Raw genomic sequence first — 53,998 nt, 5'->3', positions numbered from 1 at the left:
GAGAAGTGCCCCACTTCCGGTGACGTTTTTAAGGGTGAACCGCCACAGATGTAAATGCCACACTTCCGTTCAGCGGACATACTAAAACAATATCCCACTCCCGGTAACATCTCATCTGCGGCGTCGCCTAATACTGTCAGGGAGCAAAGCGCTTCACCGGCCCTAACTCCGCCCACACCAGCGTCACGAGTATCAGGCAAATCAAAGGGAAGAAAGATGCCCCACTTCCGGTTGGACCACCAAGATGGAGAAGTGCCCCACTTCCGGTGACGTTTATCTGGAGGCGGATCGCCTCAGATGCAAGTGCCCCACTTCCGGTGACATTTTTTGAGGCGAACCGCCACAGATGTAAATGCCACACTTCCGGTCAGCGGACATATTGCAATAATGCCCCACTTCTGGTAACATCTACCGCGTCGCCTGACAATCCTGTCAGCAAAACATAGCGATTGACAGGCGCAACCACAAAAAGGGAGAGCTGAATAATTCCCATCAGGCGACGGATAGGTTTCCTATCTGTGGGCTTTAATACTGAAAATTGGTTATCAGAGGCTAAGGAGGTTTTCTCTAAAAATACATTTACCCAAAAGAAATATCTTCCTACATTCAATGTTGCCTTTAAGGAACTTCAGCAGGTATATAGGGACCAAATCACTTCTTGGTGGGAAGTTCAAAGCCTTGAAAACTATCTTAAGGCTAAGATTGTTCCTCGCGGTTTGAGAATTAATTTAACCGCTGGGAATAGGCATAAAAACCCAGCTTTTGTACATAAATGGGAACGAGAGGCCACGGAGAGCTCCTTACGCTTCATGCAATTATTATTGGATGAAGAAAAGGTTACCCTTGGTTTGTTGAATGATAAATTAAGGGAACATATTGAGGTCACTAAAAAGTTCTCTACTGAAACAGATTTTGGGGTAAAGGAGATTAAACGTCAGACACATATTGAACGATTCCAGTATCATCTCAAAGAGAGAAAACATAAACAGTATTTGCGTGATGTCCAAGGTTTCAAAGACAATAAAGCCTATTTAGTTTTGACCCCACGTAGGAGTGCCCCTGATAGAGATACAGAACTCTCCTCTACGGATACTGATTTTTCTGAATCCGAGAGCAGGAATCGCTCTAAGAGGGAGAAATAGAGGGCGGGGCAGGGGTAGAGGCTCACGAGGATCGTCTGATAGATCTGAAAATACACCTAGTGGTCATTTTTTGGATCAAGTTTATGCACTCAAACAGACCACCACAAATCAAGAAGTGATTAATTCTGTACCGAATGATTTATCCCGTACCCAGGACATTCGAATTATTAACCTCTCAGAAAGGAGCATTGATTATGCTGAAAAATCTGTTCTGAGTAAGGGTCTTTCATTTGTTCCCAATACAGATTTTGATTTATTTAGGTCGGTTAAGGATCTTAACCTATTCTTACGTAAAGTTAGGTGGAAAAAGTTTTTTCCAAAACAAGATTCTCGTATGAGCTCAGAATTAGGTATTCCTGAAGATATGTTACCTGATGTTAGGTTACTCAATTCTCTTTCTGAGATTAATTCCAACACTTTGGGTCAGGGACCTTTTACGGAGCTGAGAAATAGAAGCACTAACATGCCTCCACCCACTGGTGATTTATCTGCAATTGATGTGCTTTCTAATCTAGTAACTCAGGATTTGATTAAACTTTCGCACAATCATTTTTATTGCCACTTTAACTGTTCTAAGGAGGAAATGAATGCAATTGCGCGTCTTGAACAGGATGACAGCATTGTGATCAAACCCTCTGATAAGGGTGGCAATGTTGTCATCCTGGGGGTGGATCATTATCAACAGATGTGTGACACTATCCTTTCTGACAGTGATACTTATGAAGTTCTGGCACATAACCCTATGAATGTTTACCGAGAAGAATTGCGACAGATTCTATTAGAGGCTCTGAGTAAAAAGATCATTAATAAGACTGAATTTTAATTTTTATTCCCTGAGCATCCGGTCACTGCCACCTTCTATTGCTTACCCAAAATTCACAAGGGGCTTAGTCCTCTTAAGGGTAGGCCAATTGTATCAGGAGTTGGCAGTCTCTGTCAGAATGTAGGGATTTATCTGGATCAGATTTTATCCCCTTTTGTTTCCTCTTTACAGTCGTTTGTTAAGGACACACCGGACCTCCTCCGTCGTTTAGAAGGGCTTACTGTAGATCCAAAAGCTTCTCTGGCAAGTATAGATGTTGAGGCGCTGTATTCATCTATTCCACATGTACATGGTTTGCAAGCGGTTAGATATTTCTTGAACACTAGGGGTTGTCAATTCCAAGACCTTTTCATACTGGAGCTCCTTCGGTTTTGTTTAACCAGAAACTTCTTTGTTTTCAACAATAAGGTTTACCACCAGCTGAGGGGGACCGCTATGGGGAGCCCCTGTGCACCGGCTTATGCGAATCTCCTCCTCGGCTGGTGGGAAGAGACTTTGGTTTTTGGTGGTGAACTAGATGAAGCTTCTCCTATGTGCCGTGTCCCTGAGTTACGGACACGGTACATAGATGATATTCATTGTGTGGGGTGGCTCAGCTGATGAATTTGATGAATTTGTGGCTGGTCTTAATCACAATGATATAGGCCTGTTTTTTACCGCCGTCTTCGAGACAACAAGATTGCCGTTCCTTGATATTCTGATTGAAAAAAATTAGGAGAAGTGGGGACATCAACGTATAGAAAACCAACTTCTACTAATTCCCTACTACATTGGGGGAGCCACCACCCCCAACATTTAAAGAGAGCCATTCCTAAGGGACAATATCTCAGAATTCGGAGGAACTGCTCTGACATGTCGACATTTGAGTCCCAGGCTAGGGACTTAAGGGATAGATTCCTGAATAGGGGCTATCCCAAAAAGGTGTTAAAACAGGCCTACCAAGGAGCTAAGAGTCGTATGCGCTCTGAACTATTGAACACTAATAAGAAACCTATGGAGAATGATACCCTTAGATTCATTACAACTTATGATAATGGTGCAATTCCTGTGAGGAATATTATCAAGAAACATTGGTCGATCCTACAGATGGACAGTGACCTTTCTCCCTACTTGAGTGATTCCCCTATGATCACATACAGAAAAGCACGGTCGTTGAATGACAGACTAGTGCGTAGCCATTTTTCCACCCCTGTGAATAGAACATGGCTCCACAGTGATGTCATAGGTTGTTTTAAATGTGGTCATTGTGTGGCTTGTTCACACATTGGGGCATGTAGGGATTTTGTGAGTAATGTGACTGGGAAGAATTACTCCATTAAATATTTCATGAATTGTAGCACCAAGGGTGTCATTTATAAGGTTACATGTAAATGCGGACTGGAATATGTCGGCAAAACCATCCGTGAATTTAGGAGGAGGATTGGCGAACATGTGGGAGATGTAACACACAGAAGGGACACGCCGATTGCTAGACATGTTCATGGTGCACATCAAGGTCAGATTGCGCATCTCAGCTTTACAGCCATTGATAGGGTCTTTAAGCCACAGAGAGGGGGCAACTGGGACCAGTTGCTGTTGCAACGTGAGGCAAAGTGGATTTTTTATTTGGATACGGTGGCACCTAAGGGCCTCAATGAACAAATTAATTATAACTGTTTTATTTGAATTCCTCCCTTCCCCCCCCTTTTTTTTTTTTTTAATCCATACGTAGGAACGTTATTAAGCCTAAATCACTAATTAGTCACCTATTTTCAGGTTTTGCAAGTGTATATACATATGTATACATTTATATATGTATCTCCTGTTGTCATTTAACTTTTCTGATTTGTCACTTTACTCCCTATTAACCCCTTTCTGCCATGAGACGTACTATCCCATCCATGTGCCCTGGGACTTAATTCCCAAGGACGGGATAGTATGTCTAATGCGATCAGCGGCGCCCACGTGGTGAGCGCCGCTGATCGCGGCAGGGTGTCAGCTGATTATCACAGCTGACACCCGGCACAATGTGTCAGGGGCGGTCACGGACCGCCCCCGACACGTTAACCCCTTGTACACCGCGATCAAACACGATTTTATGGTGCCAATAAAAACGTCAACTCGTCCCGCAAAGAATAAGACCTCACATGACTCGGTGGGTCAAAATACGGAAAAATTATAGCTCTCAATATGTGGTGATGCAAAAACTATTTTTACAATAAAAAGCGTCTTTTGCGTGCGACAGCCGCCAAACATAAAAACCGCCATAAATAGTAAATCAAACCCCCCGTTATCACCCCCTTAGTTAGGGAAAAATAATAAAATTAAAAAAAAGTATTTATTTCCATTTTCCCATTAGGGTTAGGGCTAGGGTTAGGGCTCAGATTAGGGTTAGGGGTGTGTTGGGGTTAGGGTTGGAGTTATAATTGGGGGGTTTCCACTGTTTGGGCACATCAGGTGCTCTCCAAATGCAACATGGCGTCTGATCTCAATTCCAACCAATTCTGCGTTGAAAAAGTCAAATGGTGCTCCTTCCCTTCCAAGCTCTGCCATGCGCCCAAACAGTGTTTCACCCCCACATATAGGGTATCAGCATACTCAGGACAAATTGCAAAACAACTTTTGGGGTCCAATTTCTCCTGTTACCCTTAGGAAAATAAAAAATTGGGGGCAAAAATATCATTTTTGTGGAAAAAAATGATTTTTTTATTTTCACGCCCAGGTGTTATAAACTTCTGTGAAGCACTTGGGGGTTCAAAGTGCTCACCACACATCTAAATAAGTTTCGTGGGGGTCTAGTTTCCAAAATGGGGTCACTTGTGGGGAGTTTCAATAGTTTAGGTACATCAGGGGCTCTCCAAACGCACATGACACCCGCAGACCAATCCATCAAAGTCTGCATTCCAAAACGTCACTGCTTCCCTTCCGAGCCCCGATGTGTGTCCATACAGTAGTTTTCTCCCACATATGAGGTATCAGCGTACTCGGGACAAATTGGACAACAACTTTTGGGGTCCAATTTCTCCTGTTACCCTTGGGAAAATAAAAAAATTGGAGACTAATTGATCATGTTTGTGGAAAAAATACGATTTTTTTATTTTCATGCCTGGGCATTATATACTTCTGTAAAGCCCTTGGGGGTTCAAAGTTCTCACCACACATCTAGATAAGTTCCTTAGGGGGTCTAGTTTCCAAAATGGGGTCATTTGTGGGGGGTTTCCACTGTTTAGGTACATTAGGGGCTCTCCAAAGGCAACATGACACCCGCAGACCATTCCATCAAAGTCTGCATTCCAAAACGTCAATACTTCCCTTCCGAGCCCCGACGTGTGCCCATACAGTAGTTTTCTCCCACATATGGGGTGTCAGCGTACTCAGGACAAATTGGACAACAACTTTTGGGGTCCAATTTCTCCTTGTACCCTTGGGAAAATGAAAAAAATTGGTGACTAAAAGATCATGTTTGTGGAAAAAATACGATTTTTGTATTTTCACGCACGGGCGTTATAAGCTTCTGTGAAGCACGGGGGGGTTCAAAGTGCTCACCACACATCTAGATAAGTTCCTTGGGGGGGTCTAGTTTCCAAAATGGTGTCATTTGTGGGGGGTTTCTACTGTTTTGGTACATCAGGGGCTTTCCAAACGCGACATGGTGTCCGATCTCAATTCCAGCCAAAAACGTCAAATGGCGCTGCTTCCCTTCCGAGCTCTGCCATGCGCCCAAATAGTCATTTACACCCACATATGGGGTATCGGTGTACTCAGGACAAATTGCACAATAACTTTTAGGGACCTATTACCCTTGGAAAAATAAAAATTGGGGGTGAAAAGATCATTTTTGTGGAAAAAATATGATTTTTTAATTGTACCTCTGTACGTTATAAACTTCTGTGAAGCCCTTGTGGGTTCAAAGTTCTCACCACATATCTAGATAAGTTCCTTGGGGGGTCTAGTTTCCAAAATGGGGTCACTTGGGGGGGTTTCCACTGTTTAGGTACATCAGGGGCTCTCCAAACACGACATGGCGTCCGATCTGAATTCCAGCCAATTTTGCATTGAAAAAGTCAAATGGCGCTCTTTCCCTGCTGAGGTCTGCCATGCGCCGAAACAGTGGTTCCCCCCAACATATCAGGTATCGACGTACTCAGGACAAATTGCACAATAACTTTTGCAGTCCAATTTCTCCTGTTACCCTTGGTAAATTAAAAAAAATGAACCTGAAGTATTTTTTTAGTGAAAAAAAGTTAAATGTTCATTTTTTTTTAAATATTCAAAAAATTCCTGTGACGCACCTAAAGGGTTAATAAACTTCTTGAATGTGGTTTTGAGCACCTTAAGGGGTGCAGTTTTTAGAATGGTGTCACTTTTGGGTATTTTCTATCATATAGACCCCTCAAAGTGGCTTCAAATGTGATGTGGTCCGTAAAAATAAAATGGTGCTGCAAAAATGAGAAATCGCTGGTCAACTTTTAACCCTTATAACTTCCTAACAAAAAAAAATTTTGGTTTCAAAATTGTGCTGATGTAAAGTAAACATGTGGGAAATGTTACTTATTCAGTTTTTTGTGTGCCATATCTCTGTGATTTAAGGGCATAAAAATTCAAAGTTGGAAAACTGCAAAATGTTCAAAATTTTCGCCAAATTTCCGTTTTTTTCACAAATAAACGCAAGTTATTTGAATGAAATTTTACCACTAACATGAAGTACAATATGTCATGAGAAAACTGTGTCAGAATCACCGGGATCCATGGAAGCGTTTCAGAGTTATTACCTCATAAAGGGACAGTAGTCAGAATTGTAAAAATCGGCCTGGTCATTAACGTGCAAACCACCCTTGGGGCTTAAGGGGTTAATTACCCTTCTGTATTTGATGTTATCTGGACCACTGTCTTTTGTTTATGTGCCCTTGTGACGCTTTTTTGGAAAGGGTTTTATCTATTTTTGCGTCCCTGATGGGAGTTATTCAGCTCTCCCTTTTTGTGGTTGCGCCTGTCAATCGCTATGTTTTGCTGACAGGATTGTCAGGCGACGCCGTAGATGTTACCAGAAGTGGGGCATTATTGCAATATGTCCGCTGACCGGAAGTGTGGCATTTACATCTGTGGCGGTTCGCCTCAAAAAACGTCACCGGAAGTGTGGCATTTGCATCTGAGGCGATCCGCCTCCAGATATTCGTCACCGGAAGTGGGGCACTTCTCCATCTTGGTGGACCAACCGGAAGTGGGGCATCTTTCTTCCCTTTGATTTGCCTGATACTCGTGACGCTGGTGTGGGCGGAGTTAGCGCCAGTGAAGCGCTTTGCTCGCTGACAGTATTAGGCGACGCCGCAGATGAGATGTTACCGGGAGTGGGGCATTGTTTTAGTATGCCCGCTGACCGAAAGTGTGGCATTTACATCTGTGGCGGTTCGCCTCAAAAAACGTCACCGGAAGTGTGGCATTTGCATCTGAGGCGATCTGCCTCCAGATATTCGTCACCGGAAGTGGGGCACTTCTCCATCATCTTGGTGGTCCAACCGGAAGTGGGGCATCTTTCTTCCCTTTGATTTGCCTGATACTCGTGACGCTGGTGTGGGCGGAGTTAGCGCCGGTGAAGCGCTTTGCTCGCTGACAGTATTAGGCGACGCCGCAGATGAGATGTTACCGGGAGTGGGGCATTGTTTTAGTATGTCCGCTGACCGGAAGTGTGGCATTTACATCTGTGGCGGTTCGCCTTTAAAAACGTCACCGGAAGTGGAGCACTTCTCCATCTTGGTGGTCCAACCGGAAGTGGGGCATCTTTCTTCCCTTTGATTTGCCTGATGCTTGTGACGCTGGTGTGGGCGGAGTTAGCGCCGATTTTGGCGTGCATTCCACAGATGCTGAACCGCTTAATGACGGACGTTTGACCTATCAGATATGGGAGTGAGGTTTTTGTGACACATTGATTGTGGCATCAGGTGTTGATGGTTTTGCCATATAAATATGCCCTCTGTCCTCCACTCTCTGCAGACAGCATTTATAGTGGAAGGATCCATGTTTTGAGCTTTAGCACTATGGCACTTTGCAACAAGTTAGTCCCCTGAAGATTTACTTGGATGAAAAGCATTGGGACGCTCTTCTAAGGGAAAGTGCAGGGCATGTGCAATATAGGGTGAGCTGTGGACTGCCCTTGTAAGGGCAGGAGTCTGGGGATCAGATGATGGTTAGTTTTTGAGGGATTTGACAGGGTATTGTCTTCCTATCGCTACCTCCCTGTGTGTATACAGAGTATCCCTGGAGACTCCTGGCCGTCTGCAAAAACCGGTGAGATTGTTCCTATTTTATATATCTCACCTTCTTGTATCTCGTGGCTATAAACCTTTTTTGGTTTAGCCAAACACAATTTACATATATGCAATTGGTTATGGCATTGTGTGCTAACTGTTAAATGCTGGATCCTTTATACAAATTGTTGCCTGACATGATACATTAGCAACATTTTATATCCTGATTGATGCGGTTGGGTGGTTCCCATCTTTTTCTAGGGATTACCCATCAAATGGCATCCTTTTAATCACTATTGGTGACATTATTTTGGAGCTTTTAAGTTATATATTAAAAATTATTTTTTAACCTCACTTACTGCTGTATAGATATATTAAGTTTTGGGGTGAGATATATGTGTCATTTTTGACAAAAATTGGCATTCTTTTGCAGTATTTCCCGTAGATACAACCCCCGCAACACATCTGACACACGCACGATACCTGCCTAAGGCTGGTTTCACATTTGTGTATGGAGGAGCTGCGGAGGGATGCGGACTTCTTCCGGTCAGCTCCGCCCACTGCCGCACCTCCTCTGGTCAGCTCCGCATGCGGCCTGCGTACCCCATCTTTAACATTGGGTACGCAGGCTGTGCGGATGTATGTGGATGCCTCCGCATGCGTCGTTTTGACGATGCAGCGACCGCATCAAAATTCAAACTTGTTGCGTTCGACGCGGGTCGCCGCATTGTCAGAACGACGCATGCAGAGGCATCCGCACGGCCTGCGTACCCAATGCTAAAGATAGGGTACGCAGGCGGAGCTTACCTAAGTTGGTGCGGCAGTGGGCGGTGCTTCACGGAAGTCCGCATCCCTCCGCAGCTCCTCCATACGCAAATGTGAAACCAGCGTTAAGCTACGTTCTCACGCTGAGTATTTAGGTAGTTTTCAGTGCTGCAAATTTTCTACACATACCTGGTTTCCCAAAAAATAAAATCCCTAACATGATTTTACAGGATTTTTGGAGTATAAAATAAGCGCTAGTTAGAGTCATGGCCACGATGTTAGGAAGGAGCAGAATTGTCAAGGACCCCCAACTGCCTGACACTGGCCACTAAATGGGAGTTTGTCGTCCACCCATACACCCAGGTCTTTTTCAGTGACAGTTTTGCCCAGTGTTTTACAATTAAGCACATAATTATACATCTTGTTTGTTCTACCCAAGTGCATGACCTTACATTTATCCCCATTAAAGCTCATTTCCCATTTATTAGCCCAAGCTTCTAGTTTACATAAATCCTCCTCTGATATAAAATTGTCCTCCTCTGTATTGATTACCCTGCAGAGTTCAGTGTCATCTGCAAATATTGAAATTCTACTCTCTATGCCCCCTACAAGGTCATTAATAAATGTTAAAAAGCGGGCCCAATACTGACCCCTGTGGTACCCCACTGCTAACCGTGACCCAGTCAGAGTGTGCTCCATTAATAACCACCCTTTGTTTCCTATCCCTGAGCCAGCTCTTAACCCACCTACACATTTTCCCCTATCCCCATTGTTCTCATTTTATGTATCAACCTTTTGTGTGGCACCGTATCAAAAGCTTTTGAAAAGTCCATGTACACCACGTCCACTGCATTCCCTTGGTCCAGTCTGGAACTTACCTCTTCATAAAAGCTTATCAGATTAGTCTGACAGGAACGGTCCCTTGTAAACCCATGTTGATATTGGGTCATGAGGTTATTCTTCTCCAGATACTCCAGTATAGTATCTCTTAGAAAACCCTCCAGGATTTTACCCACAGTTGAGGTTAAACTTACTGGCCTATAATTTCCAAGTTCAGTTTTTGTCTCCTTTTTGAATATTGGCACCACATTTGCTATACACAGTCCTGTAGTACAGACCCTGTTATTATGGAATCTTTATGTATTCAAACTAAAGGAACAAAAAAGCGCAATAGGGTCTTATCTGGGTTATTGCTGGAGAAATAGATTAGAATTCACTCACCCTTTTTAGGAGAGGTTCAAGCATGTGGGATCAGTAATCTGCTTGCTGCACGCCCAAAGGTCAACTCTGCGACCTCTTAAAACATCAGATTTCGGAATAAATTCTTGGACTTTTGTGCGCTACCAGATAAATTCACCAATCCAGTGTTTAGGAGAAAGATTAATCCATTTATTTCCCAACGCGTTTCGAAATGTGTACCATTTCTTCTTCAGGGGAAGAAGAAGAAATGATACACATTTCGAAACGCGTTGGGAAATAAATGGATTAATCTTTCTCCTAAACACTGGATTGGTGAATTTATCTGGTAGCGCACAAAAGTCCAAGAATTTATTCCGAAATCTGATATTATGGAATCTTTAAAAGATTAAAAATAATGGTCTATCTATGACTGTACTTAATTCCTGCAGTACTCGGGGGTGTATCCCATCCGGGCCCGGGGATTTGTCAATTTTAGTGATTTTTAGACGCCGCCGTACTTCCTGCTGGGTTAAGCAGGTGACATTTAATGGAGAATTTTTATCCCTGATCATGTTATCCATCATGAGATTTTCCTGTGTAAATACTGTTGGAAAAAAGTCATTTAGCATATTGGCTTTTTCCTCATCCTCATCCACCATTTCACCCAGACTATTTTTAAGGGGGCCAACACTATCATTTTTTAGTTTCTTACTATTTATGTAGTTAAAGAATATTTTGGGATTATTTTTACTTTCTCTGGCAATGAGTCTCTCTGTCTCAATCTTTGCAGTCTTGATTTGCTTACTCTGTCGCCTTATTGGGGGACACAGAACCGTGGGTGTTATGCTGCTGTCCACTAGGAGGCAACACTATGCATAATCTGAAAAAGATTAACTTTGGCTCCTCCTCTGCAGTATACACCCCTGGACGGTGTCAGCCTTCTCCAGTTTTTGCTTAGTGTCGCAGGAGGCACACCTAAGATTTTTTTTATTCCATCTTTTTTCCTGGATTTTTTTCCAAAGGACTACAGATGAAGAAAAGAGGGTCTCCAGCGAGACTCCCGGCATGGCTCCCTCCTCGGTCCCCTATTAGGGGTACCCGGTTGAGGTCGAGGTGGCTATTCCCCATGTCGCTCCCTCACCAGTCCCTCGGGTACTGGTTCGAGGTCGAGACCCCCCTCCTTCCTCAGTTCCGTCCGGCTCTGGGTCGAGGTCGAGGCGACGATGAAGCCCCCTGACGGTGACAGCAGCACCCTCCCTAATCCCCCTCTGGGGGTATTAGGTTGAGACACCGCAGGTAGGGCCTGTACCAGGCACCAGGGACCCCAGTCCACCTGTGGGCTCCTTTTGGGACCAGGGGAGGTGCAGCGAGGCACGGCACTTATCAGAGACCAGGCTCCCAGCGCCCCGGTCTCTGCAGCAATGGCGCCCCAAGGGACCCTCCACAGGGCCCCAGTCACATATATGGCCCCAACGCCAGCCCTCCTTTCATTCTGGGGGGGTCTGGTTTAAATCCGACCCCCCCGCGGACGACCGCGCCGTCCTGGAGCCCTGCTGGGCAGGAGACCTCAAATTTAGGCCGTGGCTTCGGCCTAGCCGAAGTCGCCGCCCCATTCCCGCCCCCCGGATGACGAAAATGACACTGCAGTGTCATAGAAGGGGTGGATCGAGGCAGGAAGGGTGCGCTTTTACATGGCCCAGCGCGCCCTTTTCCAGCTCTCCACCCCCTTCCCTCTCCACCTCAGAATCCGGTGGCCATCTTGCTGCACCTGGAAGAACGCAGCACAGCAGTCTCCGGGGGGCACAGGACGTGGGATTTATCAGCGCTGGACCTAAGGGGGAGCACCGGTGGGGTAAGATCACAGCTGGGTTCTGGTACTCAGCTGTGAATTCCTATAACCTATAGCGCTCTCCTACTCCTTTCCTCTGCGTAGATACCCCTGTAGGGCCTCCACTAATCAGCCTAGGTACTATGTCGGGCTCAAGGAAAAGAACCAGGCAAGACTGCTTTTATGCAGTCTGCACAGCCTACAAGGCCACTCTCCCCAGCGGCAGCACGTAACCCGCACTATCCGGGATTGTACCCAAAAAACAGGACCAGAACCCCAAGAAGTCCCTACCAACGCTTCTGCGACCGCTACTGCGCCGGAATGGGCGACTCAGATGTCGCAGTCTATGACACAGTCTATAGATAACCTGACCTCTACATTACTGCAGGCTCTGCAGGGTCATGTCTCGGCTATGAACGTTACCCAGCAAAGGGACGTCCGGTCTCACGTACAGGGCGCTTCCGACTGTTCGAGGCGTAAGCGGACCCACAGGTCGCGTTCATCTGCGTCCTCACATAGCAATAGGTCTTCCCCCTCCAGGGAAAGACACAGTGGCCTCAGGTCACCGAGGCCATCCCCTGATAGAGAAGGACAATGCGGATCTCCACAACGATCCCAGACCACGGGAAACCTCCGCTCTAGTTCGCCCGCTAGGGAGCTCCTTAGCGATGCGCAGGACTCAGAGGGCATATGTAACTCCAGTTCAGATAACGAAACAGAGAACGCTTTGCTCCCTTGTCCCTCTAGCAATAGTGCGATAGTTGAGGATATCGTCTCTTCCATCCTTCGGGTGCTGGACATTTCAGATCCAACCCCAGATGCACCAGAACACAAGATTTCCTTTGAAAGTGTTCAGAAACCATCGAAAGTCTTCCCTAATCACCCGGAATTTCAAAAAATCCTTTCTAAGCATTTTTCGCAGCCTGAGAAAAAATTCGCCAATCGCAAGTATTTGGAAGCAAAATACCCCTTTCTACAGAAAGACACCAAGGAATGGACAGATCCGCCTGAAGTGGACCCTCCAGTCTCTAGGCTGGCAGCACAAACGCTTCTCTCGCTGCTGGACAGTTCAACCCTCAAGGACACAGCAGACAGACAAGTCGAACGCATGGCTCGTTCAATCTTTGAAGCGGCAGGTGCCTCTTTGGCTCCCGCATTTGCTTCAGTTTGGGCAGCCAAGGCCGTCATGGCTTGGACTGATCTATTGCAAAAGGGCCTTCAAGCTTCAAATCCTCAGCTGGCGGACCAGGCGGTGCAAATTGCAATGGTGGCAGACTAGATGGTCCATGCAGTGTTGGACTCTGCAAGAGGAATAGCGGGAATAGCATCAAACGCCATCACAATCCGGCATATTCTCTGGCTAAGAAAATGGAAAGCGGATGCGGCCTCAAAAAAGTCCCTAACAAATCTCCAGTACTTCAGTGGCCGTCTTTTCGGTGAAAAGCTGGATACAATGATATCCAATGCTACCGGGGGCAAAAGTACTTCCCTCCCTCAACTAAGACCAAAACGCACGTTTAAAAGGCGTAATCAATCTCGTTTCCGATCCTTTCGGAGTTCTTCAGGCTGGTCCGTCTCACGCCCAGCACAAAACCGTAATCGTTCCCCCCCGCAGGGACAACACACGTGCGGCACAGAGGCCGGACAGGAACTGGCAATCAAAGGCAAGCCAGGCAAAACCTAAAGGAGGAAAACCTCAGAATTTTTCCTCATCCTGACTCATGCCCTCTGGAAGACACCCCACTTGTAGGCGGACGACTGCTACTCTTTCAGCAGGTCTGGCTGTCTATTACAGAAGACAAGTGGGTCAAGGAAATAGTGTCTTCAGGATACAAAATCGAGTTTACTACCAGCCCACCGTACAGGTTTTTTCCCTCTGTCCCTCCAAAATCCCCGCTCAAAGCTCAGGCCTCCCGTCAAGCGGTTTCTTCCCTCCTGCGAGCAGGAATCATAGTGCCAGTCCCAGCAGAAGAGTGCTTCCGAGGGTTCTACTCCAACCTGTTCGTGGTGCCCAAGAAGGGAGGCAGCGTCCGACCCATACTAGACCTCAAGCAACTCAACAAGTATGTTCGAGTTCGTCACTTCCGCATGGAATCCCTCCGGACAATCGTTGCGTCTATGGAAAAAGGAGAATATCTTGCCTCCATAGACATACAGGACGCATACCTGCATATACTGATTGCTCCCGCCCATCAGAGGTTTCTCAGATTCGCAATCAACCAAGACCATTACCAGTTTGTGGCCCTCCCGTTCGGTCTCGCCACGGCTCCCAGAACATTTACAAAGGTCTTGGCAACTACCATGGACGTTCTGCACTCCAGAGGCATAGTAGTCGTTCCATACCTGGACGACCTTCTCATCAAGGCCCCCACCCTCAAGGACTGCGAGGTCAACGTCTCGATCACGATCGACACTCTGACGCGCCTGGGATGGTTAGTCAATTTACAGAAGTCCTCGACTACCCCGAGTCAGTCTCTGACCTTCCTGGGGATGCTATTCGACACCTTCAAGGGTCTGGTGATCCTCCCGAGGGACAAGGCACTGGCTCTCCGTCTGGGAGTTCACACACTCCTCCGCAAGTCCCCCAGATCTCTCCGGTATGCCATGAGAGTACTTGGCAGGATGGCAGCAGCAATGGAGGCGGTACCATTTGCCCAGTTTCACCTCAGACCCCTTCAACTGGCCATCCTCAAGTCCTGGGACAGGAATCCGTTCTCCCTCGACAGGGAGTTCCGGTTATCAGCAAACACCAGGAGGTCCCTGCACTGGTGGCTCAAGCCAACCTCGCTTGCAAGGGGAAAATCCTTTCTCTCCGGTCAATGGAAGGTTTTGACCACCGACGCAAGCCTTATGGGTTGGGGCGCGGTGCACCTACATCACAGAGCGCAAGGCAGGTGGTCAATCGACCATGCCCATCAACATCCTGGAAATTCGGGCCATCTTCCTGGCGTTGAAAGCCTTCCATCACTTGCTGGCAGACTCTCATATCAGAGTACAGTCGGACAATGCCACGGCAGTGGCATACGTGAACCATCAAGGCGGCACCCGCAGCATCCAGGCGATGACCGAAGTAACGCGTATCCTACAATGGGTGGAGGCTGCAAGGTCGGTACTCTCCGCGGTCCATATTCCTGGTGTGGACAACTGGGAAGCCGACTATCTCAGCCGACAAGGAATGGACTCGGGGGAATGGTCTCTCCATCCCGAAGTCTTCTGTCAGATCTGTCATCGTTGGGGGACCCCAGACGTGGATCTGATGGCATCCCATCTCAATGCCAAGGTTCCCAATTTCATGGCCAGGACGTGCGATCGGAGCAGATGCCCTGGTTCAGGACTGGACCCAGTTCCAGCTTCTGTACATTTTTCCACCCCTCCCCCTGATCTCCAGAGTCCTGAGGAAGATCAAACAAGAGGGTGTTCCCACCATTCTGATCGCTCAAGACTGGCCCAGGCGTTCATGGTACGCCGACGTCGTGCAACTCACAGCAGACGCTCCCTGGCGTCTCCCCACACGTCCCGACCTCCTGTCACAAGGCCCGTTCTTCCACCAGAACTCAGGGGCTCTCAATTTGATGGCGTGGCCATTGAGACCTGGGTTTTGACCCAAGCAGGTTTTTCACCGGACGTTGTTAAAACCATGATCAGGGCTCGAAAGCCAACTTCAGCCAGGATTTACTATCGTACCAGGAAGATTTTCTTCACATGGTGCGACTCTCGTGGGCAGATTCCACTTCCCTATTCTCTTCCAAAGGTCCTCGGTTTCCTTCAGTCAGGCCTGGACGCCGGGCTATCGCTGAAGAGCCAGGTGTCAGCGCTTTCAGTGCTCTTTCAGAGGCGTATTGCTAACAAGCCGCAAGTGAAGACTTTATTCTCCAAGGGGTTTTCCCGATTGGTTCCCCCCTACAAACGTCCGTTGAAGACGTGGGACCTCAACCTGGTCTTGACAGCACTACAGTCACCTCCTTTTGAACCCCTTATGGTGGTCTCACTCTGCTTTCTATCACAGAAAGTGGTTTTCCTGGTGGCAATCACCTCGCTACGCAGGGTGTCTGAACTTTCAGCTCTTTTCCTGCAGACAACCCTTCCTGGTTTTTCATCAGGACAAGGTGGTTCTCCGTACAGTACCATCCTTCCTTCCGAAGGTCGTGTCCAGCTTCCACCTCAATGAGGAAATATCACTACCGTCTCTTTGCCCGGCTCCCGTTCATAGGGTAGAGAAGGTTCTTGCATACGCTTGACCTTGTCAGGGCATTGCATATTTACGTGTCTAGGACTGCTCCCTTCCGGAATTCTGATTCACTTTTCCTTCTTCCAGAAGGCGTTCGCAAGGGCCTACCGGCTTCCAAAGCCACCCTTGCTAGGTATATCAAGTACACCATTCAAGAGGCTTACCGCCTCAACAATTCTCCCCTTCCGGCCGGTATCACGGCACTCTACGCGGGCGGTAGGGGCCTCTTGGGCCATTCGGCATCAAGCCTCAGCACATCAAGTGTGTAAGGCAGCCACTTGGACTAGCCTGCACACATTTACAAAACACTACAGAGTGCATACCCAGTCCTCAGCGGATGCGAGCCTGGGTAGACGGGTCCTGCAGGAGGAAGTACCCCAAGTCTAGGGGACTGTCCGCACAATATTCGTCCACTGCTTCCCACCCAGGGACTGCTTTGGGACGTCCCACGGTTCTGGTCCCCCAATAAGGCGACAGAGTAAAGGAGATTTTTGTGTACTCACCGTAAAATCTCTCTCTTAGCCTTTAATTGGGGGACACAGCTCCCACCCTGTTGCCCTTGTGGGCCGTTGTTACGGTTGGGTTCTCATTGTTGTTTGAGCCTGTTTATAGTTGCCTTTTTTTACAGGCATGGTTATGTTTCTGGTATATTCCTCCTAATGCTTTTGCACAAAACTGGAGAAGGCTGACGCCGTCCAGGGGTGTATACTGCAGAGGAGGAGCCAAAGTTAATCTTTTTCAGATTATGCATAGTGTCGCCTCCTAGTGGACAGCAGCATAACACCCACGGTTCTGTGTCCCCCAAATAAAGGCTTAGAGAAAGAGATTTTACGGTGAATACACAAAAATCTCTTTTTACAGAATTTATTTAATTTTCTGTATTTAGTTAATGCCTCATCACTACCTACTTGCTTTAATTCTTTAAATGTTTTATTTTTATCTCTTATTGCACCCCTTACAGCTCTTTTTAACCATAGTGGTTTCCTCCTATTTCTAGCATGTGTATTCCCATACGGTATATATTGTGCACAGGTCCTATTCAGGATACTAATAAACGTCTCCCATTTTCTTTGTGTATTTTTATGTCTCAGGATATCGTCCCAGTTAATTTCACCAAGATCATCTCTCATCCGTTGGAAGTTTGCTTTCCTGAAGTTTAGTGTCCTTGTAACCCCTCTACTACACATCTTATTAAAGGATACATGAAAACTTATTATCTTGTGATCACTATTACCCAAGTGACCCCCAACCCTTACATTTGATATGCGGTCTGGCCTGTTGGTTAATATTAGGTCTAGCAGTGTCCCCCCCCTCTTGTTGGGTCCTGAACTAGTTGTGAAAGGTAATTGTCTCTCATAGTTGTCAAAAACCTATTACCTTTGCTGGAACTGCAGGTTTCGGTTCCCCAATGTACTTCTGGGTAGTTGAAGTCCCCCATAATAATGACTTCTCCTTGAGTCGCTGCTTCATCTATTTGGTTTATGAGGATATTCTCTGTTGCTTCCATTATTTTTGGAGACTTATAACAAACCCCTATCAGTAATTTATTATTTTTCCCCCCTCCCCTTATCTCCACCCACAGGGACTCTACATTTTCATTAGATTCATATACAGTATATTATCACGCAGGATGGGTTTTAAGGATGATTTTACATATAAACACACACCTCCCCCTCGTTTACTTGTTCGGTCATTTCTGAACAGACTATAGCCCTGTAAATTAACCGCCCAGTCGTGGCTCTCATCCAGCCATGTCTCAGATATCCCACCATGTCATAATTATGCTCCAACAACATTAATTCTAAATCCTCCATTTTGTTGGCAGAATATAGCTATGTGCATACATTTATACAGCCACACACCTGTAATATTAGATATATAGTCGCTCTCAGGTAGCGTTCACACAGGCATTTGTCAAAATATGCAGTTTTATTGCCTTCATAAAACTCTTCTACCAGCCTCTTCTGGGCACAAAGGTAAAACAGCAAATCAACAGTTCATTCAGCAGGCACATACAGTATGTCAGTGCAAATAGATTGCAGTCCTTCCTCCCGGAGCAAACTTTACTCAAGTAAGAGGTACATCCTGACCATGTCTCAGTAGTATCTTCAGCCTGAGCTTCAGCAGCTTCCAGTGAGAAAAATTCAGCACCATGCAGAGTTCACACTGAACAGGCTGCAGCTGCCACAAACTATTCTGCAACGCCTAACACACAGACTGCTCAGCTTTCCTAGCTGACCCATGCAGTCTTCATTCACAAAGAGACTCAGAATGTCTCTCTCAGGCCCTGTTTCCTTGTCAAAGCTGCCCTCGTGCATCTAATCTAGACTTGCAGTGCTAGGATATAACCCAGCCCTACCTTGCTTAGCCATAATATATTGAGCCATCTAACAGAGCAAAAAAAAATTAATTTTTGGGAAATACATGCATTTATTTTAGTGCGTTTTTGATGCTGTAGTTTGTCTCTTATTGATGTATGTTTTAAATAAAGCTGTGTTTTTTGTATGCTATTCAAATTAAAAGATCGCAAGATGACTATTCAAACAAAGCACAAGTGCTCAGCGCACACCTAGTATGACCACATAGCTCAGTCTACCTTCCAGCTCCTGTCTCTCCCCATGTAGCACAAGTTCAGACACATCAGTAGAATGGACAATATTCTACATTAGTACTGAGCAGTACACAACTGTGAAGTCAGCACTGCAGTGAGATTAACACTTACTAGAAAGATGCAGCAGAGTGTCTGTTCCTATCAAAATCACATCCCCATTAACTTGAATTGGCATCTGTAAAATCGGTCATCTCACTGTGTTGACAGTGTCTTGAGATTTTAGGGTGAATTATGATGTCAGGAGATAGGGAAAGTAGTATATTTCTCCGATAATTATATATTAGCTTGTACTATGGATTTATGTAATATTTATTTAAATAGCAACCATTTTAAAAAAATTATTTATAATATCTTTGATTAATCTTTTTTTTAGTTCAATGTACAGAAGTAACAATTGATATTACTTTATTTTACAATTGCGGTCCTAGGCTTAATGTAAGGTGCACAGGTCGAGAATGCCGCTTTTAAAGCGAAACTATTTACAAACCATAAGATCCACATCGCTGTCCCATTATGTTTCATACATTTGGGAACACCACGCGCCAAATTAAAATGTCAAAACTTGGTAGCAAATGCTAAAAACCCAGAATTATTAATAAGTGCAATGTTCCTATTCATGGATCATGAGGAAGGTTCAGGGGCAGAAAACATCCTACAGGCTGAATCCAGACACTTTAAGATCCTGGGCATTATTTCTGGCTTCAAAATAAGTCGTGTCCGTTTCATCGTCCGGCTGAGGAATGAAAGGCATGGGCTGGTTCTGCAAGTTTTCCCAATTTATACCCTGGAACAAAGGGTGAGTCTTCAATTCTGCACAAAAATGAAAAAAAAAACAAGTGTAAAAAAAAAAAAAAAAAAAGCATTTTGATTTATTACAGCAACTTCATGTAATTCAAAAGCTCTAAACTCAGCTGCCGTACTTCACAGGCCTTTGCGGGAACCTGGTGGTCTGTGGTTATAAATCTGCCGCCATCCAGAAAGAGGTAAGGCTTACAAACTGTCAGACATTGCTAGCGAGCTCACTGATGGATTCTGAGTTAACTCATTCTGCAGCCAGCAATACATAGTGACTTAGTGACAAGCAAAATGACCATCCTTTGTAAATAGCTACTGCAGATAAGACAGTGATTTGTAGGTTTATATCCAGGTTAAGTAAAATTGCAGAATTAGGATGTCTATACCAGTCTCCTGAGAATAAATATATATATATTTTTATTTATATCATATGTGATATATTCCTATTGAAGACAGTGCTATAACATGTAATCATTCTTTAAGCAGAGAGTCCACCAGAAAAAAAAAAAAAAAAATCCTTTACCTTTTAATCCAGCTCTCTTTGTGTTGTCGAGGGTGAGGAGAATATCTATTGCATTGTGAGCATTAACCGAAAGGGTTTCATCATCTTCTGGCCAAGGAATATCTGTAAACACCAAAAATTAAATGTAAAATTTTCCTACTTTTTTCTTCTGGTACTTTTACTTTTTTTTTGGAGCCAAACTCTTTAAAAACTACACATGTGGTTTATTAATTTTAAATAATAAATGTAGAAATAAAAATCTCTATATATCTTGTGCGAATAGCTGTGTGTAGGGGTGCTACCTGCCTGTGATGACAATAAGCCTGCTGAAAACTCTTACTTAAAAACCCCAATGACCAGTGTGAAAAAAATTGCATGTTTTTTTTTTCTCTTCTTTAAACTGAACCTGTCCAGCAGGATTTTCCTAAGTAAACTACAGACCTTTTCATGTTGCTGCTGTTATACTGATTAAAATGGTACCTGGGGTGAAGAAATCTGTCTTGTGGTTCTTGTGTGATCAGTGTTAGAAGTTTTCAGTTAATGAGATGCCCGTGCTCCGGGGCCAGAATGTAGGCAGAGTCTTATCTTCCTGCTCTAGGCCAAAGAAACCAAGGAAAGACCAAAAAAAGACCTGCGCACAGGCTGCCTCAACCCAACAATGAATGTAGTTTACCGTACTTAGCAAAATCCTGATCAGAGATTCTCTTTAAAGAAAAATAAAAAGCCACATAAAAAAACATGCAACACAAACAGGATTTAAAACCCATGTCATTTTCAGATGACCTTCAAGCAAAAATTCACTTAGTTCTTTTAAGAAAGGTGAAAAAAGTTAACATTGCAAAATTTGGAGTACGCGTGCATAAAAACGGTGCCCTATTAAGAAGTCACACTCGATCATCAAAAACACTTGGAAATACCAAACACCGCTAACATTGGCAACCCCCCCACAAGAAACAGGGAAACACATACAATAGTACGAGATTACTCGCCACCTTATTACCGGCATCAGTGGCTGTCATGGGGGGGTAGGAGACCCCTACTGGCACTATTATTTCTGGAGACGTGACCAGTTTAATAAAACGCACCTCTCTTCAGGATATTCTGGAACACTTGGGCGGGAGTCTCGTCGTTAAATGGGGGAATCCCAGAAAGAAACTCAAACAGGCAAACTCCGAGGGCCCACCAGTCCACAGCCGGCCCTATAGAAATGCATAGATCAGAGTGGAGCAGATCATCCGGATCCCCGAGTGTTAGTGTCAAGCCGTCATTAACCCCTCCACATCCAGCAGCCAAACCAAGCACATTCTGGCACAGCTGGCAAGAAAGCATAAAAAGGTCCCATCTAGCACAGAGCCTAATGCCAGACTAAGTGTAAAGCTGTTGGCAGTGTGGCCACTGAACAGAAATCGCTGCATCTGTAATTTTTTTTTCCCTCTACAATAAACCAAAAAAAATACACCTGGGTCGGAAAGAGGATCCCCCTCCATGTACAACTTCCGAGTAAAAACTAGTAGCAAATTTTCATGATTTGCAAAAAATGTAATTAGGGTCATTTACATGTATCGGCCCCCAACATGGAAGTTTCCAAAAATGATCTGTACACTATAGGGGCTTCAAAGGGCTGGAATCAATTCAAGGTAATCTGGCAGCAGGTTTTTGCTATATGATCTGAGAGCACCATAATGTAGAAGCAGAGACCCTGATGACAGCGACGCCTCACTTACTGGGCTGTGTATTGCTCTTTGAATATAATCACGCACCGCCCCCAGCACTTTAACCGCCGAAATGCTGCGATCAAACAAGATCACAATACTCTGCGAGCTGGCAGAGGTTTGACAGCCTCTCTGCCTTTGGATCAGAGACACCCGTGGCGTGACGCGGGGTCCCGATCGCTGCCATGGTGACCCCATGTCGTCATGATGACATCTGGGTCACCAGAGCTAGGAAACTTGCTGATCATGTGCAGTGCATGATCAACTAGTCTCTGTCAGTGCAGAGCTGACAGTTTAGACAGCATGGGGATGCTGCTGCATCCCCATGCTGTAGAAGAGATCAGCCTGCAAAAAATGATGGTCCCATAGTGGGACAAAGTAAAACAAAAAAGTAATTTAAATAATTGTAAAAGTATAAAAAAAAAAAAAAAAAAAAAAAAAAAAAATAATATCAAAAAAGGATATTGTATTTATAAATAAATATTTCATATTGACGCATCCACAATGACCCGACCTATAAACCTGTCTCACTAGTTAACTCCTTTAGTGAACAGCATAAAAAAAAAAAAAAAAAAACACAAGGCAAAAAACAATGCTTTATCATACCGCTGACCAAAAAGTGGAATAAAACTCAATCAAAAAGACAGATATAAATAAACATGGTACCACTGAAAACGTCATCTTGTCCCGCAAAAAACGAGCTGCCATACAGCTCATCACTGGAAAAAAATGTGAATGAAAATTGTGCTGATGTAAAGTAAACATGTGGGAAATGTTACTTAAGTATTTTATGTGATATTTCTCTGTGATTTAAGGGCATGAAAATTCAAAGTTGGAAAATTGCGACATTGAGACATGCCATACAATATCAATTCCCGTTTCTTAGAAGACGAATTTCTAAATACCCGTTGATAGGAGTATTGTCAACCCCAGGGCCCACAGGTGCGATATCCTCCCTATATACTTTCCTGGTAAATTCTAGGATCGCATCCATTCAGCTAGCTGTAGAGGGTAAGTGGAAGCACTTGATCCCATCTATTACAGACGATCAATGGGGCGAGGCATTGGAGGCGCATATAATGGTGTCTCCGGCCGCAAACAATAAGTTGATTCAATTGTATATTCTTCATCAATCCTATTTAACCCCAAGTAGGCTATATACATTTGGCGGAAGAACAACTGATGAATGTCAGTCACAGGTGTGGAGATGGGGGTGCGGATTTCTGGCATCTTATTTGGAACTGCAGAATCATTCAAAGATATTGGAATGACGCAATAGCTACTTTGGAGCTGATAATCGGAATACCGATTGAATGTCGCCCAGAACTCTGTATTTTGGGTGTAGTGGATGAGGAAAGATGGACTCATGATGATAGTACTTCCTCCGGGAAGTACTATTTATGGCCAGAAAGGCGACTGCATTGAGATGGATGGGAAGGAAATCTCCTTCAATTTGGCAGTGGAAAAAAAAATTAGTGAATGATGTGCTCCCATACGAAAATATATTGTATAGGCATAGAAAGGGCCCCCAAAAGTTCCACAAGATCTGGGAAAGATGGTGCGATTCTCCCTTGACACATCATCAATGGTGCGGTATAACCCCTAAAACACACCTCCTTCCATGTATGGAAGTGATGCTGTAAATGATCTTAAGAACAAATATTTATTACCATCTGAATACAGACCCAAACACTAATAAAGAATATGTTGGTTGACTATGCAATGCTTTGTAGAAATGTTATACTTTATTTGTAGTGCTTGTTCACTCTTGTTGAAAGTATGCTTTTATATCCACTTTGGATAATAATAATGATGCGCTGACCTGTATTTTATACTGCAAGGTCATATGCTTGTTGTATTAATTTGTGGAATCTTTCAATAAAAAGAGTTTAAAAAAAAAAAAAAAAAAAAAAAAGAAATGTAGTATATGTCTTCTGATTCGCTATGTCACTTGACCCACTGTCGCTATGAGTGGTTGTAACCATGGATACCTAAGCTACGGCAATGTCCTGCACATGGGGAATGCAACATAGCTAATCAAAAGAACTATACTACATTTCTAATTGAAATATTTGATGTTATAATTACACCTGCTACATATTGGGATTGGATCTTGGCATACCCCCTTTTAAAGGTCAACCTACACAGCGTAATCTCACCAGTTGTCAGTTTTAGAAACTGCAGAAAATTCTGCTGACAAAGCCTTCTAGGAATGTTGCAGAAATCACAGGGGGTCTGAGGATCTGTTCTACCATTGGCTGAAGAAGGGAAGAATTGATGTTTAGTATTCCTTTTACATCACATGCGTTAAACAACTGCTGATGTACAACACGACACCTGCAGCGTCTAGCATCAGTCAGGGCTCTGCAGACCTGGCTGAATCTGTACAGTGCAGTCTTCGTGCTCTACTTGGCAGACCTGGCTGAATCTGTACAGTGCAGTCTTGGTGCTCTACTTGCCACTCGGGGCTCTGCAGACCTGGCTGAATCTGTACAGTGCAGTCTTCGTGCTCTACTTGGCAGACCTGGCTGAATCTGTACAGTGCAGTCTTGGTGCTCTACTTGCCACTCGGGGCTCTGCTGACCTGGCTGAATCTGTACAGTGCAGTCTTGGTGCTCTACCTGCCACTCGGGGCTCTGCAGACCTGGCTGAATCTGTACAGTGCAGTCTTGGTGCTCTACCTGCCACTCGGGGCTCTGCAGACCTGGCTGAATCTGTACAGTGCAGTCTTGGTGCCCTACCTGCCACTCGGGGCTCTGCAGACCTGGCTGAATCTGTACAGTGCAGTCTTGGTGCTCTACCTGCCACTCGGGGCTCTTCAGACCAGGCTGAATCTGTACAGTGCAGTCTTGGTGCTCTACCTGCCACTCGGGGCTCTTCAGACCTGGCTGAATCTGTACAGTGCAGTCTTGGTGCTCTACCTGCCCCTTACATGAACTCTGCCACGTTCACATTTTCAGTATTTAACACCAGTATTTGTAAGTCAAAACCAGGAGCGGATGAAACATGTAGAAGTGGCGACGTGTTTCTATTATACTTTTCCTCCGATTGTTCTTCTCCTAGTTTTGGCTTACAAATACTGATGTAAAATACTGACCGTGTGAACGAGGCCTTATACTGGCAATGCAGTTTCTTCTTGCATTTAGACAGAGAAAAAAAAATAGCTGTAAAATTCACTGAGAGCAGAGAATTCCGTTATGTCTGGGGAAAGCAGGCGATCGGGTCATTTTGGCAGGATCGTCTGTACAGCCCGGTAACTTGCAGCCACTCCTTTGCCTTATAGTGTGCAGAACACCTTGGAAACCTGGAGTTAATACTTATTACCAATTTGGGAGATTTGCCCGGAGTTACACTGAGGGACGCCTCCATATTTTGAACGCATGCAATTAGCTCTTTGATATTAGATGTGAAGCCAGCGACACGGAGATGCAAATGTCACCCGACTGAGTACAGCAGCCTCCTGCCACCAAAGCGGCAATGGTTAACTTACCGGATATCACAAAACCTGAGTGCAGAGAAAACATTATGTTATGGGGACGACTCCAAAAGATGGATTTTTGGTTCTTACCGTAAAATCTCTTTCTTGGAGCCTTCATTGGGGGACACAGAATACCATGGGTGTATGCTGCTGCTGCTAGGAGGCTGACACTATGCAAAAATAATAAAATTAGCTCCTCCCCGGCAGTATACACCCACCGACAGGCACCAAGCACCTCAGTTGGTGAAAAAGCAGTAGGAGAAGCAACGAGAAAAAAACTCGAACCATATGTACCAACCCAACAGGGGACTCTAAGACCCAACACGGTACAACTGAAACAGGGAGGGTGCTGTGTCCCCCAATGAAGGCTCCAAGAAAGATTTTACGGTAAGAACCAAAAATCCATCTTTCTTTATCGCCTTATTGGGGGACACAGAATACCATGGGACGTCCCAAAGCAGTCCCAAGGGTGGGAACAGCAAAAAGGAACGAAAGTAACCGAAAGGCTCAGGTCGGCCGGTGAGCCACCGCCGCCTGCAGAACCTTCCTACCAACCACAGCATCAGACGAGGCCTGGGTATGAACCCTGTAGAACCTCGTGAAGGTGTGCAAAGATGACCAGGTTGCAGCCTTGCAAATTTGCATGACCGAGGCCTGGTGACGAGCAGCCCACGAAGCCGCCACAGCCCGGGTGGAATGAGCTCTTACTCCCGGAGGGGGCCGCTTTTCCTGAAGACGATACGCTTCCAGAATGGTAGAACGAATCCAGCGAGCGATCGTGGATTTGGAAGCTGGAAGGCCCTTCTGGCGACCTTCAGAGATGATTAGCAAGGAATCGGACAGACGGAAGGAAGAGGTCCTGGCAAGATAGACACGCAGGGCTCTAACTTCCATTTGTGGCATGTGAAGTTTGGCTTTTCCACTGGTAAGTCTGTGAACATGTAGCAAGAAATGCAGCTCACCAAATGGCTCCTGGCCTCTTCCATCTTGAGATTTCTTAAAAACGATGAAAGATGAGCCAAAATTCGGTTTGCTGACAACTTTATCTTCCAAAAGGTAGGGGAGAAAACAAGGGGAACTGCTACCTTGGATCTAATCCTTATAAACAGGGAGGAAATGGTTGAGGAGGTAAAAGTGGCTGGAACCCTAGGAGGTAGCGACCATGCTATTTTAGAATTTTGGATAACTAGAGGCGGAAGACCTGTGAAGACTCAGACGTCAAGGTTAGATTTCAGAAAGGCAGATTTTAAGGGATTCAGAAAGATAATTGGAGGGATCCAATGGCTGGATATCCTTAAAGACAAAAATGTCCAGGAAGGATGGGAAATCTTGAAAAATGAAATTCTCAAAGCACAGTTGTTAACAATTCCGAAAAGAGGGAAGAATAGGAAGCATTTAAGGAAACCAGGATGGGTGAACACAGAACTTAAGCACATGCTAAAAAAGAAAAAAATGTTTATAAAATGGAAAGAGGGAGGCATATCTAAAGAAGAATATAATGCTGTCTGCAGAACCTGCAGGGCACAAATCAGATTATCTAAAGCTGACAATGAATTGAGGCTTGCAAGAGATGTCAAAAGCAATAATAAAGGATTTTGGGGATATGTCAAAAGTAAAAGAAAAGTCAAAAGATGCTATAGGATTTTTACAGGATGAAAATGATGAAATGGTAAGACAGGATGTTGAGAAGGCTGAACTTTTAAATTCCTATTTTGCATCTGTTTTCTCTCAGAAAGGAAATGTAACACCAACTGTTATTCACTGTCCTATTAAGGGAATAGAAGAATCCAGGATATCTATAAACAGAAAGATAGTGAGGAAACACTTAGCTAACCTAAATGAATTCAAGTCTCCAGGTCCAGATGAATTACACCCCAGAGTACTGAAGGAGATAGCAGAAGAAATTTCTGAACCACTCTCCATAATCTTTGAAAATTCTTGGAGAACAGGAGAAGTGCCAGAAGACTGGAGAAGAGCAAATGTTGTTCCTATCTTCAAAAAGGGGAAGAAGGTGGACCCAGGCAACTATAGGCCGGTGAGTCTGACTTCTATACCAGGAAAAATCTTTGAACAAATTATTAAACAACATGTAAGTCAATACCTGGATAAGAATGAAGTGATCAAACAGAGTCAGCATGGGTTTGTAACTAATAAGTCATGTCAGACTAACTTAATTTCCTTCTATGACGGTAACACTGATTGGGTGGATCAAGGAAATGCTGTAGATATAGTATATCTTGACTTCAGCAAAGCATTTGACAAAGTCTCTCATACAATCCTTATTGAAAAAATGACTAAGTATGGAATGGACAAGGCAACTGTTAGGTGGATTCATAGCTGGCTTAGTGATCGGACCCAAAGAGTGGTCGTAAATGGCTGCACATCCAGTTGGAAGAATGTCTCAAGTGGGGTACCACAGGGCTCTGTCCTGGGCCCTGTATTGTTCAACATCTTTATCAACGATTTAGATGAAGGAATTGAGGGTAAACTGATTAAATTTGCTGATGACACAAAGCTAGGAGGGATAGCTAATACTAGAGAAGAGAGAGAGAGGATTCAAAAAGATTTAAATAAACTGGAGAAGTGGGCAGTAACTAACAGAATGGTTTTTAACAGGGAGAAATGCAAAGTACTACATCTGGGCAATAAAAATGAAAAAAGCATATATAGAATGGGAGGAATAGGGCTAAGTGACAGCACATGTGAAAAAGACTTGGGTATACTAATAGATCACAGACTGAATATGAGTCAACAGTGTGATGCAGCAGCAAAAAAGGCAAATGCAGTTCTAGGATGTATTAACAGAAGCATACAGTCTAGATCACGTGAAGTCATTATTTCCCTCTACTCCTCTTTGGTCAGACCTCATCTGGAATATTGTGTCCAGTTTTGGGCACCACATTTTAAAAAAGACATCAACAAACTGGAGCAAGTTCAGAAAAGAGCGACCAGAATGGTGACCGGTCTGCAAACCCTGTCTTATGAGGAAAGGTTGCAGGATTTGGGAATGTTTAGTTTGCAAAAGAGAAGACTGAGAGGAGACTTAATTGCTGTCTACAAATATCTAAAGGGCTGTCACATTGTAGAAGGATCAACTTTATTCTCATTTGCACAAGGAAAGACTAGAAGCAATGGGATGAAACTGAATGGGAGGAGACACAGATTAGATATTAGAAAAAACTTTTTGACAGTTAGAGTGATCAATGAGTGGAACAGGCTGCCACGAGAAGTGGCGAGTTCTCCTTCAATGGAAGTCTTCAAACAGAGGCTGGACAGACATCTGACTGGGATGATTTAGCGAATCCTGCTTTGAGCAGGGGGTTGGACCAGATGGCCCAGGAGGTCCCTTCCAACTCTACGATTCTATGATTCTATGATTCTTAACTACGTCCAGTTTGTGGAGAGACTTCTCAAGAGGACGAGATGGAGCCGGACAAAAAGAAGGAAGGACGATATCCTCATTGATATGGAAAGCGGAAACCACCTTTGGAAGAAAAGAAGGAACGGGCCTGAGGACGGCTTTGTCCTGATGGAGAATGAGGTAAGGGGAACGACATGACAAGGCCGCCAATTCAGAAACTCTTCTGATGGGAGGAAATGGCGATCAAAAAGGTGACCTTCCAAGAAAGAAGGGACAAAGGAATGTCCTGGAGAGGCTCGAACGGCGCCTTCTGGAGCGCGCCAAGAACGAGGTTGAGATCCCACGGGTCTATTGGCGAATGATGAGGGGGAGCCACGTGGGAAACCCCTTGTAGAAAGGTCTTGACCTGTGGTAGAGAAGCTAGCTCTCTTTGGAAGAGGATAGAGAGAGCGGAAACCTGGCCCTTGAGCGTACTGAGGGACAGACCCGCGTCTAACCCAGCTTGAAGAAACCCTAGGATAGACGGGATAGAAAAAGACATTGGGAAGACTCTTCTATCATCGCACCAACGGAAAAAAGCCTTCCAGTACCTATAGTAAATGCGGGAAGAGGCTGGTTTCCTGGCTCTGATCATAGTTTGAATAACCTGACTGGACAGACCTGATTCCTTTAGAATTGCGGTCTCAATGGCCATGCCATCAAACTCAGAAACTGAGAATTCTCGTGGTAAAGGGGGCCTTGCGAGAGAAGGTCTGGACGGTCCGGAAGCCTCCAGGGAACGTCCGCGAGCATGTTGACCAGTTCCGCGTACCAAGGCCGTCTTGGCCAATCTGGAGCAACTAGAATCACTGGTACACCTTCCGATTTTATCTTTTTGACCACCCGAGGGATCAATGCCAGAGGCGGGAACAGATACGGAAGTTGAAACTGGGACCACGGAGTCACCAGTGCGTCGCATGCGACGGCTAGAGGGTCCCTGGACCTGGCTACGAACTGCGGCACCTTGTGGTTCATCCGAGATGCCATGAGATCGACATCCGGGGTGCCCCAACGGTCGCATATCTGAGAGAAAACCGCGGGGTGCAGGGACCATTCGCCGGACGCTAGGCCCTGGCGACTCAGAAAGTCGGCTGCCCAATTTTCCACCCCTGGAATATGGACGGCGGAGACTGTCGGAACGTAACGTTCTGCCCAGCGGAATATCTTGGCCACTTCTGACATTACCTGTTTGCTGCGCGTGCCCCCCTGATGGTTTATGTACGCCACGGCCGTGGCGTTGTCCGACTGAATGCGGACCGGCTTGCCGGAGAGGAGGGGCTGCCAGTGAAGAAGGGCCAGGAAAATCGCCCTGATCTCCAAAAGATTGATTGGAAGGAGAGACTCCTGTGGCTTCCAGCGTCCTTGGGCCGCTTTCTGATGGAACACGGCTCCCCATCCTAGAAGGCTCGCATCGGTGGTGATGATTTGCCACTGAGGCGGAAGGAAGGACCTCCCTTGGAGAACTGACGCTGGCCGTAGCCACCAAGTGAGAGACTGCCTCACTCTGAGAGGAAGCCGAATAGGACGGTCCAAGGACATCGTGGTCTTGTCCCAGGCTGAAAGCAGAGACAGCTGGAGAGGGCGAAGGTGATACTGCGCAAAGGGCACTGCCTCCATGGAGGCCACCATCTTCCCCAGGACCTTCATGCCGAACCGAATGGGAATGGGAACAGGCCTCTTGAGAGTTTTGATGCCCTTGGACAGAGTTGTAAATTTTTCCTTTGGAAGAAAAACACGGGCTAGCTCCGTGTCGAATTCCATACCCAGAAAGGTCAGACGCTGGGTGGGGACCAGAATGGACTTCTTGTTGACTAGCCAACCTAGGCGGCTGAGAGTGTCCAGGGTTATCTGAAGGCTCCGGAGACAGTCCTGGCGAGACGAACCCTTGATCAAAAGATCGTCCAGATAAGGGATGATGAGGATCCCTCTGGAGCGAAGGATGGCCATCACAGTCGCCATCACCTTCGTGAAAACCCGGGGCGCTGAAGCCAGGCCGAAAGGAAGAGCTGTGAACTGAAAGTGGTCTCCCTGAAACGCAAATCGAAGATACTTCTGATGTTGCACACATATTGGAATGTGGAGATAGGCATCCCAAATGTCCACCGAGCAGAGAAATTCCCCGGGCTCCATGGAAGCAATCACCGACCGAAGAGACTCCATCCTGAAATGAAGAATCTTCACGTGGCGATTGAGCAATTTGAGGTCCAGAATAGGACGAAGAGAGCAGTCTTTCTTCGGGACTACAAAGAGATTGGAGTAGAACCCGGAAAACCGTTCGTCTGAGGGAACGGGAACAATGACTCCGGCGGAAAGAAGGGAGGAAATGGCCTGCAGAAAACCCGGAATCTGGGCCCGCTGTCGCGGAGGCCGAGACCGGAAAAACCGTCTGTTCGGGAGTGAAGCAAATTCGATTTTGTAACCGGATGCGACGAGTTCTCTGACCCAAGCGTCGTCTACAACGGACAGCCAAGCATCCGCGAAAAAGGAAAGTCTGCCGCCCACCCTGGAAGAAATTCCAGGTGGGGGTGACCCGTCACTTAGACGAAAATCTGCCGGAATTGGCTCCTGCAGATCTGGAATATTGTCCTCTAGATCTCCAGCGAGGAGCGGGTTTGTAGGAAGGTTTCCTCTGATCCCGCTCCCTGATGGCAGGCGGCCGATCCTGTTGAGTGGCTCTCTCCGTGGCAGAGAAGGGACGAAAAGGCCTGAATGGTCGAAACCCCCTTCTGTTGAAGGGACGTTTTGGTCGAGACTGGGGAAACGAAGTACTTTTGCCTCCAGTGGCATCGGCAATTATCTGATCCAGCTTTGCTCCAAAGAGCCTAGAGCCATGGAATGGCAGATTGGTAAGCGACTTTTTCGAAGTAGTGTCCGCATTCCATGACTTTAGCCAAAGGACTCGGCGTACAGCTACTATGTTGCTGTTAGCCCTTGCTACGCAGCCGGCCGCGTCCAAGGAGGCGGCCAAAAGGTATTTTCCCGCCTGGTTAATCTGATCTGCAAGATCTGCCAATTCGTCTTGAGGAGCTGACGCTAAGATGCCTCTGCGAAGGATTTTTGCCCAAGCGGAAATGACCTTCGCCACCCAGGCGGATGCGAAAATAGGGCAGAGAGAGGCGCCAGATGCCTCAAAGATTGAATCTCTGGCTAAGTCTATCTGCCTGTCAGTAGGATCTTTGAGCGACGCCCCGTCTGGCAGAGAGAGCACCGTTTTAGAGGCTATCCGGGATACTGGAGGATCTACCTCTGGAGCCTTGGACCACTTTGAGAGCAGTTCTGCGTCAAAGGGGTACAGAACGTCCAAATACTTGCGGCCTGAGAAACGTTGCTCAGGGCGCTCCCAGTGTTTGGCTAAGGTAGTATTGAAATCGTTGTGATTGGGAAAGGTTCGGGACGGAGGTCTGGCTCGTCTAAGGACAACCGAGCTTTCCTGAGCTGGAGCCTCATCCTGTTTAAGTTTTAGTGTTTGGAAGATAGCTGCAAGAAGACTATCGACCATGTCCCGCGTTTTAGAAACGCTGTTCCCCTCAGAGCTAGCTTCCGAATGAGAATCATCGCCTGACTGAAGGCTGTCATCTGAGGAAGGAGAAGGAGGCCTGGGAGCGGAAGGGCCCTGCGAGCTCGAGGACGAAGTGGACAGAGCCCGCTTCCTAGAAGACCTTCCCCGTCTGTCTCTGAAGGTCGCGGTCAGGTGCGGACGACTCACCCCGAGAGGTGGTCGGGGCAGAGGTGGCAGAGGATAGCTGAGGTAATCGTTCTAAAACCTGGACCAGCGACTGTGATACTTTTGTCAAGTCAGAAACAGACTGTGACATTGTAACGGCCCACTCCGGGGGGAGAGAGGAGGGAAGAGCGCCCTCCGCCCGGGACTCTGTGCGCTCCTGAGATGCTGACATATTGGAAGGACTGCAGGGGGGGCAGAATGGAGACGACTGACCTGATGCCCACTTCTTTTTACAGCGCGCACAGGCGTAATAGATAGCGATGGGCCTGAAGCAGAGATCCCCTGAAGGGTTGGGCATAAGTAGACTGCACTGAATGGCCGCAGGATTTAAGGAATAACTGCCGAGGAGAGCTAATCTTTGCCTCAGAGCAGAGCCTACCGAGATTCTGTGAGCAGCAGAAAACGCTGAAGTGTCCCCCAAACAGCGCAGGCAGGAGTGAAACAACCAGGAAATCCTTGTGCTGGAGGCTGGGGGCGGAGCTTAGCAGCCGCTCCATGACTGGTTAACAGTGAAGGAGAGGGCATGGCCGAAGGAGGAGGCTGGCATATCAAACGAAAAGGAGCCCTGTGATGGGCTAGTAAAGGCGCGCTGAAAAGAGCGCGCTCAGGAAGGGAGGAGGGAGCACAGCGATGAGGAGACTGTGAGGGAAAGTGAAAGTGAAGACGCCGCAGCCCCATGCCAGCGCCGACATAACGGAGCTGATCTGACAGTGGCCCTGGGAAGTCTGCCTCCCCTGCTTGTGACGCTGTGTGTGAGTGGAGGAATCCCCAGTGTCTCCCTGGGAGTGAGAAGCAAGCGGCGTGAGCGCGCGGCAGGCAGAGAGGGCGGGAAATTCAAAAATTGTGGACTTGAAATCACAAAGGTACAACTTCTGCCATTCACAGAGCTTATGCGGGGCCGGAGGGAACGTACAGGCACTTACCTGACGTCCCTGAAGAGGATGACCACAGGGGCCCACGGGGAAACGGCAGGCCGCTGGGGGGGAAGGGAGTCCTCTGTACCCGCATCCTGCAGAAGACGGCTTAAAACACCTGCGATCGCCGTCTTCCTCTCAGCCCTGTCCAGAGAGAGGGGTGAGGAGGGGGATTCGGCAAGGACTAGCCACCTGTCCACAACCCTTATCACCGGAAGGCGATAGGGAAAAGTCATGCCTGCGGTACTGAGAGTTGCGATGTGGATGACACCACACTTCTCGCTCAGCCGCATGATATGGGAAATCAGGGTGACAACTACACCCTGTTTCCCGATGGAAAATAACCTAAAAGACAAAAGAGGGAAAAATTAAAAAGTTCAGACTAAACCTGAAAAGAAAAATGCGGATCTGGGGATATCCCGGTCCGCCTCCTACAGACACTAAGCACAAACTGAGGTGCTTGGTGCCTGTCGGTGGGTGTATACTGCCGGGGAGGAGCTAATTTTATTGTTTTTGCATAGGGTCAGCCTCCTAGCAGCAGCATACACCCATGGTATTCTGTGTCCCCCAATAAGGCGATAAAGAAATGTAAAATAACCAGAGTCGACCAATAATCCTATATTACTAGGACAGTCACTAAGCCGACACATAGGAAAAATGTGCAACTAAACCCAGCAGGCCGTCCGGTATGGAGAAACTCACCGTGGGATTTCCCCAGCAGCAGCTCTGGAGCCAGGTAGTCCGGGGTCCCGAGGATTTTCTCATTCTCTGCCTGCGCTGCTCCCCGTCTCACAGACTTTGGCGTTCTGTAAGGGGTGTCTGCCAGACCCTAAAAATTACACAAGATTTATTTATTTTTTTAACTATAAAAGTATCAACTGATTTCTTGTTTAAAAGTTTGGATTGTGCAGGACTTGGGCAGAGGTACAACTACGTGCAGACACAGAGCAGCGCGTCTGTTTTGAGATAGCACTCGCCTGCTCAGGCTTAGGGTCTGCACGGTGTGACGCCAGGGCGGTGGCACATCGGTCCGATCACTGTGCGTGCCCGAAGTCACGGCTGTAACTGCACATGTGTGATGTAGGGAGACAACCACAGCTCTGTCAGCGCGATATTGGCCGGGTGGGCTGCACCAGCTCCAAGTGCCCACCTATCTGACTAGTCACAGCAATTAGAATATGCAGCATCAAAAGATCAAAACGCAGATTTCATGATTGTGCCGCTAATTCTACCCAAACATTGGGGATGCTAGAAATCAGCCTTACATAACAAACGCAGCTCTAACTCGTTAATAGGCGTACATCCTGCTGTCAAATCCTCTTTAAATCATTTTGTATTCTGATAACATGGACATTTACAGACACTATAATACCAAATGTGTGATTATTTTTTTTTTAACTAAAGAGAGGAGGGTAGGATTTTCTTTTAGTTACACATTTTTTCTTAAATCTTAATTTTTTTTCCCCAGAGGTTGTGAACTGGCAATCTATAGTATTCCAGTACAAAGTGTAATTGAAGTTCTCCTATGAAGAGCTGGGCTTCACAGGAAGACTTCGGGTATGTGCACACATTATTAGATGCAGACTTCTCAGAATTAAAAAAAACCAAACTGTCTATTGGCAGGAAAAGGGGTTAAACCGCTGCAAAAGAAGCGACATTCTGCAGCTCTGAAGAGGCTTCAAATCTGCAACAAAAATAAGCAACGTGGGCATGATATTTCAGAAATCTCACTCACTTTACAGGGACAGTAAAATGATGCGTTTTTAGAGGAAAAACGTGTAGAGGAAATATAAAAAAATCACGACGTTAGTTATGGGGGCCTTCAGCAACCATCACAAGTGGTAGAGAAAGGAAGGCAACTACTTCGGCCCATACTACCCGACATTTGGGGAGCATGAATCGACCAACAAGTTCCCTTTAAGTCCATCGTAAACCCTGGCTTCAGACATCATGGCCTGTATACTTTGATGATTTCTTTGGTGCAGACTATTGAACCATTAGTCTAAAGGGCCTTTCTCACATAGCGAGATCGCTAAAGTGTCACCGATTTTGTGATGCAACAGCGATCTCGCTTTGTGTGACACGTACCTGCGACGCCCCCGCTGGATATCGCTGACCGTGCTTGAATGGCCTGGGCCATTTCTTCGTCGTTGCCGTCCCACTGGCCAGCATGCATCGCTGTGTTCGGCGCCGCCTAATGACGTCGTTGGCGACACAGAACTTCATGGATGCGGAAGTCGTCAGAATCGCTGTGGTGTGACAGGTAACAGCGACCCCCGACGGATCACTGTATCGCTGCTGCGTCGCTGGAGAGATCTGCCAATTTGGCTGGCAGCTCACTAGCAACCATTTAGCGACGCACCAGCGATCCTGACCAGGTCGTATCGTTGTCGGGAACACTGGTTCATTGCTAAATGTAATGGGACCCTAACGGTATACATGAAGCGCAGCCGGTTATACCTGGGAGTTCTTATGCGTTCTGTCCTTTTGGGCAGGAGTAGCCGCCATCGGATAAGATCCTGTGTAACCCAACGAGAAGCGTATTTTGTCCACAGATCCAATACTTATCCGAGAAGGCTCGGAGAGGTTTGACCCATTTATAGGACTGTTGTAGCTCCTGAAAGCCACCACAGTTCTTCTTTTACTCTTATTTAACGTCCGCGTTGTGGCAGGAGATGCCAAAGAAATATTGACAAGTCCTGATAAACCAAGCTCTAAAGCCCTGCCCTCCCCTCGTTCCTCATTTTTTGATGTCCAGGTTGCACCGGCTTCCTGAAAAGAGCAACTGGCGTTCGCATCATTCTCGGATTCAAAAGACAGTTCTTTCATGCTTTTATCGACGTCGGACAGCGCTTTCTCCAGTGGTTGCTCTGTAAGAGACATATTGGCCAAGGGTTCCAACTCTGTCTCTGGACTTGGTTTCCAGGTATCACTCTTCTGCTCACAATTCTCATTCAACTCACACAATAAGTTTTTGGCAACCGTATTCCCCGAGCTGAGCTTCTCTGGAGTAGCTGGAGCAGGGACAAAAGTATTTATGAGTTCATCATCATCATCATCATCCTTTTCCTTGTTTTTATTGAGGTCACCAAGAATCAATGATGTAATCTCCATAGTCAGACCTGAAGTTGGGTTGTCCTGAACCCCGGAGAGTTTGTAGGCCCGTTCATACTGGGAATTGGTTTTCTTTTCCATAAGTTGTTCCTTGGGGCTCGTTTCAACAAGCGAAAAGTTTCTTTTGACTCCAACTCGATCAGCAATGACATCTTCATTGTTCTTTAGGGGATCCAAAGAAGAACTCGCTAACCAAGGAGGAGATTCTGGAGATCTGGGCAACTCTTTCACCTGTCCGTCCGCACGCAAGTTCTCCTTTTCTTCCTCTGTGTTCGGGTCATACAGACATTTCCTTATTAAGCCTTTTGCGTTGAGGCCAGCAATGGGAGTGTCCTCCAGGTCATTAATATTCTTGATGTCCGATTTTTTGCTATTTCTGTGATTAACAATAGGGGAGATGGCCGACTCCAGGTCCTTCATGCACTTTGAAACTTTTCCTATGGAATGTTTGCTCACCGACTTATCAGACAAACTATTCTTTAGACGGCTGGAGCAGAGAAAGCGCGGAGCCTCGAAATCCTAGCGCAAAACAGACAGGGAAAAAAAAAAAAAATCAGATCATGAACATTAATGCTGCGACGGGCACAAAAACAAATTGAATAAAAACTGGTAATTGGAGCCAAAATGTATTTATTTTAAAAGAAGTCGTCCAGTCTTTCTTCTTCTAGGTAGTGAAGTTGGCCGGATCTAGCGTTCTGCCAAAATCAGAGCAAGCACAAGCTCCTAGCCTAGAAGAATGGCCACGGGCCGATAAGACTGCAGTGGTGGCCGGGCTCTAAGTGACGAGACGTAAATTAAGAGGTAAATTGCAAAGTTGTCTTTTTTACAAGAACTTTCCACTTAGTCATGGCACATTGCTACCAAGTGATCACTTGGGCTTTGACGTCTAGGACCCCCCTGATCCAAACAACGAAGGTGGTCGCAGCACTGATCCAGCTCAGTTTTTTTGTATGTGGCCCAAGAGCTTCAAGGTGCAGAAAAAAACAATTGAAACAGGGCTCTGTCCATTTCAAGATTAGTGGATAGGTCTTAGAGAGGTCAGACCCTCAGCTTTCATTAAAGGGGTTTTCTCAGATTTTAGTCTTAGCAGTACCACTTTGTTCAGCCTCCCATGAATCCATGTGCTCCTAATGAGCGCAGTTTGGCTGAGCCACTGACCCAAAAATGTAGCCTGTGTAGCATCGGAGGAGAGCAGGGGTACTGAATTCAGCCAGCTTCAGAGCTGCACTTCAGAGTCCCTTACCATGGACATCTACCACCCTTGACAACCCCTTTATGTGACGGCAAGATGCTGTCATTTACCAAAATGGGAAAGAAAAACAAGGCAGCTGCATTTCTGGTCATCAGCTTGTGCATCCCAGAGAGGTCAGACCTCCAGTGATTATAACATGATGGCATATGGTAGGGATCGGTCGTCACGGTATAAGAAAAGAATACTCCTCTGCAAAAAAAACAAAAAAAGATCTAAGTAAAGCATAATCCAAACCTGGTTTCCATTCTCCCATTTCGGGCTGCTGCAATAATCAGACTCCACACTTGATAAGCATAACCGGGACTGGCTGCTGGTGCTGGACGTTCCAACCCGTGCCCTTAACTTCAGCAGGTTGGGCGTCAGACATTTCACTGGCATGCTGGGGCTAGATGTGTTTACCTCGGGACCTGAAAAAAGAAAAAAAAATAAATAAATAATTTAACCAAAAGACTCACAGGAATCCTCAAAAGGATAGGCGACAACTTTCAGATTGGTGAGGGGCTGAATACTGGGACCCCCACTGATGAAATGGAGCGACGGCACGCTACACTTTGCTTTCTCCAGAGAGAATGAATGAAGTATTGATGAACGCGAGTGACCACCACGCTATTCCGAAAAGGCATTTCAGAGCTTCCTTTATTGCGGTCCCAGCAGTCTATCATCGATAGGAATGACCATTTAAGATATTTTTTTCCACTCTTTAAAAAACCGTTACTTCCAACTCCATAGGAAATAATTGACGATACAAAGTGGGTCCCAAAAAGACTAGATGCACCGGAAGTATTGTCACAGGCTGATCTTTTGCCATGCTTTACACTGCATTTCATCATATTCAGCTGGGCTGCTGCATATAAGCACAATGGCAAAACAAGCTCTCTATTGCCTCAGTGTATGGATCATGGATTTACGCTGCAAAAAAAATAGCAGAATGGATAGAAAATTGCAGAAAATACACGAATAGCCCATGTAACGGCCACAGATGTGCTGAAGCGTGTGACCATCAGAAACAAGGAGCACCGAGATCCACTGGAAACGTCCATCACAAACCACTTACATGATATCAAGAGCTTTCCGGCTTTCCCCAAATGTTCTTTATTTCTCGTTAAAAGAGGGGTAGAGTTATTCTGAGACACCTCACTAAACACTGGGGTGACGGAGGGAGCCGGTCCTTTCACCTTACTGCGGACTGGAGTATTCTATTACAAAGGAAACAAGAAAAGTTAAAAAAAAAATAAAAATATTGACACAAAGAGGGCAGCAAGATGGGATATACTCCAATGCACCTAAGCAAAAAATAGTTGTCATTGAAAATAATTTAGCTTGGCGTCAATGCAGATTATGGTGTCTACATAATTACAAGTGGCTTGCAAAAGTAGTCTCCCCCCCCCCTTGGCATTTTTCCTGTAAATAACGTACCTATAACTGTGAACATTTGGTTTTCTTTTTATTGTGAAGCAAACAACAAATAGAACAAAATAACTGAAAACTTCAGTGTACATAACAATTCTCCCCCTAAAGTCAGTACTTTGTAGAGCCTCCTTTTGTGGCAATTACAGCTGCAAGTCACTTTGGATAAGTCTCTATGAGCTTGCCACTGGGATTTTTGCCCATTCCTTAAGGCAAAACTGCTCCAGCTCCTTCAGGTTAGATGGTTTCCTCTGGTGAACAGCAAACTTCAAGTCTGACCACAGATTCTCAATTGGAGTAAGGTCTGGGTTTTGACTAGGCCACTCCAAAACATTTACACGTTTCCCCATAAACCACTCGAGTGTTGCTTTAGCAGTATGCTTTGGGTCACAAGACGTTGAGAAGGTGAACCTCAGTCACAGTCTCAAATCACTGACAAACAGGTTTTGCCAAGAATATCCCTGTATTTCGCACCATCCATCTTCCCCTTGACTCAAACCATTCTGAGTCCCTACTGACAAAAAACATCCCCACAGCATGCTGCTGCCATCATATTTCACTGTGGGGATGGTGTTCTTCGGTAAAGTGATGTGTTGGTTCGGTGCCATACATAGTGTTTACCTCGGTGGCCAAAAACTTAAAATTTTGGTCCTATCTGACAGCACCTACCTCCATACAGAGTCGCCCAAAAATGTTCTGACAATCTCAAAACAAGCTTTACAATTTTGGTGTGTAAGTAAAAGCTTTTGTTCTGCCCACTCTTCCATAAAGTCCACATCAATGGAGTATGGTGGTATAGATAGATACTCCAGTCTCTGCTTGGGAAGTCTACAGCTCCTTCAGGGTTCTCTCTGGTCTATGTGCTGCCTCTCTGATTAATGTCCTCCTTGCCTGGGCTGAGAGTTTTGGTGGGCGGCCCTCTCTTGGCAGGTTTGTTGTGGTGCCATGTTCTTTATATTAGATAATGGATTTGATGGCGCTCCGGTGGATCATCAGAGATTGGGATATTTTTCTATAACCCAACCCTGACTTGTACCTCTCAACAACTTTGTCCCTGACTTGTTTGGAGATTTCCCTGGTCTTCATAGTGTTTGGTTAGTGATGCCTCTTACTTCATGGTGTTTGGTTAAGGGGGTTTTACACATAGCGATATCGCTATAACGTCACCGATTTTGTGACGATATCGCTATCGATATCGCTATGTGTGATACTTACCTCCAATCGGCTCCCCCGCTGTCTGTCGCTGATCGCGCGGCTCCATTTCTCGTCGTCGGCTTCCTGCTGGCGCCGCCGAGCGACACGGGCGGGAGGACGTCAGCATCGCTGTGTGTGAAAGGTGAGTATCGTGCGCTGCGTCGCTGCTGCATTGCTGTGAGATCTGCCTGTGTGACAGCTCACTAGCGATCATTTAGCGATGCACCAGCGATCCTGACCGGGTCGGATCGCTGGTGCATCTCTTACTTCAAGGCGTTTGGTTAGTGGTGCCTCTTGTTATTGGGGTTGCTGCCTCTGTGGCCTTTCAGATAAGGCAAAGTACATAAAATATTTATATTTTTCTATCTTTCTCACTTCACCAACTTAGACCATTTAGTGCTGATGGATCACATAGATCACACACAAATCGGATCACAAAAATATTTAAAACACAGATTGTAATGTAGCAAAATAGGTAAAAAGCCAAGGAGAGGGTGAATACTTTTTCGCAAACCATTGTACATACTGCAAACAAAACCTGTGTAGTCTGATCCTACGTGATAACCACTGGCCATAACCAAAGAGATAAAAGTTATCACTGCGAAGTGAGATAACAGTAAAGCTTTGCCTACAGGCCGTACGATAAAGGCTAAGGGCTTGTTCACACAGATTTTTTGCCGTTTTCTTTTTGTGGATCTTCATTCAGTGGGGGCTTCCAATAGTCCGACCTCAGCGATCAGTAAAGGGCCTGTCACACTAAGAGATATCGCTAGCAATATCGCTATAACTAGTGACGTTATAGCGATATTGCTAGCGATATCGCTATGTCTGACACTTACCTACGACCGGCTCCCCCGCTGGTTATCGCTGATCGCGCGAGAACGTCCTGGACCGTTTCTCGTCGTCAGCTTCCTGCGGCGCTTCCTGCTGTGACGACGAGCGACGCGTGGAGCCGGGCGGGAGGACGCAGGATCGCCTGGTGTGACAGGTAAGTAGCGACCCTGACCCCTGCTATGTCGCTGGTGAGATCTGCCTATGTGGCAGCTCACTAGCGACCACTTAGCGATGTACCAGCGATCCTGACCGCGTCATATCGCTGGTCGGGATCGCTGGTGCATCGCTAAGTGTGACAGTACCTTAAGAGATCACCTCTTCGGAGAAGAGAAAATTTTTTGATCATAACTGACCATTTTCTTCTATTTAGTCACAGAAATGTCATTTGTGTAAGTACTTACAAATCCCAACGAGCTTATCAGAGAAAGAACCTGTCCCGGAGTTCGGAAGTAGTCTTCCTTGGGTTTGGCCATTGACGGTGTTGTAAGAATATCAATCATATTAATTTCTGAGAATAATAAAAAAAAAAAAAATTGAATAAAATGCATCTAAAATAAAAACCAACACTACAAAATCTATATATACAAATGCTGTGTTCCTTAGCAAAATGTTGTCTCACAATCTGATGCAATAACGACATCTGTGTAACCAGGCGTCAAGCCGTGCACACTGGTAACGTCCAGACACAGTAATCCCTGTGCCGGTCCTCCCGATACCTGACCCTGGAGGGCTACGAATGGAGACTGAAAAGCACTGAAACTACTAGGTCAGTGTTTGCTAAACCCCGTTTTCACTGCCCCCAACAGATCATGCTTTTAGGGTTTCCAAGCTGATAACAGGGAACAGATAATATGAGGTTTATAAGGGGGTCACGGCATTTGCAATTTAAGGACTCATGCAGCTGTCCAAGCACGGACTGTAATGCACAGACTGATCGGGGTTCTCCAGATCGGAGGCTGTGACACTTGGGTCCGGAGATCCGAGGCCAGTCCTTGCCCGGACGTATGCATGAGCACTAGCTTTGTAAATTGCAGTCACTGCCATGACGCTCTAATACGAGGTAAGGCGGCACGCGGAGACTTACCTCTCTTTAGAGTGACTTTAGAGAGTCCAAAGTCTGTGAGCTTAATGTGACCCTCGTTAGAAATCAGCATGTTATCCGGTTTAAGGTCCCTGCGTAAAAAAACAAATACAATAATTGCTCATAATAACATGGATTATAATGTGAACAGGGAGAAAACTTGTGCAGAGATTACACAGAAGAAACCCAACGTTCTATAGAAAAACTGCAAAAACTGCCTTGTGCCATCTGATCACAGTATAGAAGGGAAAATCTTAAAAAGGGTCGCTCCATTACAATGTTATGGATGACTTGCTTTTGAGAGCGGTCCCGCTCTTGGCAGCCCTAATGATCCGTTCCGGCAGGGGCTGGCTGCAAGGCCGGCGCAAAGCAGCGCAGATACGTCAAATGTTTAGCGGTCGAACAGCTGATCGGAGGCTGCCTGGTGTTAGTCCACCACTGATCTGATACTATCCCACCTATATAGATAGCATGTAAGTGGAATAACCCTTTAAGGCCAAACCACCAACCATGTAATGAGTAAGGAGCGGGGCCCTCAGGACATGAGATAAGTTTCTGATGTGTTGAACCGCATGATCATTTTGTCCCCTAGTGAGGATAGGCTGCCGCAATCTGCAGCAGCTTACTCCGCTATCCCTACTGAAAGCCCTGCATGCTGAGCTAAGCCGAGCGTACATTAGTCACCTCTCACTGCACGTTGTCAATTAATGTGTAGGGAGTGATTGCAGCTGCGCTCACAGAATAGCAAGTGATTACTTAAACAGCTCCTTGCACCATCTCGATGACTGTAAGCAAGTGGCTGCAGGGAGGATAAAAGGTCAATTTTTCCCTGCAGCCGCTGCTCTAGAAAGGATTTTAATGTGATTTACATATAGACTACCCCTATACATACAGGCAAATTGTCTTTTTTTTTTTCTGGACATGACAGGTTCCTTTTAAGGTACCTGAATTGTTGCCCGATATGTAAAGAATAGTTTCTGTACCAACCACCTTGACAAATTCACTCCAATCACCCTCTGACGCCTCCTCCATTCCCGAAGCACAGACATGACATCTCTGAAGGACAGCAGGATCCGCACCGGCGATGCATCCAGAGATTGGTTTTGCAGTCACCTGAATGTCACGGCACAGAGGGGTAAATAGTGCAAGGGACGGAGGAGACTAGCAACGGGTCACCAAGGTGCAACGTAAAGGGGTCATCCAAACACAAAGATGCAACTGCACACCGGCTGGTCACATTGCCTTAGTAGTACCCTTTCTAAAACGCAGCGAGTACCATGCAGGGGTCCCATTATTCCGGACAGGACATGAGCACGGTACGTGATTTGCAACATAGACAACTGCAAGTATTGCTGAATGGACAGGTCTCAAGAAATGCTTAAAGGCATTGTTACAGATTTAGCCATGGTTGCTTTCTTAAAGAAAAAACAATTTTCTGATTGATCAATTGTATCAAGTACAAAAGTTATTCCTTATCAAAGCATGGAGAAACGCTTATTGATTGTTGGGGGTCCGAGTACGGGGGCCTCACCAATCCAGAGATCAGAGCTCTGCAGAGCCCCATCTGAAGGGAGGTCGAACGTGCTCAGCTCTGCTACATTTACTCTGCAGGAAAGCCGGAGAAAAGTTGCTTCATGAAGAATTAATAAAGTGGAGGAGCACACGCTCTATTCAGACACGACTCCTCAGAGCCCCCGCTCTAAGGACTGGTGGGAGTCTCAGTAGTCAGACCCCCCCCAGCGATCATTATGTTACCAAACTGAAATAATGGTCGTTACCTGTGAATTATTCCATGTCTGTGTAAGTAGTCCAGGGCCACAGCAACCTCCGATATATACTTCACCGCCATATCCTCATCAAAGTAACCGTAGATGTGCAAGAGCGACTTCACGTCTCCTCCAATGAGATACTCCATTATCTGGTAGAAGACACTGCTGGTATCAGTCACGGATTCATGATGGTACGTATCAAAAAAACAATCAAAACTTTTTAGTCTGGGGTGAAGGGGTTGTCGTATTCCCTATAATTATGGGCCATGCATAGATGTTGTATTCTGCGTGGAATAAAGATATGGCCGCTCTATGTGGCTCTGTCCATTCATTTGTATGGCATGTGTAAAAATTGCAGAGGAAGCATGGAATCAATTTCAGCATCCAGGCGCACGAGCCCGGAGAATCGCCCTCTGCCTCTGCAGCTCGTTTTGTTTAACGAGACTGGTGCAACAACATTTTTGCAGTGTGATGTTGCGCGACAGAGGCAGAGCCGCCGCGCGACAGAGGCAGGCGGACTGTTCTCAGTGTTGCTGTCCAAAAACCACAGATTACGGTCCTGGCCACTGGATCGCTTGCCACCGACTCGAAAGACGAAATGGCTGAACCAGCAATAACATTTCAATATGTGATGAGGATTTTTCCTTCCACTAAGCTTTGTATTCATAGAGCAAACACTTTATGTACATGGCTTGTAGAGGAGATAAGGGATCAAACAATGGGAGCCGTGAGGCTTCTGGGCACTTACCAGGTATATATTGTTGGCCGACTGCAGGGAGTAATATAAATGTACAATAAAAGGACTTTTACTTAAGGCAAGAGCGTCCCTCTCCGCCTGAACCTGATGCACCATGTTCTTATTAATCATATCTGCCTTCTTTACCACCTAGCAAAAAGAAAAAAAGAATACACATTATTAAATAAGAAATATATTAGATCCATTTCCAGCTTTTCTCACAGTGGCTCTGGGTCCTAGAGCGCCGCCCTGCAGCCGACACTGCAAACAGCAAATGTTTTAATCATGGCTGTGGAGTCGGTAAGCCAAACCTGCGACTGACTCCACGACTCCAACTCCGACTCCCACATATATTGCTTATATTTAAGTGAAAAATTTATTGTAGTACAATGTGAACATCAGACATTAAATCATTTTGATGATACAATAATCGAGACATTTAGATAGAACATAATATATATTTATTGGAATACAACTTTAGAACACAAAAAACTAATAATTGTAAATATGTAATACACTAATATCGATTACATATATCACTATGTAATAAACTATGTAAGTGGCAAAAAACAGTTTTCAACAAAAACATACTAAGGCTATGTGCCCACGCTAGCGTTTTTAAACGCTCAGGAAAAGGATCCCCCTTCCCAGAAATCGCGCGTCTTTTTCCGCGCGTTTTTTGCCACGCGATTTCTGGGAACATTGAGGATGGCTATAAACGCTGAGCAATGCGGGAATTAATGAGCATGCTGCGTTTTTAGCTGCTAAGCGATTCCTGAGCGGTTAAAAACGCATGCATTGGCACAAAAAGCCAAAATCGCATGCTAATTAATTGGATGCATCTTTTAAGCGTTTCTGCAGCGTCTGATCCGGCTAAAACGCTGCGGAAACGTTTAACAAAACGCATCGTGGGCACACAGCCTAAACAACATTTGTGCAGTCTATGAATTTGTTCTAAGAAATAGAATTGCCTCCATCAGATCCTCCTTCATAGATGACCTCAAATCTGACCAGAGAACAACCTCTCTACACTAACTTGGGTTGGAGGTAAAGCCGTAACCACATGGGAACATCTCTAACAATTTCCGGGTATAAAGGAATTGCCTCATGCACAGTCAGTTTTGATGAACGGTTGAATTTTTCTTTTTCTTTGAGAGCAAGTGAAACATTTTGGTGAAATATGGTCAATCTGCTGCTATAGGAGACGGAGTGAAATCTTTTTCCTTGCGGCAACGCTTTGCCTGCTCCATGTCATCCAAATACTTGTCAAAGTCAAACTCATCTGATGAGGATGAAGATATGGCAGCAGTAGCACTGTCAGGACCCGAGTCCTCTTGCGCCCGGCAGTCCTCCTGAAGGTCACTCATCCTAACTGCTACCTCAGTCAGAGCTTCTTTTCCTTTAGTAAGCTGTTGATCATCAAGCAGTATACGATGACTTGGGTCCACAGAAACAGCTGCCAGAAAATTTTTATTTTCCAATAGCTGTGTCTCTCTCCGTTTCATTGAAGCAGAAATGCCATCTGCGATTAAACCTCCTCTTTGGGACAGGCAAAATAGCAAGTTCTTCCACTCGCTTATGAAAATGCCAGGAGTTAAATCCTCAGCTTGTAATTTTTTAGTCACGGTAAATAGGTGATTAAGCAATTCCTTCAATTCAGCCACCTGTGTCCATTGACCTTCATTTAGGGTTACCTGAGGGTTCGCCATATCTATAAGAAACGGTTTTAGCCAGGATCAAAACTAGGGGGGGGGGCAGAACCTCATTCTGTTCCACAGAATCTCATGCTGCACACCTCAGCTGCTGCAGAACCTTATACTGCACACCCCTACACTTGAAAATAAAGCCTGCACCTTAAGATGTGGTGAATGCTGTCTATTTATTCCAACTATCAATTGATGTGTTACTGAAGACGAGCAATGCCTGTCCTGGGCGTCCTTTTGGGCAGCTATGAGGTGTACCTGACTGGTGCTAAAAAAAAAAAAAAAAAAAAAAAAAAAAAAAAGAGTGTTAGGGTACCGTTACACTTAGCGATGCACCAGCGATCCCGACAACGATATGGATGGCTGGTACATCGCTAAGTGGTTGCTAGTGAGCTGCCTCACAGGCAGATCTCACCAGCGACATCGCAGGGGTCGGGGGTCACTACTTACCTGTCAGACGCGGCGATCCTGACGTCCTCCCGCCTGCGTCCACGCATCGCTCGTCGTCACAGCAGAAAGCCCAGCAGGAAGCGGACGACGAGAAATGGTCCAGGACGATCTCGCATGACCAGTGGGGGAGGCGGTCGGAGGTAAGTATCACATGTAGCGATATCGCTAGCAATATCACTGCAACGTCACCAAATCGGTGACTTTACAGCGATATTGCTAGCGATTTCGCAGTGTGTAATGGGGGCTTTAGTCTGTGTGCTACCTGGCTTTCATTCTTTTTGGTACAGATAAGATATGGAGACAGATATGGATAAATGGATAGATAGAGCAGATTTCTAATCTGCTTTTGCTATTGAACACATTATCTATGAGGTCAAAAACCTTTCAGGTGATGCAGTTTTTTAAAAAGCTGATCTGCTTTTGCGATTCAAAAACGTATCCTCAAAAAACGCAGGGAAAACGCTGTGTGTGAATGTAGCCTTAGATCAGGAATAGAACAGCCATTTATAGGACATTTCATAACTTTCCCAAATTCCTATGAAACAATATTCAGCATATTCTGCATTGAACTACAGTACCCAATTTATTATATATTTTAGGAGTCGGAGTCGGTCCATTTTATACCAACTCCAACAAAATTAGCTCCGACTCCACGACTCCAACTCCACAGCCCTGGTTTTAATGCGACTTATCAGAGTTTTGCATGATTTCCAGGTCAGGCACACTTTTTGTTTTGTTGCTTCACCTGGATCCGCTGCAAATTGCATAAGGATCTGCCCCGTGGTTCTCTGCGGCTCAGTACAGGACTGTCCTGCAAACACCAGGAGAAGAACACAGGGAAGAAAGGCTCAATGTTAAGAATTGAAAGAGGGTTTGGAACATATTTGCTTTCAGTAGCAGCATGATGTAGGGACAGAGACGCTGATTCCACAGATTTATCAGTTTACTGGGTGCAGCAGTTGTGATACAATCACAGTCCAGTAAGTAATACATCGCTGGAATCATGGTCTCTGCCCCGACACCATGCTGCTCTCAGATTACATAGCAAAACCTTACAGACAGATTCCCTTTAATGGGTATGTATTCTCATTCTGAAAAACAAACCACAGATAGAGCTTGTACATGGGGAAAAAAATTCTATGAATATTCTTTCATGTATTCCACTAATGAGCGTTCAGCCAGTGACTCCCACTGTAACAAAACGGTTTTATTTCTCCAATTAAAAGTGAATCTGAAAAATCTGACTAGATGTGCCCTGGCTCAATGCAGCTATATCGAGCGAGGACGGAAAAAGTCTAGTCGGATTGTGGCAAGTCGCGGACTTGCAGTTACGTGATCGCCGTTCCCAGCGCTCGCATTGGTGAATCCTCACGGCGCAGTGTGCACGATATGGGGAATCACAAGCCGGCACTCGCAGAGTGACTGCACACACTTGGCCAGACAACCCCTGAACGCATGCGTGCGGTTCTAACACGTGAGCCAGGCGCTAAACATGAGCGGCGAGAAGGGGTTGTACAAGTAGTCGACAACCCCTTTAAGAAATCCAGGATGGAGATAATATGCGGAACTTGTATCAGTTGATGATAATCTCATGGCTGCATCCATAAGACGTATCACCGACGCGTTTCTGGTGCGGCTCCGTAACCCCGCAGCACACACTGCTCCATTTCTTATGGACGCTCCTTAGATGCCATCACAATATTATGAGCCTCTAATAAAAGTTGGACCTTTCATCTCCGTAGGAGCCGGATCGATCCTTTTCATCCCGGGTTGCTTTGCTCTCGTCCAGGGCGGCGGCGTTCTTCTGACGAGTTGATTTCCTTCTGTTACCGCTTATTTCAGAAATCTCATTCACTTTGCTGGATACAATAAAACGCTGCATTCCTGTTGTGGCAGAAACGCGATGTGTGCACATACCCTAAAAGAGAATCCCAAAGGGACACCTCCTGGACATACGCTGCTTGCGTGGATACTATATATACACGTACAAATCCGCCTCATTGTCACCATTTTTTTTTTTTTTAAACCAAATCTAATCTGAACTTTTGCCTTAGATAAGTTTTTCTGGAACGAGCCCTTGTGCTTTATCCCAGCCACTGTGATAGGAGAGCAACCAGAGAGGCCACAGACAGGATTATCTGACTACAATAAGGACGCCATTGTGTCCAGCACAATGCCTAAGTGATGAGCACGCTCGGGTGTTATTATCTCCGGCGTGCGCTAATGCTATGTTCCAGTCCCCACGGCTGCATGTCTCTCGGCTTTTCTGACAGTCGCGGGGACTCAAACATATTTATCAAGCACGGCGAAGACACTCTGTTAGCACCAGAGCATGCTCAGATAACACCTTGTAAGTTCACTCATCCAAAATGCATTGGTGACAACTGGTAACTTGTAGGGGACTTACAGTAACAGGGGTTACATGGAGGCGGCCACACTGGACCTACAGTAAAGTCTGAATTTAGCGCAATTGTCCCATCTTGTGCGTTGCACATATTCATACAGAGACTAGTGATGCAAAACATCGCCCTGAAAACACGGGGGGCATAGACCCCCACATGATCAGACAGCAGTAGTATAGGAGCAGTGTACAGGTGATCAAACAGTTATCACATATCCATTGGACAGAGGATAATTGTTGTACACCCCTTTAAACCAGTCAGTGCCTTTAAAGGGGTATTCCCATCATGATGCCTTATAGCTATGTATGACATCATGGGCACAAGGGTTGGATCTCCGGGTCCCCAATGATCACCTGAAGAAAGTGCAAGACCCTTTCAGTTTCAGGGTCCATAAAGGAGCTGAGAAGTATTTACAGCCGCTGATAACAGCTGATCCGTGGGGGTGGCGGGTGCCTGACCCCCTCTGATGGCTACAGACGCCTGAGATCTTATGCTTTGAAGAGTGGTATTGCACATGTGAGACCACCTCCATTTACAGGGGTTTCCCAAATTTGCAATGATTGGGGGGGTAACTCGCTGATCCCCCTCATCTTGAAAAACCCTGTATTGCATGTGCTCAGGATCCGCTCCACTCATTGTCTATGGGACATAGTAGAGCGCTGCGCCTGACCGTCCCATACACAATGGACAGAGCAGTGACCCATCATGTCACCCACGCTCCATGGTCTATGGGACATAGTAGAGCGCTGCGCCTGACCGTCCCATACACAATGGACAGAGCAGAGACCGATCATGTCACCCACGCTCCATGGTCTATGGGATATAGTAGAGCGCTGCGCCTGACCGTCCCATACACAATGGACAGAGCAGAGACCGATCATGTCACCCACGCTCCATGGTCTATGGGACATAGTAGAGCGCTGCGCCTGACCGTCTCATACACAATGGACAGAGCAGAGACCGATCATGTCACCCACGCTCCATGGTCTATGGGACATAGTAGAGCGCTGCGCCTGACCGTCCCATACACAATGGACAGAGCAGAGACCGATCATGTCACCCACGCTCCATGGTCTATGGGACATAGTAGAGCGCTGCGCCTGACCGTCCCATACACAATGGACAGAGCAGTGACCGATCATGTCACCCACGCTCCATGGTCTATGGGACATAGTAGAGCGCTGCGCCTGACCGTCCCATACACAATGGACAGAGCAGAGACCGATCATGTGCACCCACGCTCCATGGTCTATGGGACATAGTAGAGCGCTGCGCCTGACCGTCCCATACACAATGGACAGAGCAGTGACCGATCATGTCACCCACGCTCCATGGGACATAGTAGAGCGCTGCGCCTGACCGTCCCATACACAATGGACAGAGCAGTGACCGATCATGTCACCCACGCTCCATGGTCTATGGGACATAGTAGAGCGCTGCGCCTGACCGTCCCATACACAATGGACAGAGCAGAGACCGATCATGTGCACCCACGCTCCATGGTCTATAGGACATAGTAGAGCGCTGCGCCTGACCGTCCCATACACAATGGACAGAGCAGAGACCGATCATGTCACCCACGCTCCATGGTCTATGGGACATAGTAGAGCGCTGCGCCTGACCGTCCCATACACAATGGACAGAGCAGAGACCGATCATGTGCACCCACGCTCCATGGTCTATAGGACATAGTAGAGCGCTGCGCCTGACCGTCCCATACACAATGGACAGAGCAGAGACCGATCATGTCACCCACGCTCCATGGTCTATGGGACATAGTAGAGCGCTGCGCCTGACCGTCCCATACACAATGGACAGAGCAGAGACCGATCATGTCACCCACGCTCCATGGTCTATGGGACATAGTAGAGCGCTGCGCCTGACCGTCCCATACACAATGGACAGAGCAGTGACCGATCATGTCACCCACGCTCCATGGTCTATGGGACATAGTAGAGCGCTGCGCCTGACCGTCCCATACACAATGGACAGAGCAGTGACCGATCATGTCACCCACGCTCCATTCAGACAGGGTCCCTTCCTTGGGATCACGGGGGGGGGGGGGGGCTGTCGGCCCCACAACTGCAAATCATCCCCTATCTGATGGGTTGGAGACACTGACAAACTTTTGCACTAACCCTTTAAATGTGGGAACCCGGACCCAGTGTTCATCATCAGAGGTCACACTTCTGGGGCCAGGCGATAAAAGAATTTCATCATCCCATGCAAGCTGTGGCACAACTACAACTCCCAGCATAGCTGACAACCCATAGGGCCACTGCAAGGCATGCTGGGAGCAGCCATGGCACAAGCTTCCCCCGTGCACTGCAAGTCCCAGCATGCCCCGCCGCTCGCTGTACTCGCGTCTCTCACCTTCACTGCGAACAGCTTGTTGTTGATTTTCTTACGAGCCAGATAAACCTTCCCGAAAGCCCCGCGGCTGATGGGCTTCACTATGGAGAAGTCCTCGATGGACGGCGGCTGCGGCACCGTGAACCTCTTCTCCCCGCACACGGACGGTTCTCCCTTGTCCGCAGTCTCCGGGGTTCCCACCACCCCCATGTTCCCCGCCGCCTGCAGCTCTATGTGCCGCCCACACACGGGACCAGGCGCAGCTACAGTTTAAACTGGAGACACGCCTCCACCCACGTCACTAATCCTCCTCACCAATAGCGTTGGAGCATTGTGTCCAGACTGGCCTATACGGACGGCAGACGCTAGAATGCATGGGAAGCTTTCAGGAATGATGTCATTTCCGGGGGCGTGTCATACCGGGGGGCGTGTTCTGACTTAGAAAAGGCAGGAAGTAGCCAAGTAGCCAGACGCTTGTCTCAGCCACCTGATGCCGGCTGTTGTGTGCTGTGGGATTGGGGTGGGGTAATGTTTGTGTGATCTGGGAGCTTTGGGCGGGAGGGTTAATACACACTTGTGGGGTCTGATTGGGCCCCATGGGGGGGATGACATAGTGCTGCACGTGGGGGGCTCATCTTATATAGGGGGATGTCAGTAGACTTAATAATAATATAATTATAATATATCAATATTAACCCCTTAAAGTCAAATGACTGTCATTGTCCGTCATTGCACTCCTCCCCAGGGACATGACAGCTGACACGTGCCCATAACAGCCATGGGTGGAATCGAGATTCACCGGCAGCTGTTAACATGTTAAACACCACGGTCAAACTCTGACATGCAGGCGCAGGAATCTAGTCATTACCTCCTCCCATCGGTGCCCGTGTCACATGGCCACGGGTTGCCGATGGGTTGGCGTGACAATCCGGGGTCAGGAGAAGAGCCCTGTGGTTGTGATTACTGGATCGCTATGAGCGCTGCCTGTTGGTCGGCTCTCATAGCAAATGAGCATATCTGCTACGTAGAGGCGATCGGACATCTGCAGCTTCTAGTGTCCCATGGAGACTATTGAAGCAAGTAAGAAGTAAACAAAAAAGGTTTTTAACCCCTTAGCGACAGAGCCAGTTTGCAGCTTAATGACCGGGCCAATTTTTACAATTCTGACCACTGTCCATTTATGAGGTTATAACTCTGGAACGCTTTAATGGATCCCGCTGATTCTAAGATTGTTTTTTCGTGACATATTGTACTTCATGTTAGTGGTAAAATTTCTTCGATAAGTCTTGTGTTTATTTATGAAAAAAACGGAAATATGGCGAAAATTTTGAAAATTTTGCAATTTTAAAACTTTAAATTTTTATGCCCTCAAATCAGAGAGATGTGTCACACAAATTTCTTAATAAATAACATTTCCCACATGTCTACTTTACATCAGCACAATTTTGGAAGCAATTTTTTTTTGTTAGGAAGTTATAAGGGTTAAAAGTTGACCAGCGATTTCTCATTTTTACAACAAAATTTACAAAACCATTTTTTTTAGGGACCACATCATATTTAAAGTCATTTTGAGGGGTGTACATGACAGAAAATACCCAAAAGTGGCACCATTCTAAACACTAGACCCCTCAAGGTGCTCAAAACCACATTCAAGAAGTTTATTAACCCTTTAAGTGCTTCACAGGAACTAAAGCAATGTGGAAGGAAAAAATTAACATTTAACTTTTTTTTGCAAAAAATTTACTTCAGAACCAATTTTTTTTATTTTCACAAGTGTTAAAAGAGAAAATCAACCACAAAATTTGTTGTACAATTTCTCCTGAATACACCGATACCCTATATGTGGGGGTAAACCACTTTTTCAGCACACGGCAGAGCTCGCAAGGGATGGAGCGCCGTTTGACTTTTTCAACGCAGAATTGGCTGGAATTGAGATCGGATGCCATGTTGCGTTCGGAGAGCCCTTAATGCGCCTAAACAGTGGAAAACTCCAACAAGTGACCCCATTTTGGAAACTAAACCCATTAAAGAACTTATCTAGATGTGTGGTGAGCACTTTGAACCCCCAAGGGCTTCACAGAAGTTTATAACGTAGAGCCGTGAAAATAAGAAATCTATTTTTTTCCACAAAAATGATCTTTTCGCCCCCAAATTTTTATTTTTTACAAGGGTAACAGGAGAAATCATACCCGCACAGTTGTTATGCGATTCGTCCTGAGTACGCCGATACCCCATATGTGGGGGGGAACCACTGTTTGGGCGCATGGGAGAGCTCGGAAGGGAAGGAGTGCCATTTTGGAATGCAGACTTTGATGGAATGGTCTGCGGGCATCATGTTGCGCTTGCAGAGCCCCTGATGGGCCTAAACAGTGGAAACCC

At 46.2% G+C, this 53,998-nt stretch overlaps 1 protein-coding gene across 1 annotated transcript; it reads right to left on the bottom strand.

Annotated features, from left to right (window-relative positions):
• Positions 1 to 18,099: 18,099 nt before the first annotated feature.
• On the bottom strand, positions 18,100 to 51,976 carry MASTL (microtubule associated serine/threonine kinase like). Its single transcript, XM_073581743.1, has 12 exons — positions 51,641 to 51,976; positions 44,725 to 44,862; positions 43,986 to 44,125; positions 42,211 to 42,299; positions 41,528 to 41,634; positions 38,746 to 38,887; positions 37,926 to 38,098; positions 35,786 to 36,958; positions 34,028 to 34,154; positions 21,183 to 21,296; positions 20,119 to 20,220; positions 18,100 to 19,610 (listed from the first exon to the last, which is right to left on the bottom strand). The coding sequence occupies exons 1-12, from the start codon at positions 51,827 to 51,829 to the stop codon at positions 19,453 to 19,455; spliced, it is 2,652 nt and encodes an 883-aa protein (XP_073437844.1). The 5' UTR covers positions 51,830 to 51,976; the 3' UTR covers positions 18,100 to 19,452.
• Positions 51,977 to 53,998: the final 2,022 nt, after the last annotated feature.

The sequence above is a fragment of the Dendrobates tinctorius genome, unplaced genomic scaffold (genome assembly GCF_039654945.1).
Source record: "Dendrobates tinctorius isolate UK_male_01 unplaced genomic scaffold, ASM3965494v1 ptg000070l, whole genome shotgun sequence".
Classification (NCBI taxonomy): domain Eukaryota; kingdom Metazoa; phylum Chordata; class Amphibia; order Anura; family Dendrobatidae; genus Dendrobates; species Dendrobates tinctorius.
This window is presented reverse-complemented; position numbering and strand designations above follow the sequence as displayed.

What these genes read in the sequence shown, in the direction of transcription:
- MASTL (XM_073581743.1), bottom strand. Translation starts at nt 51,829, where the DNA reads ATGGGGGTGGTGGGAACCCCGGAGACTGCGGACAAGGGAGAACCGTCC. An exon ending in CGGCCAACAATATATACCTG is followed by an intron (nt 44,126 to 44,724) that starts GTAAGTGCCCAG and finishes GTCTTCTACCAG; the next exon opens with ATAATGGAGTATCTCATTGG. An exon ending in GAACGCATAAGAACTCCCAG is followed by an intron (nt 34,155 to 35,785) that starts GTATAACCGGCT and finishes TGTAATTTTTAG; the next exon opens with GGTCTGGCAGACACCCCTTA.